Source organism: Zea mays, chromosome 2, assembly GCF_902167145.1.
Source record: "Zea mays cultivar B73 chromosome 2, Zm-B73-REFERENCE-NAM-5.0, whole genome shotgun sequence".
Classification (NCBI taxonomy): Eukaryota; Viridiplantae; Streptophyta; class Magnoliopsida; order Poales; family Poaceae; genus Zea; species Zea mays.
In genome coordinates, this window is record NC_050097.1 from 201,121,467 (window position 1) to 201,192,264 (window position 70,798).

The 70,798-nt window shown below is 50.7% G+C and overlaps 2 protein-coding genes and 1 long non-coding RNA gene across 4 annotated transcripts in view; 2 read left to right on the forward strand and 1 right to left on the reverse strand.

Moving 5' to 3' along the window:
• Positions 1–30,709: 30,709 nt before the first annotated feature.
• On the forward strand, positions 30,710–35,410 carry TAC1 (Protein TILLER ANGLE CONTROL 1). Of its 2 annotated transcripts, none has more exons than XR_004855902.1 (5): positions 30,710–31,186; positions 31,351–31,417; positions 31,516–32,144; positions 32,610–32,732; positions 35,095–35,410. XR_004855902.1 is itself a non-coding variant. In NM_001177173.1 (5 exons), exons 1-4 carry the CDS (start codon positions 31,175–31,177, stop codon positions 32,694–32,696), a joined length of 792 nt encoding a protein of 263 aa, NP_001170644.1. In that variant the 5' UTR covers positions 30,756–31,174; the 3' UTR covers positions 32,697–32,732; positions 35,095–35,409. The 2 variants fall into 2 exon arrangements, 1 of the variants encoding a protein (NP_001170644.1); NM_001177173.1 differs by having other exon boundaries at positions 30,756–31,186; positions 32,613–32,732; positions 35,095–35,409.
• Positions 35,411–54,666: 19,256 nt separating this feature from the next.
• Positions 54,667–57,640, forward strand: LOC100285843 (uncharacterized). Its single transcript, NM_001158733.2, has 3 exons — positions 54,667–55,186; positions 55,282–55,417; positions 56,799–57,640. The coding sequence occupies exons 1-3, from the start codon at positions 54,828–54,830 to the stop codon at positions 57,276–57,278; spliced, it is 975 nt and encodes a 324-aa protein (NP_001152205.1). The 5' UTR covers positions 54,667–54,827; the 3' UTR covers positions 57,279–57,640.
• Positions 57,641–69,930: 12,290 nt separating this feature from the next.
• LOC109944595 (uncharacterized) overlaps positions 69,931–70,798 on the reverse strand; it is a 3,688-nt gene continuing 2,820 nt past the window's right edge. The window contains exons 4-5 of the long non-coding RNA XR_004856408.1: positions 70,214–70,408; positions 69,931–70,127 (exon numbers count right to left, since the gene is read on the reverse strand). This is a non-coding gene — a long non-coding RNA (uncharacterized lncRNA). The remainder of the gene's footprint in view (positions 70,128–70,213; positions 70,409–70,798) is intronic.

Consider the following 70,798-nt stretch of genomic DNA (forward strand, 5'->3'; position numbering starts at 1 on the left):
ACAAGAACCAGCTATTAAAGCCAAAGAGCCGGAGGCCCGGAGCGCAGATGGCGCTGACGATCTCGTCGGCGGAGAAACCTTCTCCGGCTGCCACCACCTCAGCACCGACGGCGGCGTCCACCCGCCCACCAACACCGCACCAGCGAGCGCCGGCCGCCCCAAAGCGCACCGGCAGGTCCTCACCCCCGTCCTCACCACGAAAATGAGAACGGGACTGTCCCAGAACACGAGTACCGCCCTCGCGGCGTACGACGTGTTGTGAGACCCTCCGGTGCGGCCGGCCACAGTCGCCCGGGCAGAGGACGGAATGTTGCACCCTGGCCGGGCAGCAGCAGTTCGCCTTCCCCCGCATGGCTGGAGGACGCCTCCTCCGCAGAGCTGGAGGATGGTTTCCACCCCCAGATGCCGGAGGAAGAAGCGGGACGCCAGCCCACGCGAAGGCAGGCCCTGCCTTGCCTCGCTCCCCGCCCCAGCAAGGATGATGAAGATCCTTGAAGCTAAGGGCGGGGCAGAGGCCGCAGCCCGGCTTGCTTCTCCCCACCATCGAACTGGTGGTCACCGTCCTGGGTGACCATTGGTGAGGGAATGCAGCCGGGCTGCCTGATGAAAATCCTTGAAGCCGAGCAATGGCTGAAAGGTGCCAACCTCCGCGAAGTTGCGCTCCTCCAACAACAGCAAGACGAAAGCAACGCGGGCGCTCCCCATCCGGGGGCTCGGAAGGTGGAAGGGCGCAATGCATGAGGGGAGTGCGAAGGCGTGGCTACCACCCAGGGGTCGATCCCTTTTTAAAGGCGACTCTCCCCACTCGCGTCCTCAGGCGTCGCGGACTAAGTCTTCACCAACGCGCTCCAGGGTCCTCCCCCTACGACATGGGGGCTGGGTCCCACACGTCATGCAAGATGGCCCGGGATAGAAGAAGCCAAACCGCCGCGCGCGGAGCGTGTAACCGCCCAGCGGTTACAAGCACTCCTCCATCCTCGCCGAAACCGGCGGGTGGAAGGACGGACCGCCATGCAGGCGGCATGCAACTGCACCATGGGGATGCACCCTTTCGACTTCGACGCATCCAGCATGGAGGCCCAGGCCCACACGTCATGTAACCGGCGCGCTGGTTGCTACGTGCGAAAAACTGCACCGCCACTTGCGCCAATACCGCGCTTTCTCGACTGCGGAACCGGTGCCGCGACTCGAGGCAACCCCGCGCATGGCCCTACAGTGCCAACCAAGCGCATCGGTCACGGGTCAGTCAGCCGCGGGAGAAGGCGCGACGGTCAATATGGCCAAAAGTGGGCCGGCAGTAATGGCGGCAGCAGGCGGGCGGAAGCAGCAGTCAAATCGTCTACAGGTTCAAGTCCCCTCCTAGAGCAGCAGGGGAGCCCTCTCCCACAGCGTGAAGACGACACGCCCGTGTTCGGTCCCTCGAACGGCTCGCGCACGCACAACGGCTGCCCCGTGAACCACCCGTCCCGTCGCATTAACTTCGCGGCAGGGCAGGCGACACCTTTGGCAGGTGAAGCGGATGACGTTTCACCTCCGCCATGATGACCACGTCAAAAAAGGTGTGCCATATCGTTTAAATTCGTATCCTTTTCTCCTTCCCCTTTCTCTCTCTTGCTACAGGGACTGGGAAAGGGGATACTCCAGAAGGGATCCTTCTCCGCGAAGGAAGCGGGCCACGAGCCCTCCTACTGATCATGGGTTCGAAGGCTGGCCCCTCGGAAGGGTTCGACAGCCGCCCAGAGCACTCGAGCTTCAGGCTCACTACTGATCAGAGGTTCGAAGGCTGGCCCCTCGGAAGGGTTCGACAGCCGCCTCAGAGCACTCGGGCTCCGCGCCCACTACTGATCAGGGGTTCGAAGGCTGGCCCCCTGTCACACCCGGTTTTGGAAGGCAAACCGAATGCGAACTATGTACGTGCCAGGATCAGAACTCACGTACACAGCGATTACATAAATGAACATCATCACACAATGCTCGAATAATAACATAAAAGAGTACTTATTACATCATAGAGTCATAGACATCCACATATTCATTGTCTTAACAAGTAAATCAAAGTGCCAGCGAAACGCAGTAAAGATAAGGCCTTCACAGGCAGCTGACTGGGGGTTGCCGCCAACCCACACCTAGAATTCATCGTAGTCTTGAAACTCCTAGAAGTCTCCTTCCACGGCTTCGCCTTCTCCTGAGCAGTGGTTACAATGCGGACAACCTGGTGTTTTGTGGTAAAGCAAGGATGAGTACACATCAACGTACTCAGCAAATGTCCCGTTTGGCTGAAGTGGACTAGCTTTATGTGGGGTTAGGCTCAAGCAGTTGCTTTTAGTTGGTCAGGTATTTATCATTAGTAGAAGCCAGATTTTAGCATTAACCAACCCGTGAACCATTTCCTCATTGAGGAACAACACCATCATAGTCGAACCAAAACCATCACATAATCCTTGTATCTCGAACCATCTGTATCTCTAATCAAAGAGCATCCCAAGGCTGCTCTTAACCGTGAGCACGGCTGATATACCAGTTTCACTACCCTCTGCAGAGGTCGCACACTTTACCCATGAGTCATGATTCCCTTTCTACCCGGGGAGAGCTAATCCCCATTGACCACTACCTAGGTGGTCCGGCAGGGCATCACTACGTAGCTTTTACAAAGATTCCCTAGAGATCATAGCTGCCCGTTAGGTTTCTCCAGTTTGATAAACACAGTACCCCTCCCCGCAGGAGAGTGACTAACAAAGAGCAAAACGAAAGAACCTCGGCACTCAGCCTCGGCAGAGCAAGCACTATGCCTGGACCCCATTGACGGCACGACGGCTAAGCAACTACACCTCTAGTTCATCTAATTAATCAGCTAAGGGCATCCCATTTCACCCTCATGGTTGCACTGTTATCCCGGGTGGTCTCTCAACGAACCAGTCCTTACAGAGAGGTACTCAGGAAACAGCCTGAGCCCCCTAGAGTATCACAAGATCATCAACATCATCAGGATAACAGTATCATAAATAGTCACATCATGTTCATTGATTAAGTTAAGGCAATAGCAGAGTGCTAACCATAACAACCCATATGGTCATCAAGGATAAAGTAAAGTGTAAAGCTAGTCAATCCTTAGGTCTCAAGTAAGTAATGCAGGATAGTAAGTTATAAATGAGTAGGACATAATGGGACAGAGGACACTTGCCTTCACCAAACTGCTGATCAGGGACTTCCTCTGCAACTGCCTCGGGAAACACAGACTGCTCGTTGTCTACGTAAAGCAATCATTCACACTATGCACTTGGGAAAATAACAAACAAAAACAAAATACCAAACATGTGCAGCAGAGAGAGGTCACATGTTCATAACAGAAAAGGGATAGGCACTCTAGTGTTCCCTAGGTCTGGGGTAGAGGACTATACAAAGTGATTCATTATCCACTAATCAGGTTCAAGTCAGTGGTGGGATTAAATAATTATCTGGTTTAAGTTCCTAAACTTAAGTGTTTGAGTCCATAAACTTAAGTGCTCCAACTTTTATTAAAGTCTACTTTCTTTTATTTATCTCAAATAGGGTTCCCATAACCTTAACTTTATCCTAATGATTAACCATTAATTGGGACATGGAAACAGGAGGGAAACATTGCATAAACAGATAGATAATAATATTATGAACATTTTGCAATTTGAAGCACCTAATTTGGAGTTCATATGACAAAGTTATGAATTTTACAAGTTTGGGGGTTAAAATTATACCCTAAGGACCTATTTTGAATTAAATAAAAGGTCCGAGGACCTAACTGCGAGAAACCAGGGACGGCGGGCGCAATTTCCAGAAAACAGGGGGGTTCTTTAAGAAAAAGCGCGGGCGAAGGGGTATCGGGCGCTTACAGCCGTTGGATCTCAGATCGACGGCCAGGATTAGATCCCGCGGCGGGCGCGCGGGCGCGCGGCGGCGTGAGCGGCTGACAGGCGGGGCCGGGCGGGCAGCGCGGGCGCGGGCGACTGGCGGGCGGGGCCGGGCGGGCAGCGCGGGCGCGGGCGACTGGCAGGCGGGGCCCAGCTGGCAGGGAGGCGGGGCGCGGGGGAAACGGCTCTGGGCCGTTGGATCTTGGGCAGACGGTTGAGGCTGGGTTCGGGCTATTTGAAACAGGGCCGTCCGATCTAAGATGGACGGCGGAGATGGGGCGGCTGGCTCCTGTCTCCTTCGGCTAGCTGGGGCGGCGGCGCTCGTCCCTGCGGCGGAGGAGCTCGCCGGAGACGAGGGGCGCGGGGGCCCTGCGGGTCCTTGGGGCGATCCGAGTGGCCGGGGAGGTTAGGGAGGGCACAGGGAATCCATTGGTGGGGTCTGGGTCGGGGCAGGGGCACCGGGGGGGGGGGGGGGGGGTGGCTCACGGCGGAGTGGCTCGGCGGCGGCGGTAAGCAACTCCGACGAGCAATCAAACGCAGCAGAGAGCAAAATAAAGGCCAATAGGGGCGGGAGAGGTTCTTTACCTCAAGGCGGGCTCCGGGGACTCCTCGGCGGCGACGGAGACGCGACGGTGGCGGCTGCACGGCGGACGGCGGGTGAGCGCGGGCAGAGAGAAATAGGGAGGGGAAGGGGAAATTGGTGCGCGTTTCGGGTTGCGGACGTCGGGGCGAAGCTCACCGTGGCAATGGACACGGCGGAGCTCCAACGGCGGCCGGGAACCGAGCTCGGAACGGCGGGGTTTACGGCGGCGGCGCTCTGGCGTGCGCACAGCGAGGGAGAGGTGGAAGGGGGGCCGGTTGGTGCGCAAATGAGGGAGGGGGAGATGGCGAGCAAGGCTCGGGGCTCAAGTGGCCGAGGGCGAGGTGGGGCGAGCCCCACGCGCGACGTGGGCGCGGAGACCGCGGCACGCACGGCGGCGGTTACGCGAAGACGGAGAAGCTGACAAGCCGGGCCCGCGGCGCAGAGAGAGAGAAGAAAGCGGGTGCGGGCGCGAGGGAAGCGGGGCTGACGGGCCGGGCCCACGGGCAGAGAGAGGGAGAGGCGGGTGCGCGGAAGGCGGCCGCGCCGACAGGCCGGGCCCGCTGCGCAGAGAGAGGAGGGGGGAGAGGCGCGCGCGCGAGGTGGGTTGACTGGGCCGAAAGGCCGAGGGGGGCAGGGAAGTGGGCTGCTTTGCCTTTTTCTTTTATTTTGGTATTTGTTTTCTCTTTTTCTTTTATTTATTCTATTTGATTCAAATTCAAATGAGCCCCAAATTCAAATTAGACCTTTTGAGAATTATACACCAAACAAAAGTGAAATCTAGGGTTCAACATGATGCAACAATTCATACTCCCTTGGAGTTTGAGCTAATAGACTATAATTATAAATAAAATAACCACTTTTCTCCTATAGAAATGAGAAAGAGAAGATTGGGAAAGGATGAAAAAAGGGAAGTAACACCTGAATTTGTGAATATGAGCAAAGAAATTTTATACCCCCAAATTCAGGGTGTTACAAACCTATCCCCCTTAAAAGAATCTCGCCCCCGAGATTCAGGGTTGGTCAGCAAAGAGTTCAGGGTATTTGGCTTTCAGATCATCTTCTCGTTCCCAGGTTGCTTCTTCCTCAGAGTGGTGACCCCACCTGACTTTGCACATTCTGATGGTGTTCCTCCGGGTGACTCTGTCTGCAAACTCCAGAATCTGCGTTGGCTTCTCTATGTAGGTCAGATCTTCCTGAACTTCCAAACCCTCCACTGGCAACTGCTCTTCTGGTACTCGCAGACATTTCTTCAATTGCGACACGTGGAACACGTTGTGCACTACCGACAAACTTTCTGGTAGGTTGAGTTGGTAAGCCACTTCTCCACGCTTTGTTTGAATCTGATATGGTCCAACGTACCGGGGTGCTAACTTGCCTTTAACTTCGAACCTTCTGACTCCCCTGATAGGTGACACCTTCAGATAGACGTAGTCTCCCACTTCAAAACTCAGTTCTCTTCTCCTTCGGTCCGCATAGCTTCGCTGTCTTGACTGGGCTGTCTTTAGATTCTCCCGAACCATTTTGATATTCTCTTCAGCTTCAAGCAAGATGTCGGGGCCAAACACCTGTCTCTCTCCAGGCTGGTCCCAATGCAGCGGAGTCCTACAACTCCGTCCATAGAGTGCCTGAAACGGTGACATCTTCAAGCTGGCCTGGTAACTATTGTTGTAGGAGAATTCTGCATAAGGTAATCTTTTGTCCCATCCTGACTTGTCTTGCAACGCACAGGCTCTCAACATATCTTCTAGGATCTGATTAGTTCTTTCAGTCTGACCGTCTGTCTGCGGGTGATAAGCTGAGCTGAAGTTCAAATGGGTGCCCAAAGCTTCTTGTAGCTGCTGCCAAAAATGAGATGTGAACTGCGTTCCTCGATCTGACACTATCTTCTTCGGCACACCATGAAGGCAGATGTAACGCCCCGAATTTTTGCAGTTGAATTTTTTCTTTTCTTTACTCGCCAAAATTCGGGCGTTACCTTTTCTTTTTCTTTTTCCCCTCGCTAAACCTTGACCTTTTCCAAAGTTCTAGCGGGATTCGGTTTGGAATTCCCGTACGTATAAAAACCCTAAATACTTTATGTTGTTTGATGCACCATGCCGCCCTTGCATTTCTTTTGATTGCTTTGAAAGCGCAATTGCATTCATGTAGAAAGATCAGATTTCGAAAATGTGGAGAAGATCTTTTCTTTCTTTTTTCTCCCTCTCTTTTTCTCTCCTCTTTTTCTCTCTTTCCCGCGCCGTGGGCCGACCCCGGCCGGCCCAGGCCCCTGCGCGCCCCCCCCCTTGGGCCCAATAGGCCCAACCGCCCCCCCACCTCCCCTTTTTCCCCCAATTCTTTCTCCCTCCCTCTCATTTTCTCTCATTTTCTCTCCCTCTCCCTAAGCCGCCGCCCCTACCCCTGCCCTAAGCCGCCGCCGCCCCCTGCCCAACCGCCGCCCTCGGCCGCACCTGCCGCCGACCGCCCCTCGCCGTCGCGCCCCTCCCCGGTGAGCTCCCCCCTCCCCCTCTCCTCCCTCCCCCATCCCCTCTCCCCTTTCCCCATGGCCGGTTCGGCCGCCTCCCTGCCCGCCCGGTCCGGCCGCCCGCCGCCCAGCCCAGCCGCCATGGCCGGCTCGGCCGCCCCGCCCCCCTGCCTCGCCCGGCTCGGCCGCCCCCTGCGCCGCCCCCTGCCCCGCCGGTTCGGCCGCCCCTGCGCCCCGCCGGTTCGGCCGCCCCTGCGCTCCGCCGGCTCGGCCGCCCCGCCCCCCTGCCTCGCCCGGCTCGGCCGCCCCCTGCGCCGCCCCCTGCCCCGCCGGTTCGGCCGCCCCTGCGCCCCGCCGGTTCGGCCGCCCCTGCGCTCCGCCGGTTCGGCCGCCCCGCCCTCGCCAGCCCGGCCGCCCGCAGCCCCGCCCGCGCCCCGCCTAGGGCCGGTTCAACCGCCCTAGGGCCGGTTCAACCGCCCCCTCCCCTCTGTTTTTTTTTTATTTTTTTTATTTTATTTTATTTACTTTCTGTGATCATAATTACTGTATTTTAAGTAGGCTAATCACTGTTCATGCTATGGGAAAATAGGAAGTTTAATTTAAAATTCCGTTATGTTATTGATTCACGTAATTAATTGTTTACCCTGTGCAATGTTGATCAACTAAAAGTGATTAGGTTTCCATTAGTATATATAAATTTATATAACAGAATTATTTTGTTAAAAACCAATTGTGTCATTAGTGCATAAGATTTAACCCCCCTGCGAGACCTTTCCCGTTTCTTTCTAACCATAACAAATGCGTTATCGAATGTCATACTTGATGCATATTCGCTTTATTTGTTATCTTGTATGGTGTACTGTTCTTTTGTATTAAATATGTGGATGTATGTATGTATGTTTGCGCTCGCATAGAGAACGATCCGGTCGAAGAGCCCGAGGAATTCGCAGGAGAAGCCCCTGAGCAGCAGTCGTTTGGTGGAGGCAAGTGTCCTTTGACCTATCTATGTCCTATTCATTCTTTAATTCACCTCCCGCATTACACATTTATACCTAAGGATTGACTAGCTTTTGTTATCCATGTCCTTGTTTACCTATTTGGGTCGGATTATTACTACTTAGTCTGATGCTATTGCTCAACTCTAATCAATGAACATGATGTGATTATCTATGATACGCTGTTTTCCCGTTATTCTTTATGATTATACTGGTGGTTTTCAAGGGGACTCGAGCGGTTTCTCGAGTGCCTCTCCGTAAGGACCTGTTCTATGGATGACCGCCCGGGAAAACAGTGCAACCATAAGGGTGGAATGGGGTGCCCTTAGCTGAATAATTAGAGGATCCGGGGTGTAGTTCACTTAGCCGTCGTGCCGTCAATGGGGCTCGGTGTATGCGGCTCGCTCTGCCAAGTTTGGGTTTGCCCCTTGGGGAGGAGTGCGGTGCATTTAGGAAACCTAACGGGTGGCTACAGCCCCGGGGAATCTTTGTAAAGGCTTCGTAGTGAATCCCTGGCCATTCACCTCGGGAGTGAATAAGGGTCTTGCAAGCCCGGGCTAGAGAGAGAATCACGGCTTGTGGGTAAAGTGCACAACCTCTGCAGAGTGTTATGAAACTGATATATCAGCCGTGCTCGCGGTTATGAGCGGCCAAGGGAGCTCCAGTGATTAGTGGTACTTGATCAGAGACATTGTGGTACAGGTGGTTATGAGATTGATGATTCCGGTTATGACTATGGTGCTGGTAAGTGGTATTCTTTCCGTTTGGAAAGGGTACATCGGGTTAATAACTTGGGTTAATGCTAAAACTTGGCTTTCTACTAGTAAGTAATAACCTGACCAACTAAAAGCAACTGCTTGACTTATCCCCACATAAAGCTAGTCCACTACAGCCAAACAGGATACTTGCTGAGTATGTTGATGTGTACTCACCCTTGCTCTACACACCAAACCCCCCCCCCCCCCAGGTTGTCAGCATTGCAACCACTGCTCAGGCGAAGATGAAGCTGTGGAAGGAGACTTCCAGGAGTTCCAAGATTACGACGAGTTCTAGGTGTGGGTTAGCGGCAACCCCCAGTCGGCTGCCTGTGAAGGCCGCGTTATCTACGTTTCTTTTCCGCACTTTGATTTATTGTAAGAACTATATGGACGTCTCAGACGTATGATGAAATCGACTATTTCCCTTATTAATACTATTTTGAGCACTGTGTGATGATGTCCATATTATGTAACTGCTGTGTACGTGAATAACTGATCCTGGCACGTACATGGTTCGCATTCGGTTTGCCTTCTAAAACCGGGTGTGACATAAGTGGTATCAAAGCCGTGCTGACTGTAGGACCGCTAACCTAGAGTAGAATGGTCGTTCTAAGGATTATAGACCTCTGTCCCTACCTTGACTTTGATATCCCTTCAAAAGTTGGTCCTACTGACCAAACCTATGTTCTACTACATATTATACCTTGCTAAAAATTGTGTTTCATTCTGATCCTTCATTTACTTATTACTTGCTGGTCATATTAATTCTGTTCTCACCCTTTTGCTTGCGATGTCTTTTATAGATGGCTCGACTTAGACACACTGCACGAAAGTCAGTCATCCCCTTCTTACCCTCCCGCCTTGCTGAGCGTCCGCTTCGCCGTCCCGTGGCCGGACAGTCCAGCCACTTGGAGAGACTACACCACCGCCTGCGTGAGGAGCAGGAACGTCGACGACAGGAGCAGCGGAGCTCTTCCCTCTCGCTCCACCAGGAGATAGAGTCTGTGAGGAGCTGCTCCCCTGTGCTTCCTCTGGAGCCGCCCCCTGCACCACCACTGGGCGCCCCAGCTTCTGGAGTAGCTGCTGGAGGAGACCCAGACGACGGAGATGGCGACGACAGCTCGAGCCACGACACCGACTTCTCTGCTAACCCTGAGCCGGAAGGATGGGTTGCTCGACCCATCACTCGCGACGCTGCTCGCGGGTGTCACTTCCATGATGCGCTCGACACCCTGCTACGTCGGGCATTTGACCGGCATACTTGGTCCGTCGAGTATCGCTGTGTGGTCTACCAGCATAGTCGCGGGGTCTACCCGGACCGCTGGGAGGCGACTTGCTTGGTGCGCTGCCCGGAGGACAGTCTCCAGGGTGCAGAGGCCTGTTCAGAGCACTATTCTATCTCTGAGCGGGACTCAGCTGAGGCAGCCATGCAAGATGCTGCACGGCGTGCGCTTTCGCACTACTGCTCGGTTTTCGGTGGGGCAGCTGACGGTCTTGACCTGAAGTATTACCCCCGCCGTTCATCTGGCAGCACAGGAGGCGTGATTGTCTCACCTGTCGGTGAGGGCAATCCTAGGTTGAGCAGCACAGTCAACCTAGCCGCCGTGCTAAACACGGAGCTGGACCATGCACTAGACGAGCTGAGTAGGGCTCGTGCTGAGATCGCCCTGCTGCGGGCTGAGCGCGCGGAACGTCGTTTTCTGGACGGTGGTTCCCCCGCTCCCGTTGGGACTCAGCACCCGTACCGCTCACCTCAGCGTGGACACCAGTCTTATGGCAATCCCGCCTGCAAGACCAAGATAAATCTAGAACCATAGATCGTTAGAGTTGGATCTTGTAATTAATACGAAATAAATATATACATGGAAGCTTCAGTCTTAGCGTTAGTCTCGGTCTTAGTTAGTTTTAGTTAGACAGGGTAGTTTGCTATATCCTGTGCATTTATGTTTGTCATGATGAACTATGTTTGGTTTGGATCTTTGTAATGATTGTCACCAGAGTGTGGGTATCCCCTGCATTTTGGTTTACATACTATGTCAATAAAGTTAGTTATATAGTTGGGAAACCCATTATTCTCCTTTCCTCTTTATCTGAGAAGCTGTGTGGTCTGTGTTGGAGATCAGTGAAGATGCTCATCTGTTCAGTGCTGTTGGAGAATTCTATACTCTTTTCTTATGCTGCAAGCTTTGCCAGATCAGTTCTGATGTGTGGTTGCGTTCTGCAGATGTCAGAGAACAGGCGTAGAGGAGGAAGGCGTGCTCAGCAGGAGCGAGCCGCTCCGCAGGATGAGGTGCCCCAGCAGCAGCACCTGCCGCCCCCGCCCCCGATGTCGATTGAGCAGATGTTTCTGATGCAGACTCAGGCAGTTCAAGCCATCGGTCAGACTTTGGCCGCCATTCAGCAGCAGCAGCAGCAGCAACAGCAGCAAGCACCACCCCAGCCTCAGATGCCTCAGATGCCTAGAGACAAGCGTGCTGAATTCATGAGAGGTCATCCACCAACGTTCGCTCACTCTTCTGACCCCATGGATGCTGAAGATTGGCTGCGCACTGTGGAGCGGGAGTTGCATACCGCTCAGTGCGATGACAGGGAGAAAGTTCTGTATGGTCCCCGTCTGTTGAGAGGAGCAGCCCAGTCATGGTGGGAGTCTTACCTCGCCACCCATGCCAACCCCGACACCATCACCTGGGAAGAATTCAGAGGTAGCTTTCGTCAGTACCATGTTCCTGCAGGTCTGATGACAGTGAAGAAGGAGGAGTTCCTGGCCCTTAAGCAAGGGTCATCGTCTGTCAGTGAGTACCGAGACAGGTTTCTGCAATTGTCTCGCTATGCTCCTGAAGATGTCAACACCGACGCCAAGCGACAGTACCGTTTTCTAAGAGGCTTGGTTGACCCTCTGCAGTATCAGCTGATGAACCACACCTTCCCGACATTCCAGCACCTGATTGACAGAGCAATCATGACAGAAAGGAAGCGCAAGGAGATGGAAGATCGTAAGCGCAAGATCAGTGGACCCCAGCCTGGAAGCAGCAGCCGTCCCCGTTTCTCAGGCAATCAACCTCAGCAGTTCAGGCAGAACCAGCGTCCACCTCAGCAGCATCAGCAGCGTCAGCAGTATCAGCAGTTCCAAAGGCAGTACCCTCAGAATCAGTACCAGAACCGTCAGAGCAATCAGTCAGGAGGTCAGTTTCAGAAGCAGAATCAGCAAGCACCTCGTCTTCCTGCCCCAGCAAATCAGCAGAACAGTCAGGCAGCACCAGCTCAGGTTGGAAATAGGGCATGTTTCCACTGTGGAGAGCAAGGCCATTGGGTGATGCAATGTCCGAAGAAGGCAGCCCAGCAGCAGTCAGGCCCCAATGCCCCAGCAAAGCAGAATGTGTCTCAGCCTGGAGCAGGCAATCGCTCTCAGCAGCGCTATAATCATGGAAGGCTGAATCACTTGGAGGCTGAAGCAGTTCAGGAGACCCCCGACATGACAGTAGGTATGTTCCCAGTCGACTCCCATATTGCAGAAGTGTTATTTGATACTGGAGCAACGCATTCTTTCATTACTGCCTCATGGGTAGAAGCACATAATCTTCCAACTACTACCATGTTAACCCCCATTCAAATTGACTCAGCTGGTGGTAGAATTCGAGCTGATAGCATTTGTTTAAATGTAAGTGTGGAAATAAGGGGGATAGCGTTTCCCGCCAACCTTATAGTAATGGGTACTCAGGGAATAGATGTCATCCTAGGGATGAATTGGTTAGATAAGTATCAGGCAGTTATCAGTTGTGATAAAAGGACAATCAAGTTGGTGTCCCCACTAGGAGAGGAAGTGGTGACCGAGTTAGTCCCGCCTGAGCCAAAGAAAGGAAGTTGTTATCAGATGGCTGTTGATAGCAGTGAAGCAGACCCAATTGAGAGTATCAAGGTTGTGTCTGAATTCCCAGATGTGTTTCCAAAGGATTTACCGGGTATGCCACCAGAGCGGAAAGTTGAATTTGCTATAGAGCTTCTTCCTGGAACCGCCCCCATCTCTAAGAGAGCTTACAGAATATCTGGACCAGAGTTGGATGAACTTAAGAAGCAAATTGATGAGCTGTCAGAGAAAGGTTACCTCCGGCCAAGCACCTCGCCTTGGGCCGCCCCTGCCTTGTTTGTGGAGAAGAAAGATGGCACCAAGAGGATGTGTATTGATTATCGAGCTTTGAATGAGGTCACGATCAAGAACAAGTATCCTTTGCCCAGAATAGAAGATCTGTTCGACCAGTTGAGAGGAGCCAGTGTGTTCTCCAAGATCGATCTGAGGTCAGGTTATCATCAGCTCAGGATCCGACCTTCGGACATTCCGAAGACGGCATTCATTACCAAGTATGGTTTATATGAGTTCACAGTGATGTCTTTTGGTTTGACCAATGCGCCAGCATTCTTCATGAACTTGATGAACAGTGTATTCATGGATTATCTTGACGAGTTCGTGGTGGTGTTCATTGATGACATTCTGGTTTATTCTCAAAGTGAAGAAGAGCATGCAGATCATTTGAGGATGGTATTGCAGAGATTGCGAGAGCACCAGTTGTATGCAAAGTTGAGCAAGTGTGAGTTCTGGATCAGTGAAGTCCTGTTCTTGGGTCACATAATCAACAAAGAAGGATTGGCTGTGGATCCGAAGAAAGTGGCAGACATTCTAAACTGGAAAGCGCCAACGGATGCCCGAGGAATCAAGAGTTTCATTGGAATGGCCGGATACTATCGGCGATTCATTGAAGGGTTTTCGAAGATTGCGAAGCCAATGACAGCGTTGCTAGGCAACAAGGTTGAGTTCAAGTGGACCCAGAAATGCCAAGAGGCCTTTGAAGCGCTGAAAGAGAAGTTGACAACAGCGCCTGTCCTAGTCTTGCCTGATGCGCACAAGCCCTTCTCGGTGTATTGCGATGCTTGTTACACAGGTTTGGGATGTGTGTTGATGCAAGAGGGAAGAGTTGTGGCTTACTCGTCCCGACAGCTGAAGGTTCATGAGAAGAACTACCCAATCCATGATCTAGAGTTGGCAGCAGTGGTTCACGCACTGAAGACATGGAGGCACTACCTGTATGGACAGAAATGCGATGTTTACACAGACCACAAGAGTCTGAAGTACATATTCACTCAGTCAGAGTTGAACATGAGGCAACGAAGATGGTTAGAGTTGATCAAAGACTATGAGTTGGAGATTCATTACCATCCCGGCAAAGCAAACGTAGTGGCAGATGCTTTGAGCAGAAAGAGTCAAGTCAATCTGATGGTCGCTCGCCCGATGCCTTATGAGTTGGCCAAAGAGTTTGACAGGTTGAGTCTCGGATTTCTGAACAATTCGCGAGGAGTTACAATTGAGTTGGAACCTACCTTGGAGCGCGAGATCAAAGAAGCGCAGAAGAATGATGAAAAGATCAGTGAGATTCGGCGATTGATTCTAGATGGCAGAGGCAAAGATTTTCGAGAAGATGCAGAAGGTGTGGTATGGTTCAAAGACCGCTTGTGTGTTCCCAATGTCCAGTCCATTCGGGAGTTGATTCTTAAGGAAGCTCATGAGACAGCTTATTCGATTCACCCTGGTAGTGAGAAGATGTATCAGGATCTGAAGAAGAAATTCTGGTGGTACGGAATGAAAAGAGAAATCGCAGAGCATGTGGCTATGTGCGATAGTTGTCGAAGAATTAAGGCAGAACACCAGAGACCAGCTGGATTGTTGCAACCGTTGCAGATCCCTCAGTGGAAATGGGATGAAATTGGTATGGATTTCATAGTCGGATTGCCTCGCACTCGAGCCGGCTACGATTCCATCTGGGTAGTGGTGGACCGTTTGACCAAGTCAGCCCACTTCATACCTGTCAAGACCAACTACAACAGTGCAGTATTGGCAGAATTGTATATGTCTCGGATCGTTTGTCTTCATGGTGTGCCAAAGAAGATAGTGTCAGACAGAGGAACGCAGTTCACCTCTCATTTCTGGCAGCAGTTGCATGAAGCCTTGGGCACGCATCTGAATTTCAGTTCAGCTTATCACCCGCAGACAGATGGTCAGACTGAAAGAACCAATCAAATTCTTGAAGACATGTTGAGAGCCTGTGCGTTGCAAGATCAGTCCGGATGGGACAAGAGATTGCCTTATGCGGAGTTTTCCTATAACAACAGTTATCAGACCAGTTTGAAGATGTCACCATTTCAAGCGCTGTATGGAAGGAGTTGCAGAACTCCGTTGCAATGGGATCAGCCTGGAGAGAAGCAAGTGTTTGGGCCAGACATTCTGCTTGAAGCCGAAGAGAACATCAAGATGGTTCGAGAGAATCTGAAGATAGCGCAATCGAGGCAGCGAAGCTATGCAGACACAAGAAGAAGAGAGCTGAGTTTCGAAGTCGGAGACTTTGTCTATCTGAAAGTGTCACCGATCAGAGGAGTCAGAAGATTCGGAGTGAAAGGCAAGCTGGCACCCCGCTACATTGGTCCGTATCAAATTCTCTCAAAGCGTGGAGAAGTGGCTTATCAGCTCAGCCTGCCAGAGAATTTGTCTGCTGTGCATGATGTCTTTCATGTGTCTCAATTGAAGAAGTGTTTGCGTGTGCCAGAAGAGCAGTTGCCAGTGGAAGGTCTTGAGGTCCAGGAAGACTTGACCTACGTTGAGAAGCCAGCTCAGATCCTTGAGGTTGCAGATAGAGTCACCCGAAGGAAGACCGTCAGAATGTGCAAAGTCAGATGGAATCACCACTCTGAGGAAGAAGCAACCTGGGAGCGTGAAGATGATCTGATGGCTAAGTACCCAGAGCTCTTTGCTAGCCAGCCCTGAATCTCGAGGGCGAGATTCTTTTAAGGGGGATAGGTTTGTAACGCCCCGAATTTTTGCAGTTGAATTTTTTCTTTTCTTTACTCGCCAAAATTCGGGCGTTACCTTTTCTTTTTCTTTTTCCCCTCGCTAAACCTTGACCTTTTCCAAAGTTCTAGCGGGATTCGGTTTGGAATTCCCGTACGTATAAAAACCCTAAATACTTTATGTTGTTTGATGCACCATGCCGCCCTTGCATTTCTTTTGATTGCTTTGAAAGCGCAATTGCATTCATGTAGAAAGATCGGATTTCGAAAATGTGGAGAAGATCTTTTCTTTCTTTTTTCTCCCTCTCTTTTTCTCTCCTCTTTTTCTCTCTTTCCCGCGCCGTGGGCCGACCCCGGCCGGCCCAGGCCCCTGCGCGCCCCCCCCTTGGGCCCAATAGGCCCAACCGCCCCCCCACCTCCCCTTTTTCCCCCAATTCTTTCTCCCTCCCTCTCATTTTCTCTCATTTTCTCTCCCTCTCCCTAAGCCGCCGCCCCTACCCCTGCCCTAAGCCGCCGCCGCCCCCTGCCCAACCGCCGCCCTCGGCCGCACCTGCCGCCGACCGCCCCTCGCCGTCGCGCCCCTCCCCGGTGAGCTCCCCCCTCCCCCTCTCCTCCCTCCCCCATCCCCTCTCCCCTTTCCCCATGGCCGGTTCGGCCGCCTCCCTGCCCGCCCGGTCCGGCCGCCCGCCGCCCAGCCCAGCCGCCATGGCCGGCTCGGCCGCCCCGCCCCCCTGCCTCGCCCGGCTCGGCCGCCCCCTGCGCCGCCCCCTGCCCCGCCGGTTCGGCCGCCCCTGCGCCCCGCCGGTTCGGCCGCCCCTGCGCTCCGCCGGCTCGGCCGCCCCACCCCCCTGCCTCGCCCGGCTCGGCCGCCCCCTGCGCCGCCCCCTGCCCCGCCGGTTCGGCCGCCCCTGCGCCCCGCCGGTTCGGCCGCCCCGCCCTCGCCAGCCCGGCCGCCCGCAGCCCCGCCCGCGCCCCGCCTAGGGCCGGTTCAACCGCCCTAGGGCCGGTTCAACCGCCCCCTCCCCTCTGTTTTTTTTTTATTTTTTTTATTTTATTTTATTTACTTTCTGTGATCATAATTACTGTATTTTAAGTAGGCTAATCACTGTTCATGCTATGGGAAAATAGGAAGTTTAATTTAAAATTCCGTTATGTTATTGATTCACGTAATTAATTGTTTACCCTGTGCAATGTTGATCAACTAAAAGTGATTAGGTTTCCATTAGTATATATAAATTTATATAACAGAATTATTTTGTTAAAAACCAATTGTGTCATTAGTGCATAAGATTTAACCCCCCTGCGAGACCTTTCCCGTTTCTTTCTAACCATAACAAATGCGTTATCGAATGTCATACTTGATGCATATTCGCTTTATTTGTTATCTTGTATGGTGTACTGTTCTTTTGTATTAAATATGTGGATGTATGTATGTATGTTTGCGCTCGCATAGAGAACGATCCGGTCGAAGAGCCCGAGGAATTCGCAGGAGAAGCCCCTGAGCAGCAGTCGTTTGGTGGAGGCAAGTGTCCTTTGACCTATCTATGTCCTATTCATTCTTTAATTCACCTCCCGCATTACACATTTATACCTAAGGATTGACTAGCTTTTGTTATCCATGTCCTTGTTTACCTATTTGGGTCGGATTATTACTACTTAGTCTGATGCTATTGCTCAACTCTAATCAATGAACATGATGTGATTATCTATGATACGCTGTTTTCCCGTTATTCTTTATGATTATACTGGTGGTTTTCAAGGGGACTCGAGCGGTTTCTCGAGTGCCTCTCCGTAAGGACCTGTTCTATGGATGACCGCCCGGGAAAACAGTGCAACCATAAGGGTGGAATGGGGTGCCCTTAGCTGAATAATTAGAGGATCCGGGGTGTAGTTCACTTAGCCGTCGTGCCGTCAATGGGGCTCGGTGTATGCGGCTCGCTCTGCCAAGTTTGGGTTTGCCCCTTGGGGAGGAGTGCGGTGCATTTAGGAAACCTAACGGGTGGCTACAGCCCCGGGGAATCTTTGTAAAGGCTTCGTAGTGAATCCCTGGCCATTCACCTCGGGAGTGAATAAGGGTCTTGCAAGCCCGGGCTAGAGAGGGAATCACGGCTTGTGGGTAAAGTGCACAACCTCTGCAGAGTGTTATGAAACTGATATATCAGCCGTGCTCGCGGTTATGAGCGGCCAAGGGAGCTCCAGTGATTAGTGGTACTTGATCAGAGACATTGTGGTACAGGTGGTTATGAGATTGATGATTCCGGTTATGACTATGGTGCTGGTAAGTGGTATTCTTTCCGTTTGGAAAGGGTACATCGGGTTAATAACTTGGGTTAATGCTAAAACTTGGCTTTCTACTAGTAAGTAATAACCTGACCAACTAAAAGCAACTGCTTGACTTATCCCCACATAAAGCTAGTCCACTACAGCCAAACAGGATACTTGCTGAGTATGTTGATGTGTACTCACCCTTGCTCTACACACCAAACCCCCCCCCCCCCCAGGTTGTCAGCATTGCAACCACTGCTCAGGCGAAGATGAAGCTGTGGAAGGAGACTTCCAGGAGTTCCAAGATTACGACGAGTTCTAGGTGTGGGTTAGCGGCAACCCCCAGTCGGCTGCCTGTGAAGGCCGCGTTATCTACGTTTCTTTTCCGCACTTTGATTTATTGTAAGAACTATATGGACGTCTCAGACGTATGATGAAATCGACTATTTCCCTTATTAATACTATTTTGAGCACTGTGTGATGATGTCCATATTATGTAACTGCTGTGTACGTGAATAACTGATCCTGGCACGTACATGGTTCGCATTCGGTTTGCCTTCTAAAACCGGGTGTGACAGCAGACTATCCGTGACATGTATAACTCAGCTAACGTTGCTCCGGTGTATGTTGTCTTCACAGGTATAAAATGGGCCACCTTTGTTAAGCGGTCCACAACCACCCAGATGGAATCATAACCGGCCCGGGTGCGAGGTAGGCCAACTATAAAATCCATCCCGATCTCATCCCACTTCCACTGAGGAATCCGCAATGGCTGCAACAATCCGGCAGGCCTCTGATGCTCTGCTTTGGTTCTCTGACAACTATCACAGATGGTGACATATTCTGCGATCTCTCTTTTCATGCCATACCACCAAAACCTCCTTTTTAAATCCTGGTACATCTTTTCGCTCCCCGGGTGTATGGAGTAGGCTGTCTCATGAGCTTCCTTTAGGATCAGCTCCCGAATAGGTTTGAGGTCGGGAACACACAATCGGTCCTTGAACCATATTACTCCCTCTTCATCCTCTCGAAAGTCTTTGCCTCTTCCTTCTAAGATCAGCTGCCGAATCTTGTTGATGTTTTCATCATCCTTCTGCCCTTCTTTGATCTCCCGCTCTAGGGTGGGCTCTAATTCCACTGTCACTCCTTGCGTACTATTCAGGAAACCGAGGCTCAGTCTGTCAAATTCCTTGGCTAACTCATATGGCATTGGGTGCGAGGCCAACATATTAACTTGACTTTTCCTGCTCAGAGCATCTGCAACAACATTGGCTTTGCCTGGATGGTAATGTATCTCCAACTCATAGTCTTTGATCAATTCCAACCATCTTCGCTGCCTCATGTTTAACTCTGACTGGGTGAATATGTACTTCAGACTTTTATGATCTGTGTAGATGTCGCACTTCTGCCCATACAGGTAATGTCTCCAGGTCTTTAAAGCATGAACCACTGCTGCCAACTCCAGGTCATGTGTGGGATAGTTTTTCTCATGGATCTTCAGCTGTCGAGACGAGTATGCTACAACTCTCCCTTCTTGCATTAGCACACATCCCAATCCGGTGTACGAAGCGTCGCAATACACTGAGAATGACTTGTGAACATCAGGCAGAACTAACACAGGAGCTGTAGTCAATCTATTCTTCAGTTCTTCAAATGCTTCCTGACACTTTTGAGTCCATTTAAACTCAACCTTCTTTGCTAGTAACGTTGTCATTGGCCTAGCAATCTTTGAGAAGCCTTCAATGAAACGCCTATAATATCCAGCCATTCCAATGAAGCTCTTGATCCCGCGAACATCCTTCGGTGCTTTCCAGTTCAGGATATCTGCTACTTTCTTTGGATCCACTGCTAACCCATCTTGATTTATGATGTGACCCAGAAATAAGACTTCATGAATCTAGAACTCGCATTTGCCCAGCTTGGCATACAACTGATGCTCTCGAAGCCTTTGCAATACCATCTTCAAATGCTCTACATGATCTTCCTCACTTTGAGAGTATATGAGAATGTCATCGATGAACACTACCACAAACTTGTCTAGATAGTCCATGAACACACTGTTCATCAGATACATAAAGAAGGCTGGCGCATTTGTCAAACCAAAGGACATAACTGTGAACTCATATAATCCATACTTGGTGATGAATGCCGTCTTCGGTATATCTGAGGGTCAGATTCTGAGTTGATGGTAACCTGATCTCAGATCTATCTTCGAGAATACGCTGGCACCTCTGAGCTGGTCAAACAGATCTTCTATTCTTGGCAGGGGGTACTTGTTCTTGACAGTGACTTCATTCAAGGCCCTGTAGTCTATGCACATCCTTTTGGTACCATCTTTCTTCTCTACAAACAACACTGGAGCGGCCCAAGGCGAGGTGCTTGGCCTGATGTAACCCTTCTCTAACATCTCATCTATCTGCTTCTTGAGTTCCACCAGTTCTGGTCCAGACACTCGATAGGCCCTTTTTGAAATGGGGGCGGTACCAGGGATAAGCTCTATGGCAAATTCAACCTTTCTCTCGGGTGGCATGCCCGTTAGCTCCTCGGGAAACACATCCGGAAAGTCCGACACGACCTTGATAGCCTCGAGCGGGTTAGGCTCCTTACTACCAACTGAAATCTGGTGACAGACTCCCTCTTCTGATTTAGGCATCCATAGCTCGGCCACTACCTCTTCTCCTGACGGGGACTTCAATGTTACGGTCCTCTTGTCACAACTAACATTCGCCTCATACTTCATTAACCAATTCATCCCTAGGATGATATCTACCCCAAGGGTGTCTATTACTATTAGATCACTGGGGAACTCTATCCCCCTTATTTCCACCCTTACATTTGAGCATATTTTATCTGTTTGCACCTTGCCACCAACCGAATTAATCCTCATGGGCGGCATCATTGCCTCTACTGAGATGTTATGCAATTCTACCCATGTTGTAGTGACAAATGAATGAGTTGCACCAGTATCAAATAACACTTTCGCGGGATGAGATTCGACTGAAAACATACCTACTGCCATATCTGGTGCATCCTGGATTGCTTCGGCCTCCAAGTGGTTCACCTTTCCACGGTTGTACGCTTGGTTACGATTGCCTGCTGCCGGCTGCAGTACACCTTGCCTTGTTGGAGCATTGGGGTTGGTCTGCTGCTGCGCCAACTTCTTTGGGCACTGCATCGCCCAGTGGCCTTGATCTCCGCAGTGGAAACATCCTCTGCCTCCTCCTTGTGCTGGGGCTGCTTGGTTGCTCTGATTTGCTGCTGGGGCAGGAAGGCGAGGTGCCTGGTTGTTCTGCTTCTGATACTGATTACCTCCCTGCTGGCTGTGCTGACGATACTACTGCTGCTGCTGATACTGCCTCTGAAACTGCTGCTGATGCGGACGCTGATTCTGATTCTGATATCCCTGTGGGTGACCAGGCCTGCCTTGCTGAGACGAACTGCCCGAGAAACGTGGACGGCTGATGCCTCCGGACTGGTGTCCACTCATCTTGCGCTTCCGATCTTCCATGTCCTTACGCTTCTTCTCAGTCATGACTGCCCTATCGATCAGGTGCTGGAAGGTGGGGAAGGTGTGATTCATCAGCTGGTAATGCAGGGGATCCACCAAACCTCTCATGAACCTGTACTGCCTCTTGGCATCAGTGTTGACATCCTCAGGTGCGTAACGAGACAGCTGCAGAAACTTGTCTCTGTACTCACTAACAGACAGGGGTCCCTGCTTCAGAGCCAGAAACTCCTCCTTCTTCACGATCATCAGTCCCTCCGGCACATGGTACCTGCGGAAACTCTCGCTGAATTCTTCCCAGGTGATGGCTTCGGGGTTAGCATGGGTGGCGAGGTAGGACTCCCACCAGGACTGGGCTGCTCCCCTTAGCTGACGGGGACCATATAGAACCTTCTCCCTGTCGTCACATTGGGCGGTGCGCAGTTCCCTTTCCACTGCGCGCAGCCAGTCTTCTGCATCCATGGGGTCAGCAGAATGGGCGAAGGTGGGAGGGTGCCCTCTCATGAACTCACCACGCTTATCCCGTGGCATCTGGGGCATCTGCACTTGCAATTGGGGTTGGGGCTGCTGTTGAGCCTGCTGCATGGCTACCAGAGTCTGCCCAATGGCCTGCACTGCCTGGGTCTGCATCAAGAACATCTGCTCCACTGACATCGGGGGTGGTGGGGGAGGCTGCCTCTGTTGTTCCTCCTGCTGGTCATGCTGCTCTTGCTGAGCACGCCTGTTGCATCGGCGCCTGTTGTCAGACATCTGTGGAAGACATTCATACATCAGCATTGATCTTACAACCCTTCAGCATAAGAAAAGAGAATACAGAATTCTTCATGACACTGAGTGAATAAAGAGCTTCACTGATCCTCATTATGATTCAACACAGCCTCTCAGATAAGAAGGAAAGTAGAAGTAAATGGTTTCCCAACTAAACAACTGACTTCATTAACATTACTAGCTAAGCCAAACTGCAGGGGAAACCCACAGGTTGGCAACAGTCATTACAAAGATTTGAATCCAGCACAAGTTCATCATAACAAGCATGAAAGCAACTGATAAGCAAACTAAACTAAATGGAAGCAACTGATAAGCAAACTAAACTGACTACTTAAGACTGAGACATCTGACTTAAGAATTATTACAAACTCCGACGCTAACGATCTAAGGATCCAGATCTATCCTGGTCTTACAGACAGGGGAACCATAAGTGTGGTGACCACGTGGCGGCGAGCGGTATGGGTGCTGAGTCCCAACAGGAGCGGGGGAACCACCCTCCTGGTGATGGCGCTCTGCCAGCTCAGCACGCAACTCCGCAATCTCCGTTCGAGCCCTGCTTAGCTCGTCCAGAGAGTGATCCAGCTCAGTGTTAAGCACCGCGACTAGGTTGACTGCGCTGCTCAACCTAGGGTTAGCCTCACCAACGGGTGAGACAACCACACTCTCTGTGCTGCCAGTAGGGCGGCGGGGGTAGTACCGAAGGTTAAGACCGTCGGCCACGCCACCGAACAAGGAACAGTACTGGGAGAGTGCACGCCGTGCTGCATCCTGCATAGCCGCCTCTGCAGTGTCCCTCTCGGAGATGGAATAGTGCTCCGAAACGGCCTCCGCACCCCGGAGGTCATCCTCCGGACGGCGAACTAGGCAGGTAGCCTCCCAGCGGTCCGGGTACCTCCCGCGACTGTGCTGGTAGACTACACAACGATACTCGATCGACCAGGTGTGCCGGTCGAAAGCCTGGTGCAGCAAGGTGTCGAGTGCGTCGTGGAAGTGACAACCGCGAGCGGCGTCACGGGTGATGGGTCGGGCGACCCATCCTTCCGCCTCCTGCGGCTCAGAAGACTCCATGCTGTGGTCTGAGTCGTCGTCGTCGGGATCTCCTCCAGTAGCTCCTCCAACAGCCGGGGCGTCCCGCGGTGGTACAAGGGGCGCCTCCAGCTGGGCAACAGAGGAACGGGGCCTCACGGTCTCCACCTCTCGCTGGGGTGAGGAGGAAGAGCCCTGCTGCTCTCCGTGCTGGCGCCGGCGTTCCTGCTCCTCACGCAGACGGTGGTGCAGCCTCTCCAAGTGACTCGACTGTCCGGACACGGTGCGGTGCAGAGGACGCTCCGCAAGTCGAGACGGCAGGAAAGGAATCACCGACTTACGTGCAGTGTGTCTAAGACGAGCCATCTACAAAAGACACCGTAAGCACAAGAGTAAGAGCAGAACTAATATGACAAGTGAATAAACCATAGACAGAATAAGATAAAAATTTTAACAAGGTATAGTATAGATAGATAGTAAAACATAGGGTTGGTCGAAGTGACCGACTTTTGAAGTAACAACAGAGGTCAAGGTGAGAGGGAAGGTCAATAGTCCTTAGAACGACCAGTGCTACTCTAAGTCAGCGGTCCTACAGTCAGCACGGCTTTGATACCACTTATGTCACACCCGGTTTTGGAAGGCAAACCGAATGCGAACTATGTACGTGCCAGGATCAGAACTCACGTACACAGCGATTACATAAATGAACATCATCACACAATGCTCGAATAATAACATAAAAGAGTACTTATTACATCATAGAGTCATAGACATCCACATATTCATTGTCTTAACAAGTAAATCAAAGTGCTAGCGAAACGCAGTAAAGATAAGGCCTTCACAGGCAGCTGACTGGGGGTTACCGCCAACCCACACCTAGAATTCATCGTAGTCTTGAAACTCCTGGAAGTCTCCTTCCACGGCTTCGCCTTCTCCTAAGCAGTGGTTACAATGCGGACAACCTGGTGTTTTGTGGTAAAGCAAGGATGAGTACACATCAACGTACTCAGCAAATGTCCCGTTTGGCTGAAGTGGACTAGCTTTATGTGGGGTTAGGCTCAAGCAGTTGCTTTTAGTTGGTCAGGTATTTATCATTAGTAGAAGCCAGATTTTAGCATTAACCAACCCGTGAACCATTTCCTCATTGAGGAACAACACCATCATAGTCGAACCAAAACCATCACATAATCCTTGTATCTCGAACCATCTGTATCTCTAATCAAAGAGGATCCCAAGGCTGCTCTTAACCGTGAGCACGGCTGATATACCAGTTTCACTACCCTCTGCAGAGGTCGCACACTTTACCCATGAGTCATGATTCCCTTTCTACCCGGGGAGAGCTAATCCCCATTGACCACTACCTAGGTGGTCCGGCAGGGCATCACTACGTAGCTTTTACAAAGATTCCCTAGAGATCATAGCTGCCCGTTAGGTTTCTCCAGTTTGATAAACACAGTACCCCTCCCCGCAGGAGAGTGACTAACAAAGAGCAAAACGAAAGAACCTCGGCACTCAGCCTCGGCAGAGCAAGCACTGTGCCTGGACCCTATTGACGGCACGACGGCTAAGCAACTACACCTCTAGTTCATCTAATTAATCAGCTAAGGGCATCCCATTTCACCCTCATGGTTGCACTGTTATCCCGGGTGGTCTCTCAACGAACCAGTCCTTACGGAGAGGTACTCAGGAAACAGCCTGAGCCCCCTAGAGTATCACAAGATCATCAACATCATCAGGATAACAGTATCATAAATAGTCACATCATGTTCATTGATTAAGTTAAGGCAATAGCAGAGTGCTAACCATAACAACCCATATGGTCATCAAGGATAAAGTAAAGTGTAAAGCTAGTCAATCCTTAGGTCTCAAGTAAGTAATGCGGGATAGTAAGTTATAAATGAGTAGGACATAATGGGACAGAGGACACTTGCCTTCACCAAACTGCTGATCAGGGACTTCCTCTGCAACTGCCTCGGGAAACACAGACTGCTCGTTGTCTACGTAAAGCAATCATTCACACTATGCACTTGGGAAAATAACAAACAAAAACAAAATACCAAACATGTGCAGCAGAGAGAGGTCACATGTTCATAACAGAAAAGGGATAGGCACTCTAGTGTTCCCTAGGTCTGGGGTAGAGGACTATACAAAGTGATTCATTATCCACTAATCAGGTTCAAGTCAGTGGTGGGATTAAATAATTATCTGGTTTAAGTTCCTAAACTTAAGTGTTTGAGTCCATAAACTTAAGTGCTCCAACTTTTATTAAAGTCTACTTTCTTTTATTTATCTCAAATAGGGTTCCCATAACCTTAACTTTATCCTAATGATTAACCATTAATTGGGACATGGAAACAGGAGGGAAACATTGCATAAACAGATAGATAATAATATTATGAACATTTTGCAATTTGAAGCACCTAATTTGGAGTTCATATGACAAAGTTATGAATTTTACAAGTTTAGGGGTTAAAATTATACCCTAAGGACCTATTTTGAATTAAATAAAAGGTCCGAGGACCTAACTGCGAGAAACCAGGGACGACGGGCGCAATTTCCAGAAAACAGGGGGGTTCTTTAAGAAAAAGCGCGGGCGAAGGGGTATCGGGCGCTTACAGCCGTTGGATCTCAGATCGACGGCCAGGATTAGATCCCGCGGCGGGCGCGCGGGCGCGCGGCGGCGTGAGCGGCTGACAGGCGGGGCCGGGCGGGCAGCGCGGGCGCGGGCGACTGCCGGGCGGGCAGCGCGGGCGCGGGCGACTGGCAGGCGGGGCCCAGCTGGCAGGGAGGCGGGGCGCGGGGGAAACGGCTCTGGGCCGTTGGATCTTGGGCAGACGGTTGAGGCTGGGTTCGGGCTATTTGAAACAGGGTCGTCCGATCTAAGATGGACAGCGGAGATGGGGCGGCTGGCTCCTGTCTCCTTCGGCTAGCTGGGGCGGCGGCGCTCGTCCCCGCGGCGGAGGAGCTCGCCGGAGACGAGGGGCGCGGGGGCCCTGCGGGTCCTTGGGGCGATCCGAGTGGCCGGGGAGGTTAGGGAGGGCACGGGGAATCCATTGGTGGGGTCTGGGTCGGGGCAGGGGCACCGGGGGGGGTGGCTCACGGCGGAGTGGCTCGGCGGCGGCGGTAAGCAACTCCGACGAGCAATCAAACGCAGCAGAGAGCAAAATAAAGGCCAATAGGGGCGGGAGAGGTTCTTTACCTCAAGGCGGGCTCCGGGGACTCCTCGGCGGCGACGGAGACGCGACGGTGGCGGCTGCACGGCGGACGGCGGGTGAGCGCGGGCAGAGAGAAATAGGGAGGGGAAGGGGAAATTGGTGCGCGTTCCGGGTTGCGGACGTCGGGGCGAAGCTCACCGTGGCAATGGACACGGCGGAGCTCCAACGGCGGCCGGGAACCGAGCTCGGAACGGCGGGGTTTACGGCGGCGGCGCTCTGGCGTGCGCACAGCGAGGGAGAGGTGGAAGGGGGGCCGGTTGGTGCGCAAATGAGGGAGGGGGAGATGGCGAGCAAGGCTCGGGGCTCAAGTGGCCAAGGGCGAGGTGGGGCGAGCCCCACGCGCAACGTGGGCGCGGAGACCGCGGCACGCACGGCGGCGGTTACGCGAAGACGGAGAAGCTGACAAGCCGGGCCCGCGGCGCAGAGAGAGAGAGAAGAAAGCGGGTGCGGGCGCGAGGGAAGCGGGGCTGACGGGCCGGGCCCACGGGCAGAGAGAGAGAGAGGCGGGTGCGCGGAAGGCGGCCGCGCCGACAGGCCGGGCCCGCTGCGCAGAGAGAGGAGGGGGGAGAGGCGCGCGCGCGAGGTGGGCCGACTGGGCCGAAAGGCCGAGGGGGGCGGGGAAGTGGGCTGCTTTGCCTTTTTCTTTTATTTTGGTATTTGTTTTCTCTTTTTCTTTTATTTATTCTATTTGATTCAAATTCAAATGAGCCCCAAATTCAAATTAGACCTTTTGAGAATTATACACCAAACAAAAGTGAAATCTAGGGTTCAACATGATGCAACAATTCATACTCCCTTGGAGTTTGAGCTAATAGACTATAATTATAAATAAAATAACCACTTTTCTCCTATAGAAATGAGAAAGAGAAGATTGGGAAAGGATGAAAAAAAGGGAAGTAACACCTGAATTTGTGAATATGAGCAAAGAAATTTTATACCCCCAAATTCAGGGTGTTACACCCCCGAAGGGTTCGACAGCCGCCCTAGAACACGCAGAGCGAGGGATGACTCTGGGTACGTCCGATACATGGCCGATGCTCGGGCTACGCTCCCGAGGTACCCTAGGACATTTCTGAGACCAGAAGGAGCGATTCTGTAACGGAATCCCATCAGAGGGAGGCATCGAGTCCTCGGACCCTATCAAACGGGATCGGGTCCGGCAAATCACCTGCAGGTACTTTTGGAGCGCGCCTCTGGGCCACTAGCCGACCCTTATCGAACGAGGCACGGGCGTCCACTCGGATCACCCGTTAGCAACTCACTGGAGACACCATGTTCGGTGCCCTCCGAGGGCAACATGGCGCTTTCCCCCCTCCTCCTTGCGGAAAGGCGACGAAGGGGCGTATGATAAAAGCCGAGTCAGTCCTTGACCGTCCTCTCGCTCTGTGCAGAGGCTCGGGGGCTGCTCTCGCAAACCCGGCTTCGGCCAAACCGTTGACAGCGTCAACATACTAGCCCGAGAACTCGGAACCTGACCATGCACCCGGGCTATGATCAGACCGCATGAGGGAACAACCAGACCGGCCGAGGCATCACGAAAGGCATTAAGACCTCGGAGGAGTCAAACCACTCCTCCAAGGCCTCGGGGACTACACCCGGTGGGTGCGCTCGCGCGCACCCGCCGGAACAAAATGTAACCGAGGAAGGCCGGTCCCCTTGCAAAAAAGTGCGACAAAGCCTCCAAGCGCGTACCAACACTCCCTTTGAGGCTCGGGGGCTACTGTCGGGGACCATAATTAGGGGTACCCCCAAGACTCCTAAACTCGGCTGGTAATCACCATCAGCACAAGCTGCAGAAGCCTGATGGGCGCAATTCAGGTCAAGGCTCCATCCACTCAAGGGACACGATCTCGCCTCGCCCGAGCCCAGCCTCGGGCAGGAACAGTAGACCCAGGCGGATTCACGCCTCGCCCGAGGGCCTCCTCAAGCAACGGACGCACCTTCGACTCGCCCAAGGCCCAGCTCGGGCAGGCTTCGCAGTGAAGCAACCTTGGCCAGATCGCCTCGCCAACCGACCATATCGCAGGAGCATTCAATGCAAGGATCGTCTGACACCTTATCCTGACGCGCGCTCCTCAGTCGGTAGGGCCGAAGTGACCGCAGTCACTTCGCCCCTCCACTGACTGACCTGACAGGAAAACAGCGCCGCCTGCCCTGCTCCGACTGTTGTGCCACCCGCAAGGGTGAGGCTGACAACAGCCGAGTCTAGCCTCAGGCGCCATAGGAAGCTCCGCCTCGCCCGACCCCGGGGCTCGGCCCCCGCCTCGGCCTCGGAAGGTGGTCTCTGCCTCGCCCGACCCCAAGGCTCGGCCCCCGCCTCGGCCTCGGAAGGTGGTCTCCGCCTCGCCCGACCCCAAGGCTCGGCCTCAACCTCGACCTCGGAAGACGGTCTCCGCCTCACCCAACCCCAGGGCTCGGCCTCAACCTCGACCTCGGAAGACGGTCTCCGCCTCGCCCGACCCCAGGGCTCGGCCTCAACCTCGACCTCGGAGGAGTCACCGCCTCGCCCGACCTTGGGCTCGGACCGACCACGCCACAGGGGGGTACATCATTACCCTACCCCTACCTAGCTCAAGCTACGGGGAACAAAACCGGCGTCACATCTAGCTCGCCCCGGTAAACAAGTAATGATGGCACCCCGCGTGCTCCCATGACGACGGTGGTTCTCAGCCCCCCACGGAAGCAAGGAGACGTCAGCAAGGTCCCGACAGCCCCGACAGCTGTGCTTCTACAGGGCTCAAGCGCTCCTCCGACGGCCACGACATCACATGCACAGGGCACTAGCACCTCTCCGACAGCCACGTTGGCATGTAGATAGGGCTCTGGCTCATCTCTGCCGGACACGTTAGCATATTGCTACACCCCTCATTGTACACCTGTACCCTCTCCTTACATTTATAAAAGGAAGGTCCAGGGCCCTCGTATGAGGAGGTGGCCGCGCGGGAGGACGAGCCTACGGACAGGCTCTCTCCCTCTCTCCCTCGCGAACGCTTGTAACCCCCTACTGCAAGCGCATCCACCCTGGGCGCAGGACAACACGAAGTCGCGGTTTTCCCCTCTTTGTGTTCCGTCTCGCGCCGACCCATCTGGGCTGGGGCACGCAGCGACAATTTACTCGTCGGTCCAGTGACCCCCCGGGGTCGAAACGCCGACAACCAGCTTCCTGGTTCCTGCGCAGACAAGCTGCAAATTGCAAACACTAGCTTTCTGGTGTTGCAATTGGCTTCCTGTTGGCCAGCTGTTGATCCTGTTGAGCGCGAGAGCACAGACGAGTAGTAAGTTCAGTTAGTGCATATAATTACATACGAGTAAAAATGGCTAATCAGGGACAAAATACATGAAATTAGATTAGAAAAGCAAGACAATACTTTAAATGGTAGTATAATCAAGTAGAAGATGTTTGCAGTCCTTTTTTGCGACGTAAATCTTTCGGATGGCAATATTGCGAAGCGCTATATTTAGAGTCCCAAATATACAATTATCTCTTCCGTCTACCTCTCGAGTCTCGACCACCATCGCCGCTCTTCTTCCCCCACGCTCGACAACCCCTTCACCAAGGCTGGTGTCCCATTGTCAATTGTCGAAGCGCTCGCTGTCAACTGCAGCGAGTTTTACCCGGCCCTGTTGCTCGCCGCCAACTTCGCCGCCCGCTGCTGCTTGCGCGCCGACGCCAAGACCTTAAACCTCTCTGGCATGGCTGCGCCACATGCGTCGTTGGCGTGAACGCCGCGAGGAGACTCATGCTCACACACGCCACTATCTCGTATGTCGTTGTTGTCAGCACCGAGTTCTTCATCGTCGGGTGGTACACCAGCAAGGACGAAGGCAAAGCTGCTCCTCAACTACTACTACCTCTGTCCCACAAAGAATGTCGTTTGACTTTTTGAGATAAAGTTTAACTGGCTCGTTTTATTCAATAAAATCATAATTATTGTTTATTTTCATTATGATTTAGTTTATCATACCATTTACTTTAACTATAAACTAAAATTTCTATATTTTCACAAATATTTTGAATAAGATAAACTGGTCAAATTGGGTCTAAAAAAGTTAAACGACAACATTTCTGGAACGGAGAGAGTACTTCCGTGGCCAGGTGCTGCTCGTGGGGAAGAGATGAGAGAGAGGAAGAGATGGAGAAAGGGTAAATACGAGGTTGACCGGTGGGATGTATATTTTATTGGGCTATGTTGTATTTTATTTTTAGAGCCGGTAGCCAAACACTCATTTTGGTTAACTATAACTTCACTCAGAGCTTACTCCACTCATAGTCTTTAGTCTCTTAGAGTGGACCAGCTTCGACCAGAGTTAGAAACATTCCAAATAGGCTCAATATGAATCGCCCTACCGTGCAGTATCAAACCACTACGGATCGTACCGTTTGTCGGCCTATTTAGCTCGGCCCAGATGGACCCCATCCCATCACCTCCCGCCTGACCTCCCTCGAGCTCCTGCCGCGCCTCCCGCGGGGCCCTCGCCTGCCAGTCCCCGCTCCTCCTCGTCGCCCTTTTGCCCTCCTTCACCGAGGCGTTATTCCACGTCTCGCTCCGCTGCCTCCACCGCTTCCGCTTCCCCTGGCGCCCCCCTCCCGCCGCACCCTCCACTACTACCCCCGAGGATCCTGAGCAGCTCTCCACCTCCCCCAAGGTCCCCGCGCCGTTCACTCGCGTCATCATCCCTGATTCAATTATGGGGCGAGTGAGGCCTCAGTGAAAGAATTTACTTGGCTTGAGTCAGGCCAAGCCAGTGCAACCAAAACTCCATCTTTTGTCTCCTGGACCATTCAATTATGGGGCTAGTTCTTCATATAAAGCCATGCCATGCCTTTGAGGCTAATGCTACTGTCTGCCTCTCTCCTGTGATTTCAGATTGGTCCTAGAGACATGGGCCTAAAGGTGATTCAGTTTTGCTTACGATGCACTCCCTGTCAGTATTTGATCTGTGCTATCTTTGCAGTTTCTCTTTATCCTGTTGACCATGATATTGAAGCTGCTATTCTTGTATTGAGTGCCTATATTGTTAATGATCTACATGTTCTCATGAATCATGACACTGCCAGGTGTTTCATTGGTTGAATCGGAGGATGCATTCTAATACTGAGTACTGCAGCATCCATGGTAGCAAAGGTAAGCATGTTCCTAGGATGCCTCTCTTTTATGCGATCTAATATACTTTTCTTTGTTCTTATTTTGTCGACTTCTTTTTCTTTGGAATAATGCAACAGCCATGGAGGACAAGGACTCTGTGCCTCATAGTGTGGTTGAGAAAGATACTGAAGCCCTTCTGCTCCATGATGTGCTTCTTAATGGTATACTTGCAATTGGCACACTTGGCCATCACGTGGACTCACTTTGCCCTGTGGCTTGCATTGAAGAAGATGATCTCTTTATCATGGATGATGAGAAAGCAATTGTGGAAGAGAGAGATGATGAGGAACCCAGGAATGATCAGGTGAAAGAAGATGTTGCATTGGAAACAGAGCCATGTGAACCAGTATGGCCTATTGTTGAGCCTGCTAAGATGCATTCATTGTCAATGAAAGAAGACAACTTTACATGCTTTGTAGCAGAAGAAATCCTGATACGTGAGGTGGAAGATGGGGGAGGTGCTAATATCCAGGAACGACCACTTCTGATGTTAGAAAAGGTGGAGAAAGTAAGAACTACACTTGCTGATTTATTTGCAGCAGAAGTATTCTCATCAAGTTCTCCAAGGGAGTATAGTTGCCAGGATATCATTGACGTTGCTGTGGCATCCACTTCAAAGCATGCATCATGCATGGAAAAGATGCATCAAAAGAAACCAAGGAAGCCAACACCAAAACCACTGAAAGCGACAAGAAAATTAAGTCGGGTATGGCTTGCTTTCTTCACCCAACACTTTATGTCGGTTCTCGGTTGCAAATATCATATTTCAAATATTGACAAGAATCTTTCTACTCTGATTGATTGCTATCTTAATTTACACCCTGTAGCAATTTAAGTACCCCAGGCTCATCTGATATAAGAACCCTCATATGATTACACCCTAAAGGCATACTCGTCCAGAAAGAACAGAAGCTCATGAGAAGAATGTGTTATAGGCTAATAAGTTGTGTCATATGTCCTAAACTGGCAGAATTGCATATCTCCTCATAATTATGCATCTCTTGCTATCCTAGAAGTGGTCCAAGTTATTTATTCCATGCCACTTAGTTTCTTAATCCCGATCAAATATGGTTGGCTAGCTAAGCAAGCATGATGTATCTAACCTATTTTGCACTGAACGACTACTAACCTGCAAAGCATCTATTGATTTTGGTTGTCTTATGAAACTAAGTAGGTCATGAGGAAGATGTTGGGGAAGAAGATCCACCCAGAGCAGCTCAATGGGCGTAGCAATGCAGAGGGCCCCCTTACTGCATGATGTTTATTCTTGCCGACAAATTTGCTTCTCTATTTGGTAATCTGCTTTCTAAAATTGTCCTTTGAATTACATATATTGTTGAGTCCTACTCAAGGATCAGTTGGTTATCAAATCAACATGCTAGGTATTTTGTGGACCATTGTGTACTGTTGCAATTTTTTCTTGGTTAATCTTCCTAACAAAGTAATAATATTTTCCAGGCTATTTTTTTTGGCACACGCCACCAAATCTAGATTGTTAATAGATTGTACAAATAGATACGTGTTGAATCGTTGCTTACTTAAAAAAACTGAACGTGCACTATGCGACAACATTTAGGAGGAACTGGAATATAATTTTTTTTTTTTCATATCCCTTAAGGAAAGAAATGAAGGGTGCAGAAAAGTCAGTTGCTATATAAAGATGTTCTTAGTATCCATAAAAGAAGTGATAGTCTGAAAAGAAAATTTTCTACACTGCCTCCATATATTTGGATCTGACAAGCAGCTGCTTGCACCAAATATAACACATCACCCAAGAAAAGTGTATCACATATTGCCTCCATTTATTAGGAGCTCACAGCTCAATGTGTCAACTTCTGTTGCAGTATGATTAAAAATCTGACATGTCCTTTTGTTTCCATGTAAAGTTGTAAAACTCGTCCTTTCTTTCATCTCTTACAGAATAATTACCCTTTTCCATGTGCTATTTGGATCTGATGATGAAATTGATGGCAATCCGGAAAAAGACCAACGTCACAAAAAATCGATTGCTTGGGAATTATTCATTTTATTTGACGTTTGTGTAGCTAATCCTATTATGGAACTGACTGTAGTTGGAAGAGTGACACAAAAACGAACATATAATGAGTAGCTAGAAAGCGCGTGGTCCAACTAGAAGGCATTCCTCTCGGCCATGTCGCAGGGCTTCCTTAGAATTGCCTGCACCTAGCATTGAAACTGCAACGCGACGAGCATGTCCAGGAAAATGCTAGCCGACAGGAAACTGATCATGTTTTGATAATATGTCCCTAGACCATTCATTCCTTGAGATATGAACCTGGCCAGGTGATGGATTCAGTCCATCAACGGCAAGTTTCCAATTCTTCCCCTGTATTATGTATATTGTGGGCCAACTCTCCTTGGGTCAGTTGTCCGCATCGCTCTCATGGTATATCATAACAGTTTAGGCTGTTCCTATGCATTGTGTCATCACTACAATCTGTGGTATAAGATGGGTTCTGCATTTTCATTGCAGAAAAACAGTGGGCTCGCACATTTGTTAGTCTACTATTTACTAGAACTAATTGTTAGGGCACCTACAATAATATGTGAACTTTATTCATATGTTCTCACTGCTGTTAAGAGATATATATAGGAGTTATATCTCTCATGCACTAGGACACAGTGATCTTAGATCTTCTCTTCTCCCTAGTTCAAATTACTTAAAACTGACCATTAGAGGCACCTTTAGGCTATGGCCAGCAGATTGTGCATGACAGTGCAAAACAATGGGCCTGTTTGGTTCAGCTTTTTTCTAACCAGTTTTTTTCTGAAATTCTGGCTGTGGGGAGAATCTGGCTGTGGCGAGAATCTAAGTATCATTACGATTACGTGTGAAGGAAGATAAAGTTGTTCATAGGGCTCAGGATCTAGAAAGTGACGGATTTCTACTATTACAACGACTCAACCGATCATGTGTTTATGTTGATTTTGGATGTTTTTTGTCCCAACGAATTTTATAGAAGCTGGCTGAAAAGCTTAGCGTTTGGCAGTCTGCAACAGCTTTTGGTGGCCAGAAGCTGCCAGAAGCCGAAACAAACAGGGCCAATGTTTTACATTGTAGACTGCACTGTTTACATAGTGTAGTTTAAAATAGGAAATGAGTAAGGCTGCTGGAGATAGCCTTAGGGGACTAAACGTTAGCTGGCTAAGACTTTGTTCGGATACATGGGCTGAGTAGCTAGTAGTGTTCCTAGGTAAAGACTCTTATGCCCGTGAGAAACGGGAGAGAAAATGGGAAGATAGGCTAGGTGGGAGGGCATGACCCCATTTCTCAGTCTGGTCAACTAATGGACTAGTTGTTAGTTGGGGTGTGCAGTGTGCTTGGTCCCCTTGTTTGGATGGCCTAGGTCTAATTTTACGTGACTATATTGGCAAACATTTAGTCTTAGTATCCAAAAACTTTTGGCAAATTGAATACGCTTGCGACGGGAAATTGCGTAGCCTTGAAACTGTTAAACCTTTGCATGGTCATCAGACAAATAGGGTTCAAAGGCAGTGGTGTGGCACTCTGCTGACTCATGTTTTGCACTCAGTTTCTTTAGGATGCTTGGTAAGATTTTTGCGATGGATAAACAAATACGCGCAGTTTTATCTGATCGAATGATTCTATGCTGACATGATGTTACCATCCGCAGGTTACATTGGATCCCTATGGCTCAGATTCCTTGCCAGAGAGAAGCGTCCATGGACAGTCGTCGACGATGTGGAAGTTCCGTTTTTTGTTGTTGTGTTTTGTCGCCAGTGAAGCGTGCATGAATACCAACCATTCTGCTTTCCCATGTTCTCTTGCTTATTTGCATGTATAAATCAACTGTTGGGGTGTGTGTCTGTGATCTTGTAAGCTGTCATCATCTGGCGCCACGGCCTGCGCTGCGCTGCACTGCACTGCCTTGTCGTCGCGGCATGCCAAATATATATATTCTTTAATAAAATATCTGCTTTACGTTTGCACGATCGTTTGCCCTGTAATAACGTATATGGATGGAGGCCGTGTCGATCCGCGTCGCGTCGAGTCGATGGCTGATGGCCGCGGCCCGTGCTGTGTGCATAGAGCCATAGAGGGGCCATGTCCTGAGGACGCTGCCGGCAGCTGCTGCGACACGGAACAGCAGACGCCTCAGATACGTCCCCTCTCCTCCCGATGGCGCCAAAGCGCAACCGCCATGCAGCGGCATGGCACCTGATGATCATAGCGAGCGGAAAAGGCGGGCGGCGGTGCTTGAAACGTGAATGTATCTCGTCGTCGTCGTCGGGCGGAAGCGGACGAGCTGGGGGACTGGAACGGCAGACCGGTTCGCCGCTGTCAAGGGGAACAGTGCCCGCCCATCAGTGCGCTGTCGTCGTCGTCCACGCGCATTCGCATTCGGCGGCAGCCCCATGATGCCGGGTCTGAATCTGAACTTGGCGTGCAAGAGTGATTTGATTCGATGTGCTTGTGCTTGTCCCCCCCGCCGTTTCCGTCGGTGGCGTCGCTTTGCTTGCGCTAGCGGCTTGGGTCTCTCCATCGAGAGGACGTGAGCCTGTACCGAGCACTTTTCACTGTTTCAGCTTAGGCTTTGTTCGGTTATATGGGATGAAATCTCATCATGAATTTAATCCAGGTATGGATTAGATGAATCCATATCTCACACCAAATTCCATGGTGAGATTAAATCCATCAATTAATCCATGTGTCTTTTAAAGCTAGTTATTCTTTTGATCCATGAGTTCTAATGTAAACTTGTGCAATATCTCATGGATTTGTTCCATACCTAATGAGCTATGGATAGAATCAATGTCTTCCATAATTTAAAAAATTCCCAAACCTTTGGTTTATATTTCATGATGAGTTTAAACGAATAAAAAAATTTAAGTAGTCATGGATTATTTTAGGGCATGGATTGTAGCATGGATTTAATTCCAATCCATGTTAATCCAGAGCGGGATTGGTGTAAACGAACAAAGCCTTACTGTTGTACTAGTTGCTGCTGAACTTTGCTCTGAGCGCTTGGATTTTTGTGGCCCTCCGGAGGGATACGAGGTTCTTCTACCTGATTACCTTCATGTTTGACGCATGATGCGATGGATGTGTGAACAGGCAATGCCCCATTATAATCGTCACTAGTGCTCAAGCATTGAAATCTAAGACAAGTTATTGTCTGGGATCGGATAAGATCTCGACACCAGTGCCATAGTACAATGCTTCCACTAATGGCTGTGAAGAGGTGCTATTTGTTGGGTTGCGCTATACTATATCCATTGGACTGCATAAAGAGGCCATCTCTCCCGCGGTTAAAGATATTTCTACTTTATAAAAGTATATATGTATGCGAATTTGATAATTGATTATATGTTTTCTTCTATATATAAATAGACTAGCTCTTAGATATGTTTTCTCTTTAGGTATTATTTGATAGGAGTGGATCGAAGGACCCCATACAATCGAACAAACCCTTAAGGGTGTGTTCAGTTTCATAAAAAAAAAATCAAGGTTAGATTTAGCTCATTTGGCTAGCGCGAGCTAATTAATTTGGCTCGCTGTTGGTAGCCACACTGCCTTAGGGTTTTGTTTGGTTTCTCTAATCACTTGGCTACACTTTAGTGTTTAGTCACTAAAGTACCTTATTTAGTTTCAGTAACTAAACTTACTGTGCATATTGACTGTATTACCCTTAATTAATGCATTCACATGTGTTGTTCGCGTACCATGCCTAGGCCATTAAAGTGGGGAAGGACAAGTGCGTGCGGAAAATCCACTTGTAGTCACTTTTAATTACTTCCTTGTTGACTAGAGGACTGAACTTTAGTCGGGAAGTTTTAGTCACCCTATTTGGTTCGTGATTAAAAGTAACTAAACTTTAGTAGCTTGAAACTAAATATGCCCTAGAATTAGAGAGCGAACAATCACCAGTAGATATACTGGAGGCGGTAGTGACTATGATTATTCCAGTGTCGTGTCGTAACCTTTTCAGCACCAGCAGTAAAAGTCCAAGTTCATCGTGGACGAGGTGATCCAAAAGAATTAAAGGTTCTTCATTTTATTTGAAGAGTTCTTCATTTTATTTGAAGGCGATCCGAGGTAGGGCTAAAAATGAATGTCTAGAGATACGAATTATCTGTATTCGTATTCACTAAAACTGATAATATGGATATCCGTATTCGTATTCAATTTCAATATGAATGTCAAATGGATATATATTCGAATTCGATTTATAGTACTTTTCTCTATCCGATTCCATATTCGTATTCGAAAAACCATGAAACATCCGATAGTATCCGTATCCGTAAAAAGTATGTTTCATAAAACCATTTAAAACTTAACTTTATCACTAATCACTAATTAAAATAATTTTAAGTTTAATAATATACTAAAAATGATATATATCATTTAAAACATTTAAAATATTTAAAATATTTATATGATAAATAAATATATATATATATCAACCTTATATTTCTAGTGATATTCAATAATAAAATTCAATAGGTTTCATAAACATTCAATTATAACTCTCCACTTTATCTATATAGTGAACACATCTCAACGAAGTTCCATAAACATTCAACTATAACTCTCCACTTTACAATATATAGATAAATTTTTTCATGTTTTCATTTAAGTTTTGGTACACACATTTATATAGGACATTCATTCATTTTAGAACGGAAAATTTGTTTTTCTTGGTACATTTACTATTTTATATCAATTTTAATTTACTTGTATTTGTACAAATGTCACTTATTAAATATTATGTGTTGTTGTTTACCTTTTGTTACATGCTTTGATAGTTTAAAAATATTATTTATATAGTTTTGTTGACTTGGATATGGAGGACCATGAGAAATCTATTTTAATTTAAGTTTGTTTTAACTATCTATTAACTATATAAAGTTGTACTTAAATAAAAATCCACATATACATATGTTAAATTTTAGGGTTGTTTGAGTTGAATTGAATAAATATCCTAATAAGAATTCGGATTCGACTATCTGTTTTGTATTCGTATCCGAAGATATTCGAATTCGTATCCGAATCCAAACTAAAATATGGTAAACTATGTCATTCGAATTCATATCCGTGCGTATTCGATCTGTTTCTACCCCTACCCCGAGAGGGTGTTTGAATGCACTAGAGCTAATATTTAAAATAGTTAGTAACTAAATTAATTGGAGACATCCAAATAATTTAGTTAATAATTTAGCTATTAGGTATTTTAAGTAAATTAGTTAATAGTTAGGTTGCTATTTATTAGTTAGCTAATTGTACTAATAATTTTTAAGTTAATTAGTTATTAGCTCTATAATATTCAAACACCTCTAAGTCGAAGTGAGTATTTATAATACACATATTAGCGATCAAATCACGCTGTGTAACTGAAGCGTATGCGTGGAATTATACTCCGCTGCCGTGTACAGGCCTAATTCGGGCACTCACCAGATCACTGCTGTGTGTGGTATTGATCTGGCAGTGACACTCCTCCTATCATTGTCAATCGATAGTGATATCATCCTATAGGGCTGTACAGTAACCATCAGCTTCAAAACCGACAGTGATGGACAAATCTTATCACTACTAATTGCCCTCTCTTGGACTCAATTCCAATAATGATGCCAGGTATAAGCCATGGTTGGTTGCTGTGTACTAGACTACTAGGGCTAGACGAGAAACCCTCAACGAAACCATAAAAACTGGCAAGAAAATCACTCCTGGACTCCTGGTGGATGTTTCTTTCTTTCATTTGTTCACTTTAGTGGATCCTGTACTAAATAGTTGACACCCTAAAAAAATTTAAGTAAAAAAGTTTGAACTTTATATCTTGTCGAGTATTACAACCTTGGTTATGGTTATATCTCCATCTCAGGTCATTTAAAACATTCATTTTTCAAAACTCTGAAAACTTAAAACATTTTTTGGACTCTAAATAATTTCAAATGAAAAGGTTATTAGCTACAAAGCTATATATCTTTTTGGACCCTAACTTTGATATATACTTGCCTTCATATAATATTAGGAATTTAGTATGTTGCATGTTGGCTTAAAACTACATAGACATCTCAAATTGAGTGTCAATGCGCATTCGGTAATGCATAACAATTTAAAATTGTACCCTTTTTATTGGATTAACGTGCCATAATAACCATATTTCATTTCACAATCATGTCAGGAGAGCATTTATGTCTATAAAATATAAGGTCTAACTATCAAGAATACAACAAATCTATTATATTGGTGGTTAAGAGGAATATCTAGAAATAAGCATTTTTTCTTGAGGGTTACAACAATTTACTTGGAGCACTTAAGGAAATATGAATTACCTTGGCAATTTTTTTAATAACACTCCAATGATATATATTTTCTTGCAACCAATGTTCTAGCATGAAATAGACTTACACTATATACACCACAAAACTCACTTATGACTAAGTGAAAGTTTCTTTATTTTTTATTCACTTTAGTGGATCTTGTCATAAATACTTGACACCCTAAAAAGTCAAATAAAAAAGTTTGAACATAGAAGTCTTATATCATGTCGAGTATTACAACTTTGGTTATATCTGGTGACGGATCCAGAGGGGGGCTGGGTGGGCTCCAGCCCCCTGCGTCGGCAGCTTACAAGTAGGAGGGAGTAAGGGAGAGGAAGAAAGAGGAGAAAGAGAGAGGAAGGGAGAAAGAAGGGAGAGGAAGGAAGAAGAGGGGAAAGGGAGATGAAGGAATAAGAAGGTGAAGAGAAAAGGAGGAAGAATATGAAGAGAAAAAATAGTTAGCTTCTAGCCTCTTGCCATGATCCTAGATCCGTCACTGGTTATATCTCCATCTGAGGTAATTTTAAAATTTCAAAAAAGGTAAATTTCAAAACTCTGAAAACTTAAAACACATTTTGGGACTCTAAATATAGTTCATAAAGTCATTAGTCCAACCCAAACAACGTTTCTTCCAGGACGCAATATCATGGAAGGGATAGTGGTACTCCACGAGACCATTCATGAGCTGCATAGGAAAAAACCGAGTGGTGTTGTGTTTAAAATTGACTTTGAAAAAGCTTATGATAAGATTAGATGGTCGTTTGTGAGACAATCTTTACAGATGAAAGGATTTTCAGAAAAGTGGTGTGATTGGATTAGTAGTTTTACTCAAAAAGGCCATGTTAACATTAAACTGAATGGACAGCTAGGCAATAACTTCCAAACTAAGAAGGGGTTACGGCAAGGTGACCCTCTCTCGCCGGTTCTATTTAATATAGTAGTGGATATGCTTGCTATTTTAATCAATAGGGCAAAGAGAGAGGGTCAGATTAGTGGTGTCGTGCCTCATCTGGTGGACGATGGCCTCTTTGTCCTTCAGTATGCAGATGATACTATTCTTTTTATGGATCATGATTATGAGAAAGCCTGTAATCTCAAGCTCATCTTATGTGCTTTTGAGAAATTGTCAGGCCTTAAAATTAACTTCCATAAAAGTGAAATCTTCTGCTTTGGTGCGGCTAAAGAAAGTGAACATTTATACTCCCAGCTTTTCGGATGTAAGACAGGGACTTACCCGTTCAGATACCTAGGCATACCTATGCACGTTAGGAAGCTTAGTAATGCTGATTGGGCCACCCTGCTCGAACGTATAGAAAAGAAATTGGGTAGCTGGAAGGGCAAACATTTGTCTTATGGAGGACGGCTGGTCCTTATTAATTCGGTCCTTACGAGTCTTCCATTGTATATGTTGTCCTTGTTTGAAATACCTAGGGAGGTTTTAAAAAAATTGGATTATCTGAGGTCTAGATTTTTTTGGCAATCTGATCAACAAAAGAAAAAAATACATATTGGCTAAGTGGAATATTCTATGCCAACCCAAGGATTTTGGAGGTTTGGGGATTAAGAACATCGATATTCAGAATAAGTGTTTACTAAGTAAATGGTTGTTTAGGTTGTTAAATGAGGATGGGATGTGGCAACAAATTTTGAGAAAGAAATACTTAGGTAACAAAACCTTTGGGCAGGTAGTTAGGAAACCAGGAGATTCACATTTTTGTCTGGATTGATGAAAGTCAAAGACCTTTTTCTAGCTAATGGTATGTTCAAAGTTAACAACGAGCATGCAACCAGATTTTGGGAAGATAAGTGGTTGGGGAACTTTACACTTCAACACAAATACCCAAGTCTGTATAACATTGCCCGGTATAAACATACTACAGTTGCCACGGTGCTCGGGTATTGTCAGCGTTTCGAGACCGGGGGGTCCCTCAGGCCGACGAGTGAGTGCCGCGTGCCCCAGCCCAGATGGGTCGAGCGCGTGGGCGAGCGCGAAGGGGGGAAAGGAGCGAGGCGGCCGGAGTCCGGCGTGAGAGAGGTGGGAATCCCGCGGCCTTCGTGTTCGTCCCGCGCCCAGGTCGGGTGCGCTTGCAGTAGGGGGTTACAAGCGTCCACGCGGGAGAGGGAAGCGAGCGGCCCCAAGAGAGCGCCTGTCCCGTCCTCGTCCCCGCGCGGCCAACCTTTTCTAAGAGGGCCCTGGTCCTTCCTTTTATAGGCGCAAGGAGAGGATCCAGGTGTACAATGGGGGTGTAGCAGAGTGCTACGTGTCTAGCAGGGGTGAGCTAGCGCCCTAAGTACATGCCGATGTGGCAGCCGGAGAGATTTTGGCACCCAGCTGGTGTGGTGTCGTGGCTGTCGGAGGAGCGACGGAGCCTGGCGGAGGGACATCTGTCGGAGCGGTTGAGTCCTTGCTGACGTCCTCCTGCTTTCGTAAGGGGGCGGAGAGCCGCCGTCGTCACAGAGCATGCGGGACGCCATCATTGCCTATCTGGCGGAGCTAGCCAGATGGGACACCGGTCTTGTTTCCTGCGGCCCGAGTCGGATCGGGGCAGGGTGATGATGGCGCCTCCTGTTGACGTGGTGAGCCTGTGCCTTAGGTTGGGCGATGTGGAGGCTCCTCCGAAGCCGAGGTCGAGTCTGTCTTCCATGGCCGAGGCCGAGTCCGAGCCCCTGGGTCGGGCGAGGCGGAGGTCGTCGGCAGAGGCCAGGGCGGAGTCCGAGCCCTGGGGTCGGGTGGAGCGAAGTTCGTCGTCTTCTGGGGCTGAGCCCGAGTCCGAGCCCTGGGTCGGGCGGAGGAGTTCGCCGTCTTTCGGGTCTTAGCCCGAGTCCGAGCCCTGGGTCGGGCGGAGCGGAGTTCGCCGTCTTCCGGGACTTAGCCCGAGTCCGAGCCCTGGGTCGGGCGGAGCGGAGTTCGCCGTCTTCTGGGTCTTAGCCCGAGTCCGAGCCCTGGGTCGGGCGGAGCGGAGTTCGCCGTCTTCCGGGACTTAGCCCGAGTCCGAGCCCTGGGTCGGGCGGAGCGGAGTTCGCCGTCTTCCGGGACTTAGCCCGAGTCCGAGCCCTGGGTCGGGCGGAGCTTACTATGGTGCCTTTGGCAGGGCCTGACTGTCTGTCAGTCTCACTCTGTCAAGCGGCGCTGCAGTCGGAGTGGCGCAGGCGGCGCTGTCCTTCTGTCAGGCCGGTCAGTGGAGCGGCGAAGTGACGGCGGTCACTTCGGCTCTGCCGGGGGGCGCGCGTCAGGATAAGGGTGTCAGGCCACCTTTGCGTTAAATGCTCCTGCGATTCGGTCGGTCGGTGCGGCGATTTAGTCAGGGTTGCTTCTTAGCGAAGGTAGGGCCTCGGGCGAGCCGGAGATGTGTCCGCCGTTGGAGGGGGGCCTCGGGCGAGACGAAAATCCTCCGGGGTCGGCTGCCCTTGTCCGAGGCTAGGCTCGGGCGAGGTGTGATCGAGTCGCTCGAATGGACTGATCCCTGACTAATCGCACCCATCAGGCCTTTGCAGCTTTATGCTGATGGGGGTTACCAGCTGAGAATTAGGAGTCTTGAGGGTACCCCTAATTATGGTCCCCGACAGTAGCCCCCGAGCCTCGAAGGGAGTGTTAGCACTCGCTTGGAGGCTTTCGTCGCACTTTTTTGCAAGGGGACCAGCCTTTCTCGGTTGCATTTTGTTCCGGTGGGTGCGCGCGAGCGCACCCGCCGGGTGTAGCCCCCGAGGCCTCGGAGGAGTGGTTTCACTCCTTCGAGGTCTTAATGCCTTGCGTAATGCTTCGGCTGGTCTGGTTGTTCCCTCATGCGAACTGGCCGTAGCCTGGGTGTACGGTCGGGGCCCAAGTTCTCGGGCTGGTATGTTGACGCTGTCAACGGTTCGGGCGGAGCCGGGTTTGCGAGAGCAGCCCCCGAGCCTCTGCACAGGGCGAGAGGGCGATCAGGGACAGACTCGGCTTTTTTTACATACGCCCCTACGTCGCCTTTCTGCAAGGAGGAGGGAGGGAAAGCGCCATGTTGCCCTCGATGGGCGCCGAACATGGTGTCTCCGGTGAGCTGCAAGCGGGTAATCCGAGTGGACGTCCGTGCCCCGTTCGTTAGGGGTCGGCTAGGGGCCCAGAGGCACGCCCAAAAGTACCTGCGGGTGATCTGCCGGACCCGGTCCCCTGGCGACGGGGTCCGAGGGCTCGATGCCTCCCTCCGATGGGATTCCGTTACAAGATCGCTCCCGCTGGTCTCGGAAATGTCCTAGGGTACCTCGGGAGCACAGCCCGAGCCTTGGTTATGTATCGAACGTACCTCTGGTCATCCCTCGCTCGGCGTCTGAGGCGGCTGTGAACCCTTCGGGGCCAGCCTTCGAACCCCTGATCAGTAATGGGCGCGGAGCCCGAGTAGCCTGAGGCGGCCGTGGAACCCTTCGGGGGGCCGGCCTTCGAACCTCTGACCAGTAGTGGGTGTAGGGCCCACGCGATCTGAGGCGGCTGTTGAACCCTTCGGGGGGCCAGCCTTCGAACCTCTGATCAGTAAGGAGGCTCGGAGCCTGGTTCCTTCGCGGGGAAGGATCCTTTTCGGGGTACCCCCCTTTCCCGGTCCATGTTGCAAGAGATAGAGAAAGAGGAAAAAAGGAAAAGGATACGAAATCGAACGACGCGACATACCTTTTTTGGCGCGGTTATTTCGGCGAAGGCGAAGCGTCGCCCGCTTTTCCTGCCAGAAGCGTCGGCTGTCCCGCTGCGGAGTTAATGTGACGGGGCGAGTGGTTGGCGGGGCGGCCGCTACGCGTGCGCGAGCCGTTCGAGGAACGGCTGTTTCGCTTCACGTTTTTGAATCCCGCGTGCGGTCCGGGCGGAACGTTGGAACCGGCCTCGCCTCGGTCTTTATATACCCGGGAGAGGGTCCGGTGACGGTTCTTTGCTCCGCTTCTTGCCTGTCTCTTAGGTTTTTGCAACCCGAGAGATTTAGCCAGAGAAGAGGAAACCGCCCTTCCTGCCCCTCGCGCCGCCATCCCTTTCGCTTGGTGATGGTTGACCGGGTGACCATCATCTCGCCGCGCGATCCATGGCCCTTTTCCACGGTGACGGCGAGTGACCTGGAGGATCTGGTCGGCGAGGGTTTGCTCCGTCCTCTCACCGATAAGCAGCGACCGGAGTGGATTCCTCCCGTGGGCGGAGCCGCTTCGTCCCCACCGCCGGGGGACATCGTGAGCTTTGTCTCCTTCCACGAGCGGGGATTCGGTGTGCCGGCGGGCCGCTTCCTGCGTGCGATCCTGTACCACTATGGGGTGGAGTTGCACAACCTCACCCCTAACTCCATCTCGCAGGCCGCCATCTTCGTGGCGGTGTGCGAGGGGTACTTGGGGATCGCCCCCCATTGGGATTTGTGGACCCATCTCTTTTGCGCGGAGCTTTTTGCCTCGCCAACGGGGGAGAGGAAAGTCCGCGCAGCGGTGCGGGCCGGCGGCTGCACCATCCTGCTGAGGCAGTCGCGGGCGTCGCTGTATATTCCTGCCATCCTCGAGTCCTCGAACAAGGGGTGGCAGCGCCGGTGGTTCTACCTCCGGAACGACGGCGAGTTGCTCCCGCCGTTCTCCTAGCGAGTAGTCACCGCTGCCACCGACGCCTGGCGCCACGGGACCCCGCACGAAAGACAGAAGAACCTCGAGCCACTTCTCCAGGCCTTGGAGGCGTTGCGGAAGGGGGGACTCACTGCTGCGGGAGTGATTGCCGCCATCCACCGTCGGAGGGTGCTTCCCTTGGCGGAGCGACGGCTGTCGCTTTGGGAGATGACCCCGGAGGCCGACTGGGAAGGCTCGCGGATGTCCCTTGATCCTCTTCCCTTCGACGCCCTCCAATGGCGGGTGTCCGCTGCGTTGGGGAAGCCTGATCCCCACGCCTTCTCCCAGCTTTTGATGCGCCCCGACCGAGGGTGTGTGATTCTGGTGAGTGTCCGTTTCTTCCTTCTTCATACCTCAGGTTGCTCCTGGCTCTTACGATTGGGGTTTTTCCCCTCCTCTTCAGGAGGTGGGGTGGCACAAGCCTTCCCTGCCACGGGTCTCGCTGGACGCGGTGGACCGAGCAGCGCGGCGGGTTGCCGCGGAGGAGAGGAAGAAGAAGAAGGACGCGGAGAAGGCCCGGGCCCGCGAGCGGAGGCAGGCTCGAGACGCCTTGGAAAAGCGCTGTCGCCAGCAGGAGAGGGAGGGGCTCCCGAGGGAGCCGTCGCCGGAAACACCCGACGACGACGACGATGATGAAGATGATGACGAGGAGGACGACATGGCCGCCCGTTTTGGCCTCAGCCCCGGCTTGGGGTTTGGCCAGGAGTCGTCAAGCCAGCCCCCGAGCAGGCTGACACCGTCAGTCCCCGGAGTCGGGACGTCGGGGTCCCGGCCTGAGGGGCAAGGGCAACCCGAGAGGGCCCCTGACCCCTCGACCGGAGGAGCCGAGGCGACCCCGGGGGGGGGGGGGGGCAGGCCAGGGCGTCTGCTCCCCAGGAGCCACCGCCCGCGCCGGCAGCGCAGGGAGGCGACCCTCAGGCCACCGTTACGGTGCCTGGGCAATCTGCCCCCCGGGCATCCAAAGCGAGGGCGGTGCCGAAGCTGCCAACGAAGCAGACCTCGGCGGCGGTTCCGGGGGCCGGGATCCAAGAGACTTCCCCCCAGGCACGGTGGATCATGGCCCGGAGCGGGTAAGTATCTCGGAATGCCTTCGTCCCGGCTTTCCATTCATATGTCCCGGCTGTGATTTTTCTTTTCTCCTCAGCAAGCAAAGCCATGGCCTGACCGACCTAGCACCCCGGAAGGCACTTAAGACGACGCCGGCTTGTGCGGCCAGCGCCGCTCCGGGCCTTGCCGTTCAGCCGACCCTCTCGCATAGCGTTCCACCTCAGGGGGCTCGGGCGGCGCCGGTCACCGTGGAGCAGGTTCCCGAGGCTGGCTCTTCTGCCGAGGCGGCCATTGTGATAGGGGAGGCGGCTGACGCCGACGTGGTCCCGAGCCCACCGATCGTGCCGGCCATGCCGGCGCCCGCCGCTACCGAAGTCGCCGCCGTCCCGGGCGGGGAGCGACCGGTTGCTGCCGACGCCGAGACGGCTGATGCGTCGGCGCCCGGTGCCTCGGAAGAGGCGGGCGGGGAGGCGCGATCCGTCCCGCCGGGCGGCGGCCTCGTCGCTGTGCGGCGGAGCCTCGAGGTCTGGCGCCAGTTGCTCCGGTTCCAGACCCGTGAGGCCTCGGGCCCCGTCTTCGTTCTCGACGATGAACGGGAGGACCAGTCCTGGGATGAGCTCCGCGAGTGTGCTGAAGCAACGGTGGGGTCGCTCCGGTCGTCGCTGGAGGTTTTCTGTAGGGACGTCCCCAAAATCCTCCAGGTAACGGTTTCAGGCATACCTTTTCTCTTCTGTGACCGAGGCGTTCTTCGTGACGCCCCGTTTCCTTCCCTCAGGATCTGACGGATCGGAGCGTCGCCAAGTCGTCATTCATCCGCCGCGAGGTCGACGTCTGGGGCTCGCTGTGGTCCCTGAGGACCTCGCTTGCCGGGGCTACTGCGCGCCTTTCTTAGCAGGGTGCCGAGGTAGCGGACCTCCAGTTGCTCTGCGCTGACCTGAGAGCCGAGGCGGCAGCGGCGCACGCGGAGGCGGCAGCGGCACGCGCGGAGGCGGCTGCGGCGCGCGCAGAGGTGCAACGGCAGGGGTCGGAGTTCGTCCAGGTCGTCGAGGAGCGGGACCAATCTCGGGGCCGAGCTGCCGAGGCCGAAAGCCGGGCCGAAACCCTCGCTGCCGACTTAGCCGCAGCCCAGGTCGCGACCTCGGAGCAGCGTGCCCGAGCCGAAGGTATGCCTTAGCCATCCTTGGTTCTTGTTCTTGTTTGTTTCCTCTGCTTGTGTTTGAGATCTTTCTTCTGGCTATTCGCAGAGCTCGAGTCCGCCCTCGATGAGTCCACCAAGGCGCTTGCCGAGGCGCTTGCCGGGGCGGCCGAGCAGAGGGAGGCCGACCTCGCGGCCATGTCCGAAGCCGTCTCGGACGTTTATCGGATCCTTGGCTCCGGCGACGTCCCTTCAGGAAGCTCCCCTCAAAGCCGCCTTCAAGCCTTGGGTGATCACGCGCGTGGCAGACTCCGCGAGGCGCTACACCATGGCGTCAGGCGAGCCTTCGCCGTGCTCGCTTCCCACTACGTTGTGGACCTGGAGCGGGTTAGCGAGGGGTATTGTCTTCCTGACGAAGACGAAGCTGCCCTGGTGGAAGTCCAACGGCTCGACGCGGTCGCCGCGGGTCCGAGCGCAGTGCTGGCGACCACTTTCGAGGCGGAAATCCTCCCCCCTGCGCCGTCGCCGGAAGCCGAGATGGACCTTACCGAAGGTGGAGACGGAGCTGAAGGCGCGGCTCCTTCCCAAGGCGACACCTAACTCTTGTTGGAACAGTTTCTGTTGGATGTGCGTGTGTCTTCCTGCGGCCGCTGAGGCCTGAACACTTTATTTCCATCGTATGAAGTCGTACTCTTCCTTTTATTTTGCGTGTCCGGCTTTGTTTGTCAATAACAGGGTGACTTCCCGAGTAGGGGTCATTTTTCGTGGCGGGTGACGAGTGAAGGTGTCCTTAACCCGGAGGCATAGGAACCCCTCGGCTCAGTCGGCCTTGCCACTTACATGCACCCACGTTCGCTCCTTGGGACCCTGCTTCTGATATAGCTGGGAGAACGCAAAAGCCTTTTTGATCGAAAATTTTGGATGCGGAGAGGTACACCCAATCTTGACGCAGAGGGGTTCCCCCTTTTTTGCCCCCGAGGGAGGGTCGGGCTCTGCCGAGGCGAGGCCGACCCTTCCTTGATGACTGAGACTTGTGTGGGAGCGAGGTATGCGAACAGCTTGAAAACTTCTTAAGGGTAGAAGCGACGTTGCTGTCGGATGTTCCAAGCGTTGCCGTAGACCTCGCCTTGACCGCCGGCCAGCTCGTACGTTCCGGGCTCCAGAACGTCGGCGATGACAAGCGGCCTTTCCCGGGGGTGCGTGCAGCCCCCGGGTGCCAGTGCTCGGCGACATCCCTTGGTATGTCGGGCGTGTCCAAGGGACTCCACGCGAAGACATCGGCGTTCGCGCGGAGAAAGTCGACGAGCACTGCTTCCTATTTGGGGTCGAGCCCGGAACTGATCCAGATCTGCTTGGAGGCGTCGCCACTAGGGTCGAGGGGGACGGCCTTAACCGTCTCCACTGGCTCGAAGTTGCCGGCATGATGCTTCACGTCTGGCACCTCTTTGGAGAGGCTTTCCAGGTCGGCGATGAGAGCCTCGGATTCGGCGAGGGCCTTGGCGTACTCCACGCACTGCACGTCGCATTCGAACGCGTGTTTGTACGTGGGGCCGACGATGATGACCCCGTTGGGGCCCGGCATCTTGAGCTTCAGGTAGGTGTAGTTGGGGACGGCCATAAACTTCGCGTAGCATGACCTCCCCAGTACCGCATGGTAGGTTCCTCGGAATCCGACCACCTCGAATGTCAGAGTCTCCCTTCGGAAGTTGGAGGGCGTTCCGAAGCAGACAGGAAGGTCGAGTCGTCCGAGGGGCTGGACGCGCTTCCCGGGAATGATCCCGTGGAAGGGCGCAGCGCCTGCTCGGACGGAGGACAGATCGACGCGCAGGAGCCTGAGGGTCTCGGCGTAGATGATGTTGAGGCTGCTGCCCCCGTCCATAAGGACCTTGGTGAGCCTGACGTTGCCGACGACGGGGTCGACGACGAGCGGGTATTTCCCCGGGCTCGGCACGTGGTCGGGGTGATCAGCTTGGTCGAAGGTGATGGGCTTGTCGGACCAGTCTAGGTAGACTGGCGCCGCCACCTTCACCGAGCAGACCTCCCGACGCTCTTGCTTGCGATGCCGAGCCGAGGCATTCGCCGCATGCCCACCGTAGATCATGAAGCAGTCGCGGACCTCGGGGAACTCTCCTGCTTGGTGATCTTCCTTCTTGTCGTCGTCGCGGGCCCTGCCACCCTCCACGGGTGGTCCGGCCCTGTGGAAGTGGCGCCGAAGCATGACGCACTCCTCAAGGGTGTGCTTGACGGGCCCCTGATGATAGGGGCACAGCTTCTTGAGCATCTTGTCGAAGAGGTTGGCACCTCCGGGGGGCTTCCGAGGGTTCTTGTACTCGGCGGCAGCGACAAGGTCCGCGTCAGCGGCGTCGCGTTTCGCTTGCGATTTCTTCTTGCCTTTCTTCTTGGCGCCGCGCGGAGTAGACGCCTCGGGAGCATCTTCCGATGGGCGGCCCTGGGGCTGTTTGTCCTTTCGGAAGATAGCCTCGACCGCCTCCTGGCCAGAGGCGAACTTGGTGGCGATGTCCATCAGCTCGCTCGCCCTGGTGGGGGTCTTGCGACCCAACTTACTCACCAGGTCGTGGCAGGTGGTGCCGGCAAGGAACGCGCCGATGACATCCGAGTCGGTGATGTTGGGCAGCTCGGTGCGCTGCTTCGAGAATCGCCGGATGTAGTCCCGGAGAGTCTCTCCCGGCTGCTGTCTGCAGCTTCGAAGGTCCAAGGAATTCCCGGGGCGCACGTACGTGCCCTGGAAATTGCCGACGAAGGCTTGGACCAGGTCATCCCAGTTGGAGATCTGCCCCGGAGGCAGGTGCTCCAACCAGGCGCGAGCGGTGTCGGAGAGGAACAGGGGGAGGTTACGGATGATGAGGTTGTCGTCGTCCGTTCCACCCAGTTGGCAGGCCAGGCGGTAGTCCGCGAGCCACAGTTCCGGTCTCGTTTCCCCCGAGTACTTTGTGATAGTAGTCGGGGGTCGGAACCGGGTCGGGAACGGTGCCCGTCGGATGGCCCGACTGAAGGCCTGCGGGCCGGGTGGTTCGGGCGAGGGACTCCGATCCTCCCCGCTGTCGTAGCGTCCCCCACGCCTAGGGTGATAGCCTCGACGCACCCTCTCGTCGAGGTGGGCCCGACGGTCGCGATGATGGTGCTCGTTGCCGAGGCGGCCCGGGGCCGCAGGCGCGGTGTTGCGCGTGCGCCCGGTGTAGATCGAGGCTTCCCGCACGAATCAGGAAGTCGCGGCATGAGGTTCCGAGGGGTATCCTTGCCTTCGGGAGGTAGTGCTCTCGGCCCGTCGGACCGCGGCGCCTTCCAGGAGATTCTTGAGCTCTCCCTGGATTCGCCGACCCTCGGTGGTTGACGGCTCCGGCATCGCGCGGAGAAGCATCGCTGCTGCCGCCAGGTTCTGACCGACCCCACTGGATGCGGGTGGTGGCCTGACCCTGACGTCATCGGCGACGCGGTGCTGGAGGCCCTGGGGCAGGTGACGTATTTCCCCGGCCGGGGGTTGGCCCGCCGATGCCTGCCCGACGTCCCGGCGGATTGGCTCAAGCGCTCCTGCTCCCTCGTCGAGCCTGGCCAGCGCCCCGCGGACTTGCTCGAGCTGTGGGTCGTGATCCCCCGCCGGAACGGGGACCACAGCTAGCTCCCGCGGGATGTCAGTGCGAGGCACCGGCCTAGGGAGATCACCGTCCTCCGGCATGCCGAGATGATTGCCTTCGGAGGGACCCCCTAGATCGACGTGGAAACATTCGCGGCTTGGGCCGCAGTCCTCGTCGTCGAGGCTGCGGCTACCGTCGGAACAGTCGGAGAGGCAGTAGTCACATGCGGTCATGAAGTTCCTCATGGCACTGGGGTTGCCAAATCCAGAGAAATCCCAACAGATGTTGGGGTCGTCATCTTCCTCGGATCCAGAGGGCCCGTAGGTCGAGACGTCCGTCAGCCGGTCCCTAGGCGACCGCATGCGAAACCCCAGAGGGTTTGAACTCGCCCCTACGAGAGCGTCCGCCAAAGCAAGGTCGCTAGGCAGGTTGAGGCTGAGTCCAAATGGCGTAGGATGGGAATCGGTTGGTACCTTTTGGTCGTCGAGCGGCGATGAAGTCACGTCGAGGACTGACTGCACCGTCGCCTCAGGTACGGGGCGACGTCCTGCAAGCTCTCCGCGAGCGCGCTGGCGTCGTCCGCTTGCTCGGGATTGGCGTGTCGCGGGGAGACGACGTTCGCCTTCGTCTCAAACGCGAGGTCGACGCCCGACGCGCCCCCCGTTGGGGCGCTGGGGACGTTGACTCGCTCGACAGCCGGCGAGGCGCGGCCTCCCGCTTGGCCTTGGTCGCCCCGCCTCCTCCTCCATTGGCGGGGGAGAGGACGGGGCAAGCTCGAATGTTGTCCTTACACCACGCGGGGAAGACGTCGTCGACTCCGCCGCCGACGGGCGGGCTGTCGGCCGCTATTGTCGTTGTCGCGCGGCGGTGGAAGGAGTATCATGTCGTAGCTGCCGTCGAAGGACATGAACTCGAGACTCCCGAAACGGAGCACCGTCCCGGGTCGGAGAGGTTGCTGGAGACTGCCCATCTGGAGCTTGACGGGAAGCTGTTCGTCAACACGCAGCAGGCCCCTACCTGGCGCGCCAACTATCGGCGTTTCGAGACCGGGGGGTCCCTCAGGCCGACGAGTGAGTGCCGCGTGCCCCAGCCCAGATGGGTCGAGCGCGTGGGCGAGCGCGAAGGGGGGGAAAGGAGCGAGGCGGCCGGAGTCCGGCGTGAGAGAGGTGGGAATCCCGCGGCCTTCGTGTTCGTCCCGCGCCCAGGTCGGGTGCGCTTGCAGTAGGGGGTTACAAGCGTCCACGCGGGAGAGGGAAGCGAGCGGCCCCAAGAGAGCGCCTGTCCCGTCCTCGTCCCCGCGCGGCCAACCTTTTCTAAGAGGGCCCTGGTCCTTCCTTTTATAAGCGCAAGGAGAGGATCCAGGTGTACAATGGGGGTGTAGCAGAGTGCTACGTGTCTAGCGGGGGTGAGCTAGCGCCCTAAGTACATGCCGATGTGGCAGCCAGAGAGATTTTGGCACCCAGCTGGTGTGGTGTCGTGGCTGTCGGAGGAGCGACGGAGCCTGGTGGAGGGACAGCTGTCGGAGCGGTTGAGTCCTTGCTGACGTCCTCCTGCTTTCGTAAGGGGGCGGAGAGCCGCCGTCGTCACAGAGCATGCGGGACGCCATCATTGCCTATCTGGCGGAGCTAGCCAGATGGGACACCGGTCTTGTTCCCTGCGGCCCGAGTCGGCTCGGGGCAGGGTGATGATGGCGCCTCCTGTTGACGTGGCGAGCCTTTGCCCTAGGTTGGGCGATGTGGAGGCTCCTCCGAAGCCGAGGTCGAGTCTGTCTTCCATGGCCGAGGCCGAGTCCGAGCCCCTGGGTCGGGCGAGGCGGAGGTCGTCGGCAGAGGCCAGGGCGGAGTCCGAGCCCTGGGGTTGGGTGGAGCGAAGTTCGTCGTCTTCTGGGGCTGAGCCCGAGTCCGAGCCCTGGGTCGGGCGGAGCGGAGTTCGCCGTCTTCCGGGTCTTAGCCCGAGTCCGAGCCCTGGGTCGGGCGGAGCGGAGTTCGCCGTCTTCCGGGTCTTAGCCCGAGTCCGAGCCCTGGGTCGGGCGGAGCGGAGTTCGCCGTCTTCCGGGACTTAGCCCGAGTCCGAGCCCTGGGTCGGGCGGAGCTTACTATGGTGCCTTTGGCAGGGCCTGACTGCCTGTCAGTCTCACTCTGTCAAGCGGCGCTGCAGTCGGAGTGGCGCAGGCGGCGCTGTCCTTCTGTCAGGCCGGTCAGTGGAGCGGCGAAGTGACGGCGGTCACTTCGGCTCTGCCGGGGGGCGCGCGTCAGGATAAGGGTGTCAGGCCACCTTTGCGTTAAATGCTCCTGCGATTCGGTCGGTCGGTGCGGCGATTTAGTCAGGGTTGCTTCTTAGCGAAGGCAGGGCCTCGGGCGAGCCGGAGATGTGTCCGCCGTTGGAGGGGGGCCTCGGGCGAGACGGAAATCCTCCGGGGTCGGCTGCCCTTGTCCGAGGCTAGGCTCGGGCGAGGCGTGATCGAGTCGCTCGAATGGACTGATCCCTGACTAATCGCACCCATCAGGCCTTTGCAGCTTTATGCTGATGGGGGTTACCAGCTGAGAATTAGAAGTCTTGAGGGTACCCCTAATTATGGTCCCCGACAGGTATGTCCCGTTGAATGTCTCCTTTCGCAGGGGTCTTCAGGGGGAGAACTTGGGGAGTTGGTATGCGCTAGTAAATCGGGTAGCGGGGCTTTCTTTAAACCCTTCGAAAGATACTTTCAGATGGAGCTTGCATCAAAACGGGAAGTTTTCCTCCCAGTCTATGTATGCTGCATTGATAGGGAGGGAAATATCTCGGCAGGAAACTCTCATCTGGAAACTTAGGATCCCATTGAAAATTAAGATCTTCTGTTGGTTCTTAACACGAGGGGTGATTTTGACAAAGGATAACTTAATCAAAAGGAAATGGAATGGGTCAAAAAGTGTGTGTTCTGTTCCCATGATGAAACCATCCCACATCTTTTTTTCGACTGCCACTATGCTAGATTTCTTTGGCGATCGATCTACTTTACCTTTGGTATTAGAGAACCAACTAGCTTGCAGGATATGGGGTCTTCTTGGTTGCAGGGGTTCAATAAAGACACAAAGGCAAAGATATATGTTGGAGCCATAACTATCTGTTGGGCACTGTGGCTTAGTCGAAATGATGTGGTTTTTGACAAGAATCCTATTCAAACTTACTTGCAGGTACTCTTTCGAGGAACCTACTGGTGTCGTTTCTGGGGACTACTCCAAAAGCGTGAGGAGGACACCATAAGGATTAAAGATGCTTGCAGGGTACTGGAAGCCACCACGATGCAAATCTTAGCAATGCACGGTTGGAGCTTTAGAAACAGGCTAACTAATAGCTAGTTCTCCAGGTCCCAACTGCGCTTGGGTTTGTTTGCCGCTTGTGGCTTCTTTCGTTTTTATGTCAGTACTTGTGGTTGTTGGACGACTGTCATCTTTGATATAGACCGGGAACCCTTTTTCCTATTATCTAAAAAATAACCTCACCGGTAGGCACGACACTTATTCAATTTTAGTGTACTTCAAATTTAGCATACTTCAATCGCCCACAGCGGGTCAAATCCAAAGTTCGACGAAAAGGGACCAATGTCGATCGCCATAAAAGCCGTCTATCTCGATCTGGACGGTACAAAACCCTGCACGCCTCCCCATCCACCTGTCACTCTTACCGCCAGCCCCACATCACGGAGCATCCCCCTTAATAACAGCAAACTACCACACCCATGTCCACCTCCGTCTCCGCCGCCGCCGTTGCCGCTCTCGTCCCACCCCTCACCGGCCGCCGGTCGCCGCCGGCATCTCGCGTACCGCAGATTTGCCGCAGAAGAATCAGATCCAAACCCCGTATCTTCTCTTCTTCCCCCTCCTTCCCCATTGTCCCCGCCGCTGCCATGGCCACCGGCGGCGCCGCCCCCACCGCCTCCGATGCCGGGTCCAAGAAGAAGTTGCTCATCTTCGACTCCGAGGAGGATCTCGCGGTTTCTCTTGCGAAGTACACTGCGGAGCTGTCGGAGAAGTTCGCGGCCGAGAGGGGTGCCTTCACCGCCGTGCTCTCTGGCGGATCCCTCATCGAGGCACTCAGGTTCTTTGACTTTCCTTGCACTATTAGATATAGCTCCTTTCTTTGGGTCATCCGGGGGACCAAGTAGATATCTCTCGTCGTCATTGGTTTCGCAGGAAGCTGACGGAGCCGCCGTACCTGGATTCAGTGGACTGGAGCAAGTGGCACGTCTTCTGGGTGGATGAGAGGGTCGTGCCCAAGGACCATGTGGATAGCAACTACAAGCTCGCCTATGATGGGTTTCTCTCCAAGGTATTCTCGGGAATTTCTTGTTCCTGTTTGTACTCGTTTCAGCCTTTCTTGTTACCTGATTGGTTAATTGGAAGACATATTGCAAATCCAAGTTCATTCATGAATTCGCAATGCTTTTGCATCATGACAAGGGGATTATTTCCCCCTTTAAGTGACTTGCTAGATTCTTTTGTGTAAACCCAGCTTCCTTTTCCTTGTTTATTTTTTAGCTATTTGACTTTTTTCTAAAATAAATTATTTATTCAGTAGGGGGCCCTCCTGTTTGTTTAAAAAATAAAAGGAACACAGAACCTGTTGTAACAAGGTTCCAGTTATACTTGGATAGTGCAAAACGAAAACCATGAGTTCTGGTGTAAATGAAATGGATGCGAACTGTAGTGACAACTTATTGTACTGATGGCGGTTAGTAATCATTTAGGAGCATACCAACAGGTGGTGGTATCTTTTATGTGATGTATTATGCTTAGTGAATAATCTGTCCTCGTGCCCCATGGGCAGTGGCAGAGCATGCGTGCATGTGTGTTCAATTTCTGTGCGACAACTGTGCTTAAATAAACTCTAATATCTAAATTATTCCTGTAGATTGCAGTGATACACAAAATCTTTTACTTGTTTACCTTTGCTTCGTGTTTCGTGTTAAATTTCTGTTTTAGAATCATATGCAAATGTGAAATAGGTCATGGTATGGTCTTTCAGAAAGAAACATGTATTGGAACTTAAACAAAACTTAGTCGGCTTCATGATACAACTGTCTTGTGCTCTAGCAATATTAGAGTTTACATTAGAATCACATGGCTGGTTCATGAACTTTGGTGTTTGTAGGTAGTCTTTTATGATCTTTTCTCTTTTAGTTCTCTCAAAAGCTTTCCCCCCTCCCATTTCTCTCTCTTTCTCCTTTTGGTGACTTCTTGTTGGGTTTCAACTCTAGCCTATCCCAACTTATTTGGGACTAAAAGGCTATGTTGATGTTGATGATGATTTCGCTGCAGCTCTTTACATGCAGTCTAAGTCTAGTACAGACTCTTGAAACTGCTTTAATATTTTTTTTCCAGAATGATATTAAAAAATTAGACTAATATTTTCAGGTTGACCAATAGTGTGGCCAACAGTTTAGTGAACCATTAATAATAATAAAAACTACAATTTTTGGTTTGGGCTTTATTCAACGATAAGTTTTATATGCTAAAATTTGTCAACACTAAAATGCTGCTTGAGCTCTAAACAATCTTGTCAGCTAATTCATGTTTGTGGAGGCCCAGAGGGATCCATAACAGGATCAATTCTGTGCAAGTTAAATGAAACATGCAGTCATTCCACTCAGCAGTTTTCATGTTCTATGTAATTTGTAAGGGTAACTTGGTGCTGTCTTTCAACTTTGTAGGTGCCGATTCCTCCTGGACAAGTTTATGCTATAAACGATGCGTTGTCAGCTGAAGGAGCGGCAGACGACTACGAAGCGTGCCTGAAGCAGCTTGTCAAGAACGGTGTGATTTCTATGTCAGCGGCGACTGGATTTCCCAGGTTTGATCTCCAGCTTCTGGGAATGGGACCTGATGGCCACATTGCGTCTCTCTTCCCTGGCCACCCTCTTGTTAACGAGAAAGAGAGGTGGGTCACATACATTAAGGATTCTCCAAAGCCACCTCCAGAGAGAATTACATTCACGTTTCCAGTAATCAACTCATCCGCATACGTTGCGATGGTGGTGACTGGAGCTGGAAAGGCGGCAGCGGTGCAGAAGGCGCTCTCAGACAAGCAAACCTCGTCAGACCTGCTGCCTGTTGAGATGGCTGTGCTACAAGATGGAGAATTCACCTGGTTCACTGATAAGGCAGCGGTGTCCTTGCTGCAGAACAAGTAGAGTCTCCATGGTAACCTTGGCTCGGCTCGAAGCCATTTTAGCTCATAAAATAAAAGATCCATGGGCCTGCGTGCATAGCTGCATTCGTCCTCCAGGATTTCGTGTAACGGAGACTCGATCCTTTTATGTGTATTGTTCGGAGTAATGTTCAAAAACTCTATTGTCTTCCGGCTTTTCTGAAACATTGCTCGGTAAGTGTTTGGTTTAGTACATGGTTCGCTGTTCCGCGCTAGACGCATGGATAGGAAATGTGGCTGCATTGAATTCTTCCAGGCTTGTCGATCCTGGCATGTTCCAGTTTCCAGTGGTTTTCAGTGCTCGTGCCATCTCAGATATGAAGAGTGGTCTGCATTCCCGGTGATAGATTCTTTCATTGAAGCTCCCCTACCTCCCCTCAAAGTTTCTAGTTGAGCATTAAAGAAGCTCATTTGAGGGGCAATTTGCGCTGAAAATATCTGCATAAGGCCATTCCAGTGGAAGTTTCGTTGCACGGTTTCTAAAACTGATACGTCAGCTTTTGTTTATGAAACCGTGTATCTTGAGTTTCATCTGGATGAAACCCTCTCTTCTTCCATAAAACACTCTCCATCTCTCTTATTATAAATATTGTGCTATATTATTAAATATGGTGATGTGTATCTCATTTAATGAGATTGATAAAAGTTCAACTGAGAATGACCTAAGCTATTCAGCTGTCAGGAGTCTGGGCCTGCATATTTATGAGTCCGGTCCTGCATATTTATGGGCTGTTTGTTTGTTTTGCCGGCCCAAGCTAGCTAGGCCAGGATTGCCTACCCTTGCAAGGCAAGGCAAAGCAAGAAATGGTATGTGGTGTTTGGTCCTTTTTCACTAAAAAGTTATGGCAAAAATCACCACCATCACCAAAACCTTTTTGGTTGCAAGGAGTCAACTATGGCTAGGTTAATAAAAATGCACTCCATATGGGATCATGAGATCCCGTTTGCGTGACAAGAACAAGAAATGAGTGGGGTTAGGCATCAAACATTGAGCTTGTGAAAGAGAACATACTTATTAACGCAACTTGGAGGCTAGCTCAAGATCTTGACTCCATATAATTGAAATGATCATTAAGGCTAAGTACTACTTACCCTAACGCTTCATTCAGTACTGCACCCATATAGCAATATAGGTGCCAAATTTGACCTTATTAGCGTCTTTTTGAAATTAGAAATTACAGTTCGGTTCATCGATGCGGACATAACTATAGTCTATCTGAAAACAATCGGAAGTGTTCTTACCACCGAACAATGATTAAGCGGAGTGGTGGGCATAGCATATACAGATGATATCATTAAGATTTGATAACTTTTTTCCCTCCTGTTACAATGTACGAAGATATTTGCTACTATTTAGCTCTAGTTTAGAAACTTAGCCTTGTTCTCGTTTGTGTAGGATTGGTGGGTCGGGATGATTCCTAGCCGAATTGTTTCTCTAATTTATATAAACTTTGATTAGCTGGAACGATTTTGGGTGCAATCCGACGTAAACGAACAAGGCCTAAATCCTCTACAAGAATCCCGGTGATTGAGTGGAAAAATGAGCTAATTTTCCATTCAATCTCCGGAAATCCCGAAAGATTTAAGCTACAAACTAGCCCTAAGTAATGAGATCCGTAACGTGTCAGAGCATCTTCAAGAGTTCTCTAGAAAATGACTCCTTAAAATCAGTTTTAAGGGACATCTAAAAAATTAGTGTGACTATATTTTAATCATTTCTCCAACAGATCTCTTAAAGTGTGAGATTGTTTCTGGTGAGCTCAAAAAACCTCTCATTTGTAGTTATAAATGAGTGAGTTTTAAGGGCTATGAAAAATTTGGAAGTGTTTTAGGAGAACTGTTGGAGACACGTTTTTATGTTTTTCAAAAAAAATTAATTTAGGAGAGACTTCTGAGATGCTCTGAAAAAGAAAAATCTGGACAGTATTTCGGTGTCACAAACTGGCGAATTCGCTGGCGGTCCAACCAATGTGCATGCCGAGGATTCAGATATGAGATATTCCATGCATGGACGTCGACAGGTCATAACCACGCTCATGCTGCCACGGTCTTGCTGCCTGGCCGGCCGGCCGCCCCTGTCTCTGGCTGGCCACTGCATGCATTTTGCAGCCACGGTCTTCCTCATGCGTCGGCAGTCGGCACCACCTGCCAATGCAGCCACAGCAAACGTGCGATCTATCGAGTCTGAACACCGAAACTCGAACACATGCATGATGCTGAATCGATCGAGCTAAACTGCTATATATCCATCCTCTCTGGTCTCCAATCAGCTAGCTGGGCATGAGTGCCTGATCTAATCACCTAACCTGCTACGGGTTCATGTGGCTCTCGCCAAGGCCTCACATGAGCTAGCATATATGGACCAAGAACATGACACCTAGAAGGACCAAGAACCATTGCACTAGCGGCGGCGGCGGCATAGTCAGGATCGCAATGTTTTAATAAAATTTTATATTCATCAGCGACGAAAATAATAGCATCTGCGTCATGTTCCGGCCGGCCAGAGATTCTTCTGTTTGCTCATACAGTATAAAACTGCATGCAGGTCGCATGACCTGGTCTTTAGAACAGGAGACACGTCGCTGCTGCGCGCTGAGGGACCTCGGAAACACTAATTTGCTTGCTTTATTTGTCTGCAGCCAGCGATGCAAATTTGTGTGTGGGTTAAACAAATGATTAATGTATTTAGGAGGAGGTTAGCAGCATTTTAACACAGCAGGGTCTATTTGGTCGGCTAAAGCCAGCCATTCACTCATCCAAGAAACCATCTGGCACACGACTTTTTCATCGGCTCATGCATGTGGCCTGATAATTAGCTACTAAAAAAATTACTTTGGTGGACCCAAACAGACATGACTAAAGTTAGCTACCTCAACCAGGTGTAGATTGCAACGTACTCTCCCAGTAATAAATAGAATAGTAAAATTATTATTATCTATGCATCTACTTCTTTACCTGATGGCTCCAAACAATGAATAATTAGTTAGCCAAATAACTATTAGATGCTAGTGGATCTAAATAGGATCTAAGGCTAATTGTTAGTTGAAGCTAAAAAATAGCAACTAACTATTATCCAATACATAATTGGACAATCCTAACAATGGATTATAAGCGGTTATTAGCTGTAGTTGTTGTGTTTAATTAAGGGTGGTAATGGATCGCGATCCAAATATTTCTTCACAATTTTGTTTGAGCCATTAATTAATTTTAGTTTGAAATCGAATAGAAATAGAGCTCGATCCTAATCCGACCCTTACATTTTATAGTGTAGAGTTTAGAGCCCATTACGTACCACCCCTAGTTGTGTTTGACCAATAATGGAGTAAACGACTAGCCAAGGGTTTTTACAAATTATATCCTACCCAGTAGCCTTTATTTCTTTTTGGATCATCTATTTATGTCTCATTTTTAGTAGCTAATAATAATTATTAGCTCTGGTATGAATAAGTTCTAACGAGACATTATTAGCAGAAAATAGAGTAGTTATAATCACTGAAATTGAATGGGATTTGTTTTCATCATAAGGACTTGTGCTTCTTTCTTTATTATTTAATTTTAAATAATGGTATTGTGCTTTTCGCGCTTGCTTCGGTGTTCAAGGGAATCCAAGTAGGACATTTCCGATCCACTTTATCATATTTGAGACTCAACGGAAAGTATGCATCAAACCGCTCCAAGTTATATATATATATATATATATATATATATATATATATATATATATATATATATATATATATATATATATATATATATATATATATATATATATATATATATATATATATATATATATATATATATATATATATATATATATATATAGGGACGAGCACTACCGGAATCAATAGCTTCGCCGAGTGCCGGAAACACTCGGCGAAGCCCTAAAAACACTCGGCAAAGGTTTTGCCGAGTGTAACACTCGGCAAAGAAGGCTCGGCAAACAGTGCATCGGCAAAGACTTCTTTGCCGAGTACTTTTTCTCGGGCACTCGGCGAAGATCTTTGCCGAGTGTCAGGGAGCACTCGGCAAAGAAAAGCGACCGTTACGGCGCCGGTTGACAGAGACGGCGGCTTTGCCGAGTGTCACCGTTGACACTCGGCAACGAAGATATCTTTGCCGAGTGTCCTCCTGGCAGCACTCGGCAAAGAGCCCGCCAGGGAGGGTCCCCATGTCAGGCTCTTTGCCGAGTGCCAGCGACATAACACTCGGCAAAGAACCTAAGCCGGTGCCCAGGTCGGTGCTCTTTGCCGAGTGTTTTGACCCAGACACTCGGCAAAGAGCCTCTTTGCCGAGTGTTACACTCGGCAAAGTGACCAGTATGTACCTTTTTTATTTGATTTTTGTTTTCCATCCACACAAACAGAAGATATCACATATATATCACATATATACATCACAGATATCATCACAGACATAAATAGCCAACACAAACATAAAACCGTGACCACAAACATAAATATCCATCACAAACATAAGTGTTCAACACAAGTATTAAACACAAACATAAGTCTCAAACGTCGCAAGCTCTCACATAAGTATCAAACAGAAACATAAGTATTATACATAAGTTGTGAAGTCTAAAACAACGACTCATGGAGGTGGGCGGTTTGGCCGGGGTTGCGTTGGGCTGAACCCTTCCGGAGGGTTGTTGGATGCCGCCCCAGATTGGCCCTGCACAAAGAAGAGATAACATGTGTTATACCAGATGCATTACAAACATCTAACTACAATTTTGGTACTCACAGGAGTGTGGAAGAGAGTAGGGTCAACTGGGGGGAACAATGGAGGTGGCGGAGCGATGCCCTGTGCGGCGCTAAGGCTCTGCATGTACTGGAACATCTCCGCCATCCTCTGATCAGCCGCCGCCCGCTCCGCCATTATCCTCGCCTCCATCTCTTCTAGTTGGGTCTGTAATATTACAAGCCAACGTTATAGTAACTCAAAGACTAGGTATATAACTAAAGGAAGGACGAGTTACAGAAGCACTAACCTCGAGTTGTGAAATGCGATGCTGTGAGCTGTCGTGCCGAGGTCGAATGGCTGGGCTCGAGCCAGTGCTCCTTGCTCTCACCTGAGACAGAGTGGGAGTGGAGGACGAGTCGATTGCCCCGTCGGCAATCCAGTACCGCCCATGTCTCTTGCCTCCTCCGACCCTCATGAGCACATCGGGGTCGATAGGCTCGGTGCTCGGATCATAGTCTGGGCCATGGACCTCCTGCGCCATGGCGGTGTAGTCATGGAGGCGGCTGTAGACGGCGGGGTTGGTGTAGGCCTCGGGCCCGTCATCCGGGTTGTAGGTGACGTCGGACGTCGCCTTACCCTTATGGGCCATAGCATAGGCCGAGAAGGTGGAACAAGGCCTGCCACCATGTGACGCCGACTGCAACGAAAACCAACGAGATAGTTAGAAATAATATCTAACTTAGTGCTATATATCGAAATAAAAAGGTGGCGTACCCATGCTTCGGCATATTGGCCCAGGCTCCGGCTGCCTTGGTGGTGCGAGGGCCCTTGCATCTGCAAACGCCGTTCCCGGCTAGCTGTGTGCACCTCGTCCCACTCAGCCGAACACCACCTATCCACCATCTGCTCCCAGCAGAGAGGATGTGCGGCGCACCAATGTGGAATCACCTGCAAAGTAAACACATAAAGTGCATATCCGAAGTATGGGACGCGGCGGGAGACTCGCGGGGCCTCGCAGGTAGATGCTCCTCGAACTAGAGCCACCTGAACCTGAGGCGTCCTGCTGCTGGTCGTCGTCGTCCTGCTGGTCGTCGTCGTCCTGAGGCGCCGGCTGCTGCTGCGCTGCCTGCTCTGCCTCGTGCTGCTGCGCTGCCTGCTCTGCATCGTCCGCCGTCCTACTCCTCCTCCCCCTCCTCCTCCTCAGGAAACCACCCACCATATTTGTCCAACAACTTGCAATTAAGAGTAAACAAATAAGCACATATAAAAAGATGTATTTAAAAACAGGTGCGAAATAAAAAGTCATATAGCATTACATCGATTAAAAATAATCTTCATATGTGTCGGGGTTAGCCGGATCAAAACTCTCATCATCACTATCAAGCATTTCAATCTCAACACCATCGGAAGACGCAACCTCATCATTGCCTTCAAGGATTACTAAGTCATTATCATTTTGCACCTCATCATCCTCCTCATCAACAACCATTTCAATATCTACGTCCATTCCGATAGCTTCTGTTAAGTCTATCTCAAATCGCCCTTCTAGCCCATCTTCTTGGAAGAACTCTCCATCATATGTGTCCGGGTCTAAGTTGTAATCTTCATCGTTAGGAACAGGTAACCTCCCATGCGGCGATACCTTATACACAACATCCCAACCCTTAAGATGTTCTTTCGTTTGACACGCATATGGGAGATAATACACTTGTGTGGCCTGTTGGGCCACGATATAGACATCGTCTCCTGCTAAGGTGGAATCTTGTCGAATTTCGACTATCCCAAGATTAGAATGTGTCCGTCTCGTCACTTGAGGGTCAAACCAATGACATTTGAATATCACTGGAGTAAGAGGTTTGGAACCATAAAAATTGAGCTCATATATTTCTTCAATTCGTCCAAAATAATCGACATTGTCAAGCCCCGGCGTAAAGACTCCAGAACACGTTGTTTTCCGATTGGGCCGACTTTGGTCGTAGTGTGTTGTGCGAAAACGGTATCCATTGACGTCATACCCAGAATATTTCTTGACCCTATAAGCAAAGCCGTTGGCTACTTGTCTCAACTCGGCACTCATAGACGGATCTCTTTGGCCCTGCAAGTATTCGCAAGTTAAAAGATGCTAAATTGAGTTCAAAGACGTATCTCTTTTACAAACTAAGCACGTACCTTACGTTTGAACCAGGAAATGAAATCGGGCAACCCATTTCGCGCACCCTTTCTAAGAAGAGCGTCATATTCCTGTGGAGTGGGGTCCCTTGATCGACGCCAGAATTCATGAAGAAATTGTTCCATGTATGGCGTCACCTCTTCAAGGTTGGTCAATACGTATAGCATGATATGTCGCCACTCGTCATGATTCAGGGTCTTGGTGGTCGAGCCACTTGCGCTTCCGAGTTGGCCTCGAAATATGCTAAGGTTCGATTCATTGTCGCCATCATTGTAACGAGGGGGTGGATTATGCACGCTCGGCAGTTTGTCACCATAATAAGTTGTTGTGAAGTTTGAGACCTCCTCTAGAATGTATGCCTCTGCAATGGAAGCCTCGATTTTGCATTTATTTCTACATTTCTTTCGAATAGTCTTTAGACATCTCTCGATTGGATAGCACCAACGTCCCTGCACGGGGCCCCCCATTCGTGCCTCATAGGGGAGATGAAGAATCAAATGCTGCATTGGATTGAAAAAGCCGGGTGGAAATATCTTCTCAAGCTTACACAGTAACACGGGGGCCAATCTTTCCAAGTCTGCAACAACGGTCCGAGACAACTCTTTTGCACAAAGCTGACGGAAGAAATAGCTCAACTCTGAAAGCGCTAGCCAGACATGCTCAGGGACATAGCCTCGAACCATCGCAGGAAGAATCCGTTCAATCCATATGTGGAAGTCATGACTCTTCATCCCTAAGACTCGCATAGTAGATAAGTTCACCCCCCTACTCAGGTTAGATGCATAACCATCAGGGAACATCAACATCTTGATCCACTGAAGTACTTCCTTCCTCTGGGCCCTGCTTAGGGCGAAATCGGCCTTAGGCCTTCTCCATGTCTTTCCGCCACTTGGCGGCTTCATCTCTAGTTTTGGTCTATCACATAACGCTGCCAGATCCACTCTTGCCTTCACATTATCCTTTGACTTATCAGGAATGTCCATAATTGTTGCCCACAGTGCCTCGGCAACATTCTTTTTAGTGTGCATCACGTCAATGTTGTGTGGAAGGAGCAGGTCGTCATAATAGGGGAGCCGAGTCAAGCCAGACTTATGTGTCCACATATGCTGCTCACCATATCCCACAAAACCACCTTCTGTATTGGCCACGAGCCCATCTATCTGTTGACGAATTTCGGCACCAGTCATCGCTGCAGGTGGGCGGTCTGTAACTATGACACCTTTCGTAAAGTTCTTGATGTCTAGGCGGAATGGATGGTCAGCAGGAAGAAATTGTCGATGTTTATCGAAGGACGAATATTTGCCACCCTTTTTCAACCAAATGAACCTGAGAGCTTCCTTGCAAACTGGGCATGGGAACTTACCGTGAACACACCAGGCACAAAATAGCCCATAGGCCGGTAAGTCATGCATGGAGTACTGGTACCAAACATGCATTCTGAAGTTTGTCTTGGTAGCTCGGTCAAACGTCCATACCCCTTCCTCCCAGGCACGTACCAATTCATCGATCAAAGGCTCCATGTACACGCCCATTTTGTTCCCCGGGTGTCCGGGAATTATCAACGACACGAATATATTCTGCCTTTGAAAGCACACACCAGGGGGGGAGATTGATTGGGATAACAAACACGGGCCAACATGTGTACGGGGCAGCGCTCATTCCATAGGGATTGAACCCATCTGTGGCCAACGCAACACGTACATTACGAGCCTCTTCGGCTTTCTCACGGTGAATGTCATCAAAGTGTTTCCATGCTTCACCATCTGATGCGTGCACCATCTTGTCAGGATTGTATCGTTTTCCATTTTTGTGCCAAGTCATCTGTTTCGCGGATTCCTCTGTCATGTACAGACGCTGGATCCTCGGTACGAACGGAAGGTGTCGTAGGATTGTCAAGGGGATGTCGAGCTGCCTCTTTTGTCCATCACCAGAGTCTACCTCCATAAACCTAGACGAATTACACTTGGGACAGTACTTTGCCTCCGCGTATTCTTTCCTAAATAGCACGCAGCCCTTCGGACAAGCATGAATCTGCTCATACGTCATCTTGAGTGCACGAAGTAGTTTCTGTGCCTCGTACATGCTCTTTGGCAGAACGTGATCATCCGGAAGCAGACTCCCAATAACAGTCAACAAGCCATCGAATGCGTCTCTACTCATGCTATACTGCGACTTGAACGCCATTACACGCCCAATGGCATCCAGTTGAGAAACCTTTGTCTGGCCGTGAAGGGGCTTCTGTGCCGCGTCGAACATGTCGTAGAACGCTTTTGCAGTCGGCTCTGGCTCGTCATCCATACATCCTCCCGTGTACTGTGCCTCCTGATAGTCGTTCAACATATCTGCTACCCCCGCATCCGCGTCATAATCCTCGACACGTTGTCTCAGCACCTCCTCTCTCGTACGATGCGCTTCACCATGAAATATCCACCGAGTATAGCCCGGCGTAAATCCATTCTTCCAAATATGTTCTACCATGGTCTTCTTTGATTTTCTTTTCCGGTTGTCACATTTGCTGCACGGGCATGGGACTAGACTCGCTCCTTTAGCAGCTTCGCCATATGCCCGTTCAACGAAATCATCGGTCTTTCTAATCCATTCAGTAGTGACATCGTTTCTTCCTCTACGCCCCGTGTACATCCACTCACGTTGCTCCATCCTATAACATATTTAACCAAAGCCTATCAACAAAAAAATCCGGCAGCACCTCCCCTGCACGGGGAGGTTTTCAAAGCCTGTAAATATAAGTAGCAGCACGATGGCTGACATCCACACATATACATATCCACACATATATATTAATGCCTAAATAACCATATAAACAATTAGAAGACTTACCTAATGCATGCAAAGTGAGGACTAAAAACCTAACTCTATTTCACAATACACAATCACACACAAAAAACCTAATTCTATTTCACAATACACAATCACAATACACAACCACACATATACATTTATTTGATAATAGTTAGCAACTAAAATGTAAAAATTAGTTTATACCTATTTGCTCGGCGTGGACGGTGCACGACGGCGAACGGGCGTGACGGCGTGGAGGTCGTGAGCGGTTGACGGCGTGGAGGTCGTCGGCGCGGGTTCGTCGGTGGTCGTGGGCGGCGCGCGGGCGCGCGGCGAGCGGGCGGCGCGGGCGCGCGGCGAGCGGGCGGCGCGGGCGCGCGGCGAGCGGCAGGCGCACGGGCGCGCGGCGAGCGGGCGGCGCGGGCGCTTGGGCGCGCGGGCGGCGCGGGCGCACAGGCGCGCACGGGCGCGCAGGCCGGCGGCGAGGTGGCCGGCGGCGGGTGGCGGCGAGCGGGCACGGGCGCGCAGACCGGCGGCGAGCGGGCGGCGCGGGCGTGCAGCGAGTGTGAGCGTGAGTGAGAGAGAGAACAGGGAGAAGCCGTTGGATCGGCTAAGTTCATGTTCTTTGCCGAGTGTCCGCGATGCGGCACTCGGCAAAGATTTTTTTTATTTTTAAAAAAAAGATTTGCCGAGTGCCAGATCGGCGGCACTCGACAAAGACGCCTTCTTTGCCGAGTGCCATCCGGGGCACTCGGCAAAGACTACTTTCCTATTCTTTGCCGAGTGCCACCCGAGGACACTCGGCAAAGCCCACTTTGCCGAGTGCCACCCGAGGACACTCGGCAAAGCCCACTTTGCCGAGTGTCTACCACTCGACACTCGGCAAAGTACATTTGAATTTTTTCTTGTTTTCAGCATCAAACTTTTTGTGGTATGTTTCTAAACTATATAGACCTACATGTATCATTTTGGGACAATTATAGTAGTGTTTGCAATATTTAGTAGATTTAGTTCGTTTATTTGAATTTCTTCGGAAAATTCAAATTTGAACTGCAGGTCACTCGAAACTTGGAAAACCGTGCATGAAAAAATGATATTCATGATACTTAGCATAAGTTACGACCGATTTTAGAAGTGTACCGGAAACTTCGAGCAACGTGCTCACTAAACATGGCCGTGAACTTGGCATCCACGTGTTTAAAAATTGTATAAAACACAAATAAAGTCAGAAAATCATGAAACTTGTCCCCGTGTCATGATATCACATGTATAGGCTGTGATAAAAATTTTAGAATATTTGGAGAAAGTTGTGAGACACTATGTGTAGAAACCTAAGAGATCCACATTAAAACTCTATGATTTCATGTGTAGTCCTCTTAGGTTTCTACACATAGTGTCTCACAACTTTCTCCAAATACTCTAAAATTTTTATCACAGCCTATACATGTGATATCATGACACGGGGACAAGTTTCATGATTTTCTGACTTTATTTGTGTTTTATACAATTTTTAAACACGTGGATGCCAAGTTCACGGCCATGTTTAGTGAGCACGCTGCTCGAAGTTTCCGGTACACTTCTAAAATCGGTCGTAACTTATGCTAAGTATCATGAATATCATTTTTTCATGCACGGTTTTCCAAGTTTCGAGTGACCTGCAGTTCAAATTTGAATTTTCCGAAGAAATTCAAATAAACGAACTAAATCTACTAACGATTGAATCTCTGTTATAATTGTCCACAAATGCTACATGTAGGTCTACATAGTGTAGGAACATACCACAAAAAGTTTGGGAGACAAAATCAAAAAAATAAAAATATACTTTGCCAAGTGTCTAGAGGTGACACTCGACAAAGAGTTCTTTACCGAGTGCTAGATGTGTGACACTCGGCAAAGAATCGTCTTTGCCGAGTGCCAGCCGCTGGCTCTCGGCAAAGACTGACGGCCGTCAGCTTTGGGACGGCCGTTGACGGCCCTTTGCCGAGAGCCCCCTGTGCCGAGTGTTTGACACTCGGCAAATCAGTCTTTGCCGAGTGTCGTTCTGTGCCGAGTGTCCAGCACTCGGTAAAGAGCCTCGTTGCCGAGCGTCTGGTTTTACCGAGTGCAGCACTCGACAAAGCCTTCTTTGCCGAGTGCCCGACAAAAGGCACTCGGCAAAGATTTCAACACTCGGCAAAGCCTCGGATTCCGGTAGTGGAGGTAATGGAAGCCCTGGGCTTCCATTAGTACCAGGAAGCCCCAGCCAGGCATAGCCACGTTCCGTACCAGCGTGCGTCCCATCGGGCACAGATTCTGACTTGGACAAATTTTAGCGTAAAACGTGAACAAAAACAGCGTAAATGATTACGAATTTTAGCGTAAATCGTAGATCTGTTTTGAAACAGCGAATGCGGCCCGAAAATTACGGCGTAAAAATCTCGCGCGTCCCATCGTGATCGGGTTCTGGCTCGGACAGATTTTAGCGTAAAACATGAACCAAAATAGCGTAAATGAGTATGAAATTTAGCGTAAATTGTATATCTGTTTCGTAACCGTAAATGGGTCCCGAAATTACGGCGTAATAACCGCGTGCGTCCGATCGTGCGCGGGTTTTGGCTCAAATAGATTTTAGCGTAAAACGTGAGCTAAAATAGCGTAAATGAGTACATAATTTAGCGTAAATCGTATACCTGTTTCGTAACAGCAAATGAGGCCTGAATTACGGCGTGAAAATCGCGTGCGGCCGATTGAGCGCGGGTTCTGGCTCGAATGGATTTTAGCGTAAATCGTGAACCAAAACAACGTAAATGAGTTTGAATTTTAGCGTAAATCGTCCATCTGTTTCATAATAACGAATGTAGACCGAATGTATCTCTCAGCGCATGAGGTTGTCATAAAACGCATCAAGAAATTTCGTAAATTGGTGTAAGATACAACAAGTGATCTGAGGTAATTGTAGCGTAAAATACAAGCTAACCATCTACAGGAGAACTGTTTTAGATTTTGCAATAAGATATGAGATAATTATTCCTGTACTCAACTATGATAATATCGTATTTACATTTTAGCTGTTGGTACATACACACAAAACTCTGTTTCACCATAACACCACTGTAGCAAAAAAACGTCACATTGACCAGAGCTAGACTCACATGTAGAACTGCTTTCTGATTTCCCTCCAAACCACGCGAAAACAACCTTCACAAAGTAAAAAACTGAAGTGAAATATGCCAATAACTTTACAAATGGGAAGTTAAGATGTATGATGCCATAATCATGAGGACCTCTTGGAGGAGTTTTTCTTCAGGAACTATTTTACTTAGGCAGTCAAGAATATCTTGATTCTCATCTGTAGAAACAGAAGCAGAAATCCATGGAAGAAATTTTGCCATCATGTTTACAGGGATGCTACATAAGAACTGCCATACTAAATTTGCTTGCTCTTCGTGTGAAAACTTCTTGATGAGTAACGGGAAGACCTACAAAGTTTTCAGAAGATTAGACAGCACCATTATATGCCCCATGTTCCAGCTACTAGCACTAATGCAAATTGTGAAGTTACTACAACTTCATAATGTCTAGCCTCTTGCTCAGGAAAAAATGTTTAAAACCACAGTTGGGAGTAAACTATACAACTATGTATGCATTTTTGTCACAAAGGTGACCATGTGTCATGCATCAAAAGAGAGGAACCAGATTGCATAAATACTATTATTATATATGTCATACAACCACTTGATATAGAAACCGAAGGTCTGCTATTATATTTCAATATTTCATCAAATTACATACAAAATGGCAAGACAAAGCAGGAAGGGAAACAAAATGTGCACATGTGAAATGCTATCTAGTAGAAGCAAACAAGGTAA

Excerpts from the sequence above, each read along its gene's own strand:
- TAC1 (NM_001177173.1), top strand. Across the intron at positions 31,418-31,515 it reads CAGCATCCATGGTAGCAAAG|CCATGGAGGACAAGGACTCT; the intron begins GTAAGCATGTTC and ends ATAATGCAACAG. Across the intron at positions 32,145-32,612 it reads CGACAAGAAAATTAAGTCGG|GTCATGAGGAAGATGTTGGG; the intron begins GTATGGCTTGCT and ends GAAACTAAGTAG.
- LOC100285843 (NM_001158733.2), top strand. The coding sequence starts at position 54,828 with ATGTCCACCTCCGTCTCCGCCGCCGCCGTTGCCGCTCTCGTCCCACCC. Across the intron at positions 55,187-55,281 it reads TCCCTCATCGAGGCACTCAG|GAAGCTGACGGAGCCGCCGT; the intron begins GTTCTTTGACTT and ends TTGGTTTCGCAG. Across the intron at positions 55,418-56,798 it reads ATGATGGGTTTCTCTCCAAG|GTGCCGATTCCTCCTGGACA; the intron begins GTATTCTCGGGA and ends TCAACTTTGTAG.